The sequence below is a fragment of the Bacillus rossius genome, chromosome 1 (genome assembly GCF_032445375.1).
Source record: "Bacillus rossius redtenbacheri isolate Brsri chromosome 1, Brsri_v3, whole genome shotgun sequence".
NCBI lineage: Eukaryota > Metazoa > Arthropoda > Insecta > Phasmatodea > Bacillidae > Bacillus > Bacillus rossius.
The window spans coordinates 305,474,837-305,546,925 of record NC_086330.1 but is presented as its reverse complement, the minus strand read 5'-3'; the positions used below and the strand labels follow the sequence as shown (position 1 = coordinate 305,546,925).

Sequence of the window (72,089 nt, the reverse complement as noted above, 5' to 3'; positions counted from 1 at the left end):
GGTAACGTAAGTGAGGTGAAGACGGAAGTTCTGTATAACCTGAACAAGATGTACTGCATTAAGTGCGCGCGACCGAAACACGTGGGAGGTCTGTTAGGCGCGTCCTGGGCGGACACGTGTAGTTGTTTGGAGCCACGGGGGGACAGTCCGCCGGGGGAAAGAAAGGCGGCCGTACCGGACTATTTCAAGTGCACGAGCGGAACCTGCGACGGACGAACACGTGAAGGCGTGTGGTGTAAACAGTGCCGTGCGTTCAAGCACGTGGCGTGTCTCACGCGGACGGAGATGGACAGCACCGAGAACACCTGGTACATCTGTGCGGAGTGTCAGGGCGCACGGCGTGCAGGGGGAGGAATGGTCGAGGGGCAGCAACCCGCCCCGCGGACCCGAGGAAACGCAACCCCGGTAGGGCAGGTCGAACTCCCGGAATTCGCAGGCCGAACAAGTGACGACCCGAGGCAGTTTCTCAACACGTGCCGCGGGAGGTTGAGTCGCTATGGTGTTCCGGAGGAAGAGTGGGCCGAGAGAATAGGCGGAGTGCTACGTGCGGACGCTAGGACGTGGTGGACGATCATCCACGAATTCGACATGCCTTGGCCGGAGTTCGTCCGACGGTTCGAAGCCAGGTTTGCAGACGCGCGGACGGAGTTGAAGGTGCGCACGGAGCTGTTCTGCCAGGAACAAGGGCACGCAGTCGGCCGAGGCGTTCATACTCAAAAAAATACGCCTGTACAAGCGCCTGTTTCCGACGCAAGCGCCGGAGGAAATCCTAGGACCCACCATTGAACTCATGCGCCCGGAAATCCGCCTGCACCTACGTCACGCGGCCCAAAGCTCAGCGGAGGAATTCGTCCAGCTCGCGCGGACAATGGAACAGGACCTGAAGGCGCTCAAGCCCACCAGAGCCAGCGCCGCAACGCCGGCGCGCACGGAGCCAACGACCGACACCACCCAAGCTGTAGTCGCGTACGTCGCGCCGCGGGCAGAGGCGCGCCGCGACAACTCACGCCCAGACAACCGGTCACCACCGGCGTGGCGTCGACGGGCCATTGGGGAGGGCCCCCCGCCACAGTGCCAGACTTGCCCAGCGGGCACCTACCACTGGCACCAACACTGCCCAGTGCGCAACCGCTACCGTCCGGACCATGAGGCGCCGGGGCAGTCGGGAAACGGACGCGGGGGGACAGCGCAGTGACTCCGACGCTTTCCCCCCCCACGACAACAGCCGAGGCCTGCGAGCACGCACCTGCAGGCCCCCTACTGGGTCACGTCAGTGCCGACGAAGGCGACCTCCTGCGCATCCCGATCCACGTCAATGGGCGGGCCGTGAACGCGCTGGTTGACACGGCCGCCAGCCACAACTGCGTCGCCGCACGCCTCCTGGAAGACGCCCAGTACGAGTGCCAGCCGGACCAACTCCAGCTGGCCACGGCCGGAGACGTCTGCCAGACGCAGGGCGTCGCGACGCTACACGTCGACAGCCGTGGTGATCGCCGGGCTGCTCGACGACGTCATCCTGGGGCAGACCTGGCTCCAGCAGCAGGACGCGAGGATCGAGGTACGGGACGGCCGGGTGCACGTGGGCGTCCAAGGCCGCCGCACTGTCTACGGGCTCGGAAGGGCCGCACCGACGCCGGAGGTCAAGGTCAGTCTCGACGGATTTAAGCATGGGGTTCCTCCCGTATTCCGGGACCTGATTCAGGGTGTGCTCGACCAACAGAGTATGGTGTTCGCGAGTGCAGATCCCCTTAAACGGACCACAGTGGCCGAACATGCCATCCCCACCCAGCCTCACGTCCCAATGTTCATTCCACCAGGTAGCTATGGGTACGCAGGCAGGCAAACTATCCTAAGACAGGTCAATGAAATGCTTAGGGACGGTATCATTGAGCCAAGTGAGAGCCCGTATAACTTCCAGATCGTACTTGCAGAGAAAAAGGACGGCACTGCCCGATTTTGTGTTAATTTTAAACCCATTAACAAGGTCACAGTTAATGCACCCCCACCTCTGTTGAATATAGCGGACACGATAGCCGGCCTAGGAAACGCAAAAGTGTTCTCGTCACTGGACCTGAAATCGGGCTATTGGCAGGTGCCCATACGACCCGCCGACCGCCCAAAAACTGCCTTCACCATCCCAGACGGGCGCAGGTTCCAGTTCCGAGCGATGCCTTTCGGGTTACAAGATGCCCCCGCGACCTTTCAGAACATGATGACGCGTGTGCTCGACAATTACTCAGGAAAATTTGCGGCCGCCTACTTAGACGACATCATCGTGTGGTCACAGACGTGGGAGGAGCACGCCCACCACCTTGCGTTAGTGCTAGAACGGCTTGCGTCACACGGCTTGACCTGCAACAGGGAAAAATGCCACCTGGGGACGACGGAGTTAGATTTTTTGGGGCTCGTGGTGAATACCGACGGCAACAGGTCTACCTCACAACAGCTAGAGGTCATAATATAAACTCTCACTATTTTACAGACCGTTATTTAGTTTTTAGAGACGATAGAAACTCACAACTGACAATGAAGAATAGAGGCGGAGGTGTCTTATCTGCCATCAATAAGCATAAATTCTTATCAGTGCATCCTTTGTATGATTACGTTTTCCCCGGCATCGAAGCTGTCTGGTTAAAAATAAAACTAACGCCTACGAAATCATTAATACTTGGTACTATCTACTTACCTCCAGATATCACACCTAATATTTACCGGAATTATTTTGAAACCTTGGAAGATAAACTGCTAGTCTGTTGTGATGATATATTGATTCTTGGTGATTTTAATGTGCCTGGCATTGACTGGTCTAATTCTAATCCTGATAACATTATACACTCACATGTCAAATCTAAAGCCAGTTACCTACTGAATTTCACATCCAGTCTTGGTTTATCACAATTTAATTGTACCCAACCAGCTATAAATCTCTTAGATCTGTGTCTTTCTAATCTTCCTCATTGTTTGGTATCACATTCTGCTGATATCCTTATCAAAGAAGATATATTCCATCCCGCTTTAAATAATAACATCATGTTAGAAACATGTCATAATAATATTAATCCCTCTTCTGTGTTCAGAAATTACAAAAAAGGGAATTATCTTGGTCTTTACAACTCTATTAATGACTGTGACTGGTCATACTTTTATAGTTCTACTGATGTTAACGATCTTGTGGATCAACTAACAACTTGTATTTCTGAAAAAATTGATACTTCTATACCTCTTTCTATTAAAAAAAAAAATCTAAATATCCCCTTTGGTTTTCCAACGAATTAATAGGTGCTCTTAAATCTAAAAAACATTTCCACAAGTTGTACAAAAGAAATAATAATCTATTCTACTATGCAAAGTTCTCTCATTTTAGAAAATCTGTGAAATCTCTAATTAAACGCGACAAAATCCACTGGACTCAATCGACAAACAACAATATCAAGAAAAACCCTAAAAGTTTCTGGAGATATGTTAAATTAATGAAAGATGGTTATTATGAACAACTTTCTCTTAAAGTAAATGGGGATATATCAAATGATCCGAATGTGGTAACGAATGTGTTTGCTCAGTATTTCTCTAGTGTATATGTAACCCCAAATACTTCTCCCCCAATAACTACATCGGTCATGTCTGTTGAGACTATAGCTGTGCCTAAAATTTCTGAAAGTCTAATACTTTGGGCAATTAAGGACTTAAAATCATCTAAATCCACAGGTCCTGATGGCATTCCCAATTTTATTCTTAAAGGCTGTGCCCATCTTTTAGTACCTCTACTTTATCACATTTTTAACACCAGTCTGAAAACGAATATATTTCCCAATAATTGGAAAATAGCAAAAATGATTCCTATTCATAAAAATGGTTCAAAATTAGACGTCTCAAACTACAGGCCAATATCATTACTTAATGGGTTCTCCAAAATTTTTGAAAAAATTATAGCTAAATTTTTAAATTTTCAACTTAGTAATACTCTCACCAATAATCAACATGGTTTCAGGTCTGGTATGTCTACTACCACTAATCTTCTTACCTTTCTTAATCCTGTATATAATATAGTTACAAATAGGGGTCAGGCCGATGCCTGTTACTTCGACTTGGCTAAAGCCTTTGATACTGTAAACCATTCCTTACTTCTTATTAAATTATCCCATTTTGGTCTCTGTGGAAACTATATCAATTGGTTCTCAAGCTACCTATCCAACAGAAGTTTTTTTGTATCGATCAACAATCATAGATCTTCTCAGTATAATGCGTGTTCTGGTGTTCCCCAGGGAGGTACTCTTTCACCTCTTCTCTTTAATATATTTATTAATGACATTACACAAGTACTTTGCTACTCTACTGGAATTCTTTTTGCTGATGACCTAAAAATTTATAAAATTATTTATTCCTTAGAGGATTGTGAATTATTACAAGAAGATATTATTAAAGTTAATAATTGGTGTCTAAGAAACTTGGTCAAACTCAACAAAGATAAAACCAAGGTTATATCGTTCACTAGGAAATACCATCCGATTAAATACTCATACAAATTAGCAAATTCTATCATCTCTCAAGCCCACTACACAAAGGATCTCGGTATCATCCTTGATTCAAAACTATATTTCCATAAACATGTAGATTACATATATTCCTATGCACGAAGAACTCTAGCGCTTATAAAATTTATTACTTCTTATGCAACCAACTCAGACTCACTTATCTCTCTTTACATGGCACTTATAAGATCAAAATTAGAATATGGCTCTGTTATCTGGAATGGTATCAACTTAACAGATACTGAAAAAATCGAAAGTATTCAAAATAAAGTTATAGATTTAATTATTACAAGGAACCTCCCACGCCCCAATTGGACACCTCTGGTAGACCGTAGGGCCTATCTTGATGCTCTTTTTGTTCATAATTGTTACATTCATAAATTCAGATGCCCTTATCTTCTTGAAAATACTGCCTTAAGAATTCCTCAATTCAATTCCCGCTTACGCTCTACTCTGTGTACTCTTATTACTAATAATGATATTATTTATAGACTTATAACAAATTACAATAATATATATTTGAATTCCAACAGTGTTTAATTATATTTATTCTTATTTATGTCTGTCACAGCTATATTATTTTTCCTTCAATCTCTCTTAACATTTAATAATATGATTTTTCCTGTATTAATTATGTTTGTATTTGTTTTTTATTTTTGTTAATGACCTAGTTGTTATTGTTATTTTTGTATTTTTATTTCTATATATCTTTGTTTGTCTTGTTTATGTATTTGTGTTTCTGTGTTGTTATAAGCTTTTTTTTTTGTTTTCTGTATTTTGTATTTTAGTTTGTTTTTTTTTTCGTGCCCACCATAAAAGTGTTTTAGCTGTCGGTGGGCATGTCACAAATACAAATAAATAAATAAATAAATAAATAAATAAATAAATAAATAAATAAAAAAGACCTTACTGAAATGAAGCAAATCAGAAAAGATGAAAAAGAAATATTTTTCCTTGATGAAACTTGGGTTGACACAAATTTAACATTCAAGAAATGTTGGCAGAAAAAGGACGATATAAACGGTGTTATGAGTACAGGAAACGCAGCTCACAGACTAATACTTTTGAATATTGGTTCGAGAAATGGTTTCCTTCCAGAAGCATGTTTTGTTTTCAAAGCTAGTGCTACAGTGGGGGATTACCACGGAAAAATGAACTCTGTAAATTTCGAAAAATGGCTTTCAGAAAAGTACTGCCAAATCTACTACCTGCATCGATCGTAGTTATGGACAACGCACCATACCACTCCAAACAAGTAGACAAGCCTCCATCAAAATACGATGTTGAACGAGAAATAGTGGGATAGCTTAATAGAAATGCGGTCGAATGTAATGTGACTATGATTAAAACAGAGCTACTAGATCTACTTGACAGACATCGACCACAAACAAAAAGGTTTAGAGTTGATCACCTATTAGCAACTCATGGTCATCAGGCTATCAGATTACCACCCTACATGTGTGAATTAAATGCTATAGAGCTCGCTTGGGCAAAACTTAAACGTCTAGTGTGAGAAAATAACACCACCGGTGAATTGTCTCTCCAATCATTGCAAATTCAAACCATACAAGCTATGAATTATATTACCTGCAGTGACTGGGAGGGCTACTGCCAACACGTACAGAACACGGAAGAGAATTGTTGCAAGAAAGACCACTTGAAGGACGAATTTTTCATCATCATTGGGAAAGACAGTAAGATAGTGATACCGGTGGGGGTAGTGAAAACAGTGCAGAAAACCGTGATGGTTACTGTTCTACATCCTGTTAAAGTAACGACAGTGTTTTGGCAAGTCCATTGTGAGTTTCCTGACATGTGCAACACATTTTGTACGTTTGAAACAACATTATATTTGAAATATATCTCTATCAGCGTAGCTTGGTATTTCACTTATACATTTCTAAATCGTATTTAATTCGTTGGTATTGTTTATTTATAGTAGTTGTAATGCTACATTTTCAGCCTTATTATTATTATTTTACCATTCATATTATCACATTTTTAATTGCGCTGCCATATTTCCGATAACAATTAAATTGTGTTTTAAGAAGATTATTATATAGTATTGACAAAATGTTAGTGCGTTGTAAGATATGTGTTATTAGTATATTTGATTGTTAACAGAATATATACACATATATATATATATATATATATATATATATATATATATATATATATATATATACATATATATATATTGAAGCATAAGAGACAGCAATGCCTAAGGCACTTTGTATTGCATAGCTATACATGCATGGTACAGGTGTATATCAACATTTACTGTGAAACATTTGTAAATATATTCATGTAACGGAATATATGACCACGCCGTTACTACTATCGTCCTCGCTACAGATGATCGTACCCTCTGATCCGAGGACTAGAGTGACCGAGTGCCACCATTCCTGGCGCGGACAAATGTTTTCATGTAAGAGAATATACGGCCACGCCGTTACTGCTGTCGCCCGTCGCTACGGGTGGTTGTGCCCTCCCATTAGCCCAAGGACTAGGGAGCTCGAGTGCCACCATTCCTGGTGCGGACAGTACCACAGCGGCTTTTCGTGCCGAGCTCGGCTAGACACTGCCGGGTGGACAGTCTAGAGGGGTGGTATCTATTTTTAGCTGTCTTTTGTATGCCTGCCTGCTTACAGTACAGCTCTCGCCAAGATAAACGTGAACACATAGCGCCCAACAAAGTGTAACAGACTGGTTTTTCAGCTGATTTTACTCTAATTTTCGACTTTCTCTGCTTAAATTTTTCACGGTTTCTAAAAAACGGTCGTATTAACGGAATGGACGCATCAGAGAGGGGTCACATCGGCAGGATTCTACTGTAATTGTACTTTTTGGTGATATATTCGCAGTGTAATATAGAAATGTTGTGTTTTTCGCGAATGTACTTAATTTTCGCTATTTCATGCGACATTCGCGATCGCGAAAAATTCCAGGCCCTACATATAGCCCAAACAAAAATAGTATATTATAAAATTATCTACAAAAATGGTCCAAATAGGCTTTTTTCTAAGAATCACCATTCAAAAAGTTGAAAGAGTTAGATTCTAGGGGTGTGCAAATATTTGAAATTGCAAATACTCGTGCGAATAAAATATTTGGTTCGATTCACATTCGAAACCAAATTAGGTATTTGAAAATTTCAAATATTTGTAAGTTTTTGAATGTATTAAAATATTACTTTTGTTTGACAAAACATGTGATACCATAATATGTTGAACCTCGAGAAATCATTTTCCCGAGAGACTTAATGGAAGAAAAAAAAACTGTAAGCAGACCTTTACTTACATCAAATTTTAGGTTAGGTAAATGGGCATGCTGAGAACAGTTAAAGCCAATGTAGCGTGAAAATTATCATAAATGCTTACGATTTAAATACAAACTTTACGTGATGTGTAGCATAATTAATTTATTATATCCAGTTGTCCTTAGCACAATTTTTGGGCGAGCCACGTGCCATATAAAAGTGTAAAACTATTTAAAACAATGTCAGCGCATCAGCTTTCAATAATAACCTTTAAAAACTAATGCACACATACTCTTTGGTCACCATTCTATTAATTTTACTAATACAAATCTAGAGAATTGTTTTTAACGATAGAAAAGTAAACACAGCTGCCATCATGGCTACAGCAAAAAAGAAAACGTGTCCGTTTGTGGTTATGGCCAGCAGAGCGGACCATGGCCAGAGAATTCTGTGGCTAGAATTGCTCCAGCGCAATCACTTTTAAAACCACCGAAAATGTTACGTAAAGAATTAGATAAAATTAAAAAGACACGATAAACAAAATTCATTAAAAATTATTTTGCCTTGACACGTTTGATTCCAAAAGACTCTAAGAACAGAATATTGACCATGCTTACGAGCAGTTGTAATAAACAACTCTTTGATATATTGATTGGTAATCGCTTGACACTGCAGAAAATAAAATTGATACATCAAAGATCTGTTTACTTTCATAAACTTTTTTTACCATTTTTAATTTTCAGAAGAAGTGAAGTTCAGAACGTTGTTTTTCTGCTTCTGGGAACATTGTCACTTCCAAGAGGCAATGCCTGGATCCAGAACATGTAAAGGAATTGGTCTTTTTGCACTGCAATTTATGTAATGTTGATGGCAAGGTGTAGGCTTGGCTTTTGATGAAGACATTTTTCTATATCACCGATTGTGTTTTATTATATTATTAAACCATTAGAAGAGACATAAAAATTTACATGTTACTTGAGTAATAAAAATGTATATAAAGCTAAAGAACATTACTCTTTTAAACAACAATTTATTATATGCCAAATTTTGACTGTAATTATTCAGATTTATACTTAGAACTTAATTAGAAAATATTCGCAAATTTTTCGCTATTCAGAATATTTACAATGGAAAAGTCACATTCGCACAGCCCTATACATTTCCACGCCACCTGTGAGGTAGTGTACTTGACACTTTTTTTTAACGTGGTTTCCCCGGTAGGCCTACTCCATGATCTATTATAATGGAGTTTTATGGAAAAATACTGTATTTACTGCATGAATGATTACTGATTTTGATATTGATATAGGTGATTGATTTACATTTGTTGTTCGGATATCTATTAATATTCTAATCTGATTCATATTATTTAAATTCTACTTCAGCTGTCTCTTCATTGATATCACATGAATCTTCGTCTATTGGATTTAATTGAACATTCGAGCAAGACTGGCCTTGGCAATTAGTGCATGCTGGTGAACACAATAACCCTACTCTTCTACAGCCACATTTAGCACTACAACCTTTCTTACAATTGCAAAAAATAGTGTTTTTCTGGAGCAGATGGGGAGTATAGTTTGAATCGGTTCCAAACTATAATCTGTTAATTTCCAACCCTAGTCTTCGGAGTTCAGTTGATTGCCTAGCCATGTCTGAACTTGATAGTATACTCAATCTAAGTGTTGATGAGCAGAAGCCGATGTTGGTGGAAGACAATATAGTTGTACTTGTTGCTTGTACCGTGTATTTTTTACAAAAGTTAAATATCTATACTTGCTGATACAATTAATTTTTTTTGGAGCTCCATAAACAGCAAGGAGAAAGCAAATTCCTTTTGTGATTATCGTTTGAGGATAGTCAATTTCTTCAAATAATTTAGCACAATCAATTTAATCCTTTTTCTCAAATAATTTTAATACTGATGTAGTATCGCAACCGGTTATCGCATGTAAAAATAAAATATGGTATTGGCATTTTGGATAAGTAGATAAACTTTTTGAAAAATATATTTCTGTTCGCTGTTAAGCCTTTCCAGGTTTTAAAAAGTAAATAATTTTATCAATAAATTTGAGTCCGTGCAGCAAGTAGTATTAAAAAATCAACATCTTCACCAACCACAACAGTTGTATTTGTTGCATTGAATTGTTCAATTGCTGTTTTAATTATGAGGACATCAGCATCATTTTGAGCTTGTTTAACTGCAATATTTTCAGTATATGCCCATTTCCACGTGGACAATAGAGTAAGCAGATGTTGCTCAAGGCCATGCGGGTAGAAGGGACTGGCTAAGGGACAGTTTCTATTGAGTGTATATTTTCAGAATTGTATATTTTATACATATAAGAGACACAAATACGCATTTTTACTTATATTAAGTGCCTAACTACGTATTTATGTAGCATTTGTGTGCGTATTATGTAGAATCAAACTCCTTTAACTTTTAGAATGGCAATATCTTAGGAATGGTGATTCTTAGGAAAAAAAGTATTAGGATAATTTTTGTAGATAATTTTATAATCTACAGATTTTGTCTGCATTATATTTTTGATAATACTCCAAAAACCACTATTTTTTTTAATGTATCTTATAGAAAATTTCCTCCTCTTTCATATAGTACCAAGCTCATTTTTTTGTGAGGTCTTCCTTTTGAGATATAGTCTATTTTGTAATAAAGGATGCAGATGATACATGAAACATCAGTCATGTTAATAATTCTGTTAAAACTCTGTTATAACTTACAAACCATTCTAGATATAGCAATTTGGTGGCAAAATTGAAATTATCTAGAGAATTTTACATAAGGAAAAGTGTTCTTATTTTGAAATATTGGTATTACAGTGAAATACAAAACAAGGAAGCACAGATACTGACCAATTTATGTTATCTTTTTTGATGTCCAAAGCCTCTTCACTAATGTTCCAGTAGCCGAAACACTCAGCATTGTCAAGGCCAAATTGGAAGCTGATCCAACCCTAAAGGACAGAACTATAATACCAATCCCATCCATCATGGAAATGATTACCCTCTGTGTCACCACAACATATTTCCAGTTCAAGGATATTTTCTACAAACAGACCGATGGCATGGCAATGGGCTCTTCTCTTTCACCATTTATGGCCAATATATTTATGGAAAACTTTGAGCAAGAAGCACTTAGCAAAAGTAATAGCCCTCCTAAAATCTGGCTCCGTTATGTGGATGATACCTTCACTGTCTGGCAACATGGACCTGAAACTTTGGAGGAATTTGTGAACCACCTCAACTCTCTGAGGCCATCAATAAAATTCACATATGAAAAAGAAACCAAAGGTAGCATTCCTTTCCTGGATGTACTAGTCAGCAGAAAAAACAACAGCCTGGAAACAAAAGTATACAGGAAACCTACGCACACAGGCCAATACCTTAATTTTGCATCCAACCATCCCAAAACAACAAAAACTGGCATAATTCACACACTAACCAACCGAGCTGAGATTATTTGTTCTGATGAGAAATCCATTGCGGTTGAACACAATCATATAAAAAAAGAACTCATAGCCAATGGTTACCCTGTCAACACCATCAAACAGCATTTGAAATCCAACAAAACACTCAAATCCACAGAAACTGAGAAACCTGCAGGAACCCTAGTTATTCCGTATGTTCAAGGGCTTTCAGAAAAAATAAGACGCCTAGGAAATAAATATGGACTTCAAACAGCATTCCGTTCTAAATCTACTATTAAAAGTATTGTTACCAAGGTGAAACCAGCCACAGAAAAATTACGAACCCACAACTGTGTGTATCAAATCCCCTGTGAATGTGGCCACATGTACATAGGTGAAACTGGCAGAGCTCTATCCACCAGAATCAAAGAACACAAAAACAACTGCAAGAAGGGTGAAACCCTAAAATCCAGACTTGCTGAACATACATGGGAAAATAGCCACAAAATTCTCTGGGAAGACTCCACACCACTCATACAGGAATCCGATAAAATAAAAAGGAAAATCAAAGAATCAGCCTTCATTATTAGCAATAAAAATATTTTCAGCCAGCAGAGCATTGAATTAAAAAATATGTGGATCCCTTTGATAAAGAGAGAAACATCCCTGCAGCACAAAACAATAGCCAATACTCAACCCACCATAACCAATCCGCTTTAACTACATGGTGCACAGCCAATGGGGAGACAGCTCGTCTGTCATTGGCTGAGCAAGATGTAGCCCTTTCTCTGATAAATACCCTCATTTTCCAGCCCCTTCTCATTCTTTACCGCGTGCTGGTCGGAGAAGGGTCAGCCTCTCTCTTTGCCTAGCCTGGCGTTCCTAAAAAGGAAGCTCAGGTCAGTGGCCAGTGCGTAAGGTGCTAGGTCGTTAGCTAGTTAGGACGCGGCGAACAGATAGGAATACCACGCTAGTTAGGTCGGACGATACGCCTGTTGTGTGCCCTGCTTTTTTCAAGGCGGGGCACCTACTTGCGATGAGTAGTAGCGACGAGGAGATGGAGGTCGGCACCGCGACGAAGCGCACGCATGAGGGCAGCGACTCAGAGACTGAACACTCTGTTCAGTCTAAAAAACCGTCAGGGCTCCAGCCCACCACAACCGAGGACGACAACAGTGGCTTCACCACTGTTGAGCGTAGACAACGCAGGCGTAATAGCGATGCGTCACAAGCGGTACCGACACCGCAACAACGGACACCGACTGACGAGGCTCCGCGCTACAAACGCGTACCATTCGTAATCCGCAACAGTCAGGCAATCGGCAGCTTGGGCCCTGCCTTCGCGCGACTCGGCATCAAAAACCGAATGACGCTGACGAAGCGTCAAGAAGTGCGCATAACTTTTGATGGCAAATTGGACCAAGACAAAGCGACCGCTTGGTTTAAGGCAAACGATGTGCCTTTCCACACTTTCTCCCAGCCCAGCGAGCGAGGGGAAAAAGTAGTGATAAAGAATTTGAGTAAATTCACGCCGGTTGATGCGATTTCTGAGGAGCTCACCGCGCTCGGGTTTAAAGTAAATTTCATCAAACAGCTCAGTCGGCGGCTAACAGACCGCAACTCAGGGCAAGAGTTTTTCGAGCCAACACCGTCATTCGTGGTGTGCGTGGCACCTAGCGCGCACGACATCTACGCCGCCAAACAACTATACTACACAAGTGGTATAAAGATTGAGCGGTACACGACTCGCGCGGAAGACGTCCCGCTCTGTAAGAGGTGTAGTTCCTTCGGACACACCACCGGAAACTGTTCAGAAGTACCTAAATGCATCAGGTGCGCGGGTTCGCATCCCCGCAGCGAATGCCCAGTCCCAGAGGAGGCACCAAAGGTGTGCTCGAACTGTAAAGAGACAGGCCACACCGCGGCCTGGCGACAGTGCCCCGCGTTTTTGAAGATCGTAGTGTCGCGGAGACAGGCCGCCGCGGAACAGGCAGCACAGAAAGCTGCGCGCACAGCCTCGCGAGCACAGCCGGCCGCACCGACGCGGGAAAGTTTCCCCCCTCCCCCCGCGCCCACCAGGGAACACGTGCACCGGGCAACAACAACAACAACAGAGCGCAGTCCGCGAAACGCACGGCCCAGCGAGCAGGCCAGCCAACCGGGCATAAATCAAACACAGGCAGTAGCTTCCACGTCATACGCGGCAGCTACGTCAGGCGTAAGCGCACCGCGGCGCACGGCAACGGAAATCGTGCAGGCTCGCGTCGAGAAGAGCCAGCAGCATAGAACAGAAACCGCGCCAGAAGCACAGCCAAATAATAATATCACTAGCCTCGCGGAACTCGCAGAGATCTTGCGCATGTGCGATTATTGGAATTTAGTGAAGGCACTCGAACCGTATTACGCACGCATCCGCTCCACCGAGAGCATTAAATACCGCCAAACCATTCTATTGGAAGCACTCGCGACAGTGCTCCAGTAAATGGCAGTAAACATGGGGAAAACACTACAACTCCTAAACTTTAATGCATGTGGTCTCCGCCTTCGGTCGTACGAGTTGGAACAGTGCCTTGTAATATATGGGATTGATGTGGCATTCATTACCGAGACTCACCTATCACCGCATCATCGATTTAATATTTGTGGTTACACCACTTACCGCACTGACCGCGCCACTCGTGGGGGCGGCACAGCCATATTAATTAAACACGGGATTCATCACCATCCGATAGAAATAACTGGCTTAGAGCACCTAGAGGCCACCAGCATAAATATTCGTAATAAAAATGCGCATGTCTGCATGTCGGCAGTATATAAACCCCCAGATAAGCCACTACTTTCTAGGGATTTAAATAAATTAATTAATCCACAGCAACACTTTTTCATCGCAGGCGATTTAAACAGCAAAAACGAAGACTGGGGATGCAAAAATACTAACCCAGCAGGCAGAAAATTATTAGATCATTCGGTAGCAAATAATTACGAAATTTTTGCTCCAGGCTCGCCAACTTGCTATCCAACGAATGGTGGCATGCCTGACATATTAGATATAGCTCTTACAAACATACCAGGTGCGCAGGTTATTTCAGAAAAATTAGATGAGCTTGACTCAGACCATTTTCCGGTACTTATTCAATTAACTTTTAATGCTCAATTTTGCGCAGCGATATTTAGCCGCACTTTTGGTATTCCCGACTGGGACAAATTTCGCGAAGACCTGGAATTAACTTTTACAGAAACTCCAGCGATAGACACAGCAGATGAGCTCGAAACTCACGTAAAACTTTTCACCGACACAATTACAGACGTGCGCAAAAAACACACGAAAATCGTGAATAAAAGAGAATTTATGCGAATAAATTACCCAGATGTAGACATGCTAATCGTTTTAAAACGGCAGGCGCGCAACACTTATCAACGAACGAGAACACCGCAAGCTAGGACTGAATACAATCGCCTTAAAGCTCAAGTCTCGCGAAAACTTAAAGATTTAAAAATAGAAAAATACGGAAACTTAATAACAGAGTGCGCAACTCAACCTCGGCAAATGTGGCGGCTCACACGCAATTTACGAGGGAAAAATAAATTTATCTCCACACCGGCCATTGTTACAAACGCGGGCATTAAATATGACGCGATAGATAAAGCAAATGCTATAGCAGACATTTTTGAAAAACAATTTTCACCAAACGAGGACATAAACGAGCCTCAGTTTACTAGGACCACGACAGTAGCTGTTAATAACTATTTACAAATCGTTCCACAAGCCGAGCCGGAACTCGTAACAATTAAAGAGCTCTTAGAAGCTATTCACTCGCGACCAAAAAATAAAGCAGGCGGACCTGACGGAATAAATTTTGATACTTTAAAGAAATTATCATTTGAGGCTATACAATACTTTCTTAAAATAATAAATGCTATTTTTATTCTTAAATCCTACCCAGCGTCATGGAAACTAGCTAAAGTTATCACCATTCCTAAACCGGGAAAAAATGTGTCACTACCACAAAACAGGCGACCTATTAGCCTCCTAAATAGCATGAGTAAAATTTTCGAAAAAATTTTACTCAAACGACTTCAACACCATTCGGACGAACACGAAGTCATTCCAGATAACCAATTTGGTTTTAGAAGGGGCCACTCTACCTCTCACCCCCTAATTAAGCTCATTGAAGAGGCCACTGACGGTTTTAACTCACGAGCGAAATTTACTGTCGCAACGATGCTAGACGCGGAAAAAGCTTTCGACAAAGTTTGGATACCTGGCTTAATTCAAAAATTAATTACATTTAACTTTCCAGACACGTATATTCATCTGGTGGCCCACTATTTATGGCGCCGAAAATTTTTTGTATCAATAGAGGGGGCGAAATCATCCACTCGGGAGCTGACAGCAGGTGTGCCGCAGGGGTCCCCACTCTCACCCTTTTTCTATAATGTTTACACAGCCGACATCCCGCGGGAACATGCCCACGTGCAATTATATGCAGACGACACTGCAATAATATATCAATCCCCGAATTTGAAGTTTGCTTTAACCAAAGTTCAGAGGCAGCTTACCTCACTCGAACAATGGTACACTCGCTGGCGCATTAAAATAAATGGAGCCAAGTCCACAACTTTAATTTTAACTAAAAAATACACCGCCCCCGACCGCGAATTAAAAATTTTTAATCAAGCCATACCATTTGTTAAATCGGCTAGATATTTAGGTTTAACTCTAGATACCAGGCTCACCTGGAAAGTTCACACCACTAAGGTGACACAGTTTGCGCGAGGCACTTTGCGCAGCCTATACTCAATGTTTAAGGCCCCCCAATTTCCTAGAAAGAAAAAATTACAGCTGTATTTACAAATAGTTCGCCCTCAATTATTATATGCTTGCGAAATCTGGGGCTATGCAGCAAAATGCCATATCGATAAAGTACAGGTCACTCAAAATAAATTTCTTAGAGCCATTGCAGATTGCGGCTGGTACACCAGCACACTAGAAGTACACCAGCTACTCAAAGTAGAATATGTAGAGGAATATATAAAACGGCAAAACAGGTCTTTTTATGGCCAGCTCCCTGAACATGCCAATACTTATATGAATTCACTTCCGGACTACGACCCAGCTGCACAGCGACAGTTTAAAAAACCGCGACTTGCCTAAGCCAGATTATACTAGAATCCACACATCCCATGTACGCAGGGCAACTTAGCAAACATAGCAGACGTTTCTCTCTGGCCCCGATGTGCCTGTCTACGTCCTGCGGTGCAAATAATCAACATTGGACTAGCCAATGATTGACATGCCCAGGACTCGTAAATATTGCGTCAACACTACTTTTGGCCCAGCGGGGCTCTATTTTATTGCGTCAACACTACCTTTGACCCAGCGGGGCTCTAATTATAAACCAGCGACAACTCGACCGCAGGCCCAAATTCCTTTAATTACCAAATCTTTCCTTCCCCCATCTCCTCCACTAGTCCTTGCTAGTTGTTTTCCCCAGCCATTATTAATTAATTCATTAATGTAACTTTCATTTTCTTGCTAATTCGAAATGGTCCGAAGCATGCAGGTGTAGGTTGTCCACTGCCTGTGTGTTAGGGCTGACTCCGTATGCCTGAAGGGCGAGACCCGCCTGGCAGGCTTCACCTCCAGTGCCGGCCGCGTTTCGGAAAGCATGGGTTTTTGAATTGCGACAAAAAAAAAAAAAAAAAAACTGGACGAGGGCATCTCTCTGCTCGAACAATAATAGAATAGGATGACATTAATTTACTAATTTCACTCTCTATTTTTCATGTTTAGACGACAACAGCCTGGGGGCTAACTACAGCAATACTGGTTTAGCCTAACTTTGACCGAACTATACTGGAACGCAATAGTTCGGTCCTTAAGGCGGCCAGGTGTTTACTAATCTATGTAATTTCTCCTACACATCGGTAAACTTACACGATGATATGCCTGCTTGGTCAGCCGGGTATGTGCGGCCTTGGAGCTATACACTACACTCACACAACGAAATTAATTAGGCCATTTTTGCGCACACTCCACACGCCTCTAAATACAGACATCACGACACTCTCATGCATCAGTTAGCCAACTAACTGAGGGGAAAGGGTGACCTCCCCCCGCCTGACACCTACACTATTAAAAATAGAGCCAAGCAACATGCGACAGCTATTTTACTTCTTCTGGACCGTGAGCCACCTTTAATCTTAAAATCACACACATCGCGCCCCGCCGACGTTTCCAATGATTCGATCAAAGTGACGGGGTTGCACTATTTATATTGGCGACCACATAGCGAGTTATGGGAACGTAATAGTTCCCGGTATCGCTGTCACACGCTCCCGGCCGAGCATATGAGGAAACGGCGGCAGCCCCTTCTCAGTCGCACCTGTGTTTCCGTACCATGTGCGTCTCTGCCTGAGGACGGGAGCAGTTAGCAGTTCCCGAAACGTCGCTTGTTTCTGTTTAGGTAAAACTATTGTATTTGTTTGTCTTTTCGTTTTGTCATGTTTTTTGTCTCGCTTCAACTGTTGTGCTGAATTATTTTGGGTTTCAATATTTTTGTGTTGTCATCATTTGTGGGGATTTTTTCGTTCTCTTAGTACATTTTTCTTTGTTTTTCTTTGTTTGTTTGCTGACCATATTCCTGTTTCGGAATATTTTGTGGTGTTCATATCCTTGTTGACAACAGCAATTGTTTGCTTAATTTTGTGTGTTTTTTGTCTTTTTTTGAGTATTTTTATTTATTTATTTTATTTATTAGTTTTTCTTCAAACAGAAAAAGTTCTTAGCAATGGCGTATGTCCAAAAACTGACCAATTTATGCTGTCATAACAACCTTTTTTAGGCCAAAAATGGTCACAAAGGAACCTTCAATTGCTCAGGAAGTATTTGGAAAAAAAAATTAAGATTTTGGATTTTAAGTGGCCTTTTGTCACCTAACAATTGAACCAATTTTTATTAAAATCAAAAAACATGGGTTACATGCCCTGGATTAACTGACATGGAATGACCCTTTTGTGAATTTCAGCTTGAAGTACTTGGAGATGATATAATAAAAGTAGAAAGAGCTGATGTTCAGTGGAGTTAAGTAGGAAAAATATTGAGTGCTACTGGAAATGTGAAGTATCATAAACTGTCTAAAGTCATGCAGTGTGTTCTAACAATTCCTTACAGCAATGCTGAATGTAAGAGAATTTTTAGCCAGGTTAACAAGACCAGAACACAATTTAGGTCATCAATGTCTAATGCAACTTTGGGCAGTACATATCATGGTGGCAAAATCTCGACAGAGGTTGAACTGTTATGAACAAAAATGTGATCATGATTTTCTTAAAAGAGCCAAATCTGCGACAACTCAGAGTTTAAATAAACTTTAGTAGGGCCTAAATTTATTGAATATAGGCTACCTAAACAAACTGCTGTTTTGTTACTTTTTATAATTTAATTTATAGGTAAATGGTCTTAAGCGGTAAATTTCTATAAAATATTGATATGACATAAGACTTAATTAGGCATAGTAAATATCAAGAAACAAAAAGAAGTTGTTTGAAAATTTGGAAAAAAAAAAAAAATTAACAATCTAGAATTAACACATGTTAAAGGTGAGTAAATTTTAAATTTGTTTTTGTATGGTGTGCATGTACTATATGCCCTCTTCCTATGGCCCTTACTACCCTATATTTTGTAAATGGGAAAATCTTCCTCTTTTGAACTCTCAACAGTAAGCACGTGCAGACAATTAGTTCTTAAAAATAGCAACTAGCCCAATAAAAATAGTTTTTCTGCTGTAGGACCTTTTCCAATGGCTCGCATGCCATAGATGAATCTAACATTAGACTCAAACACGTCTCCTAAAACTATAAATTTGGTAGCAAGTCCATTTCTTGCAGATAGTTCTTCTTTCAGTGTCACGGGTTGTCCACAAAGTTTGCAACACAGATAATCACTAAAAATCTTCACTAAAATACTAACATCTACTAAAACATAACCTAATTCACCATTTTCATGTTCAATGGAAGAAAACTCTTTATCACTATTGTTCAACTTTGTTTTTGAAACACTGTCAGCGTGTCTACTTTATTACTAGAAGTAGATGCAGTTATATTTTCAACAATCTTCTCACTAACCGTATTGTTGTGGTCTTCAGCAGTTTTTGTATATCTGTTTCCTCTGAATTTGCATTTTGTGAAAACACTCTGCTTTATCGTCATTGTGATGAAAAAATCTATTCATAAAACTGTTCACATCAATAAAAATAGTTGGTGTATATACCTCAGTAAAGTTCTATACTGTATACACCAACACCAAAACCGGAAACAAGATGGCGCAGGGTAATGGACAATGAAAAATACTAACGCAACCAAAAACATCATCGCCAAATGATAAAAAATATTCAAAAAAAAAAAAAGCAAATCAATCAATAAACTCGGAGTATTATTACCAACGGCCTGGAGATATATAGATAGCTTATCACCCTGCTTTCAGCGCCAATTGCTGCAGTCGACGGCATACTGGGGAACTACAATCCGAGCGAGAGAGACAGAGAGCTGATTTGACAGAATGGTGGGCAAAACATAGCTGTAAAAACATTGAATCTTATGGGAGAAAGATGCAAGTTGCTAGTAAATTCACTAAAAATGTAGATTTTTCGCAATCATATTTTAACTCTGCACTGTCCTGCCAAACATATTCTTCTGCAATAGATTGCACACTCATCAAGTCCAAAATGAAGCCTATTATACCAGTCTTTCTCCTGCCGTTTAACACCAGACTGTAGCTACTGTCACAAATTTGTTTCAAGTAGGATACTGTAGAGTTGATTAAATTGCAGACAGTTTCCTTGTTGCTTTTCCTAATGGGGCTTTTAAAATAAGATGCTAATGGGTGACAAGATTTCAACAAGTCAAAACAGTTGTTGATTACCTCACAAAACTCAGCCGTAGCTACAACATCAGAAAAATCTGGTAATATTTTGGCCAAGAATTTGAATTCACTAGCAACTGACAAACTGAAAATCTGTGCTGCCAGTTTCACCTTCATCTTTTGTCGTTGCCACTCAACGTGTTTCTTGCCAAACTTATTGGCTGCATGCATACCTTCCAATGATTGCAAATCATGAAGCAATGTAAAATACTTCCAGTCAATTACTCGAGGGTCTTGTCCACTATCTTTTGTTCACCCAACAGATTTCTCACAAGCTTCAGCATGTGTGATGCATCTAAAAAACACCTCATCTTGAGTTTTAGGTAATATGGATCTTCAAAATAACACTTTTTTGGAACATTGGAAGCATCTAGTTCGATTCCTAACTCCTTCATCATGGCTATATTGGTAGGAGCACCATCACATGTCACTGCTACACAAATTACTCCTACAGAATGCAGTTTCCTGATGTACTGCATAATCAAGTTAGTCTTACACTATGACTCAAGCCATTGACTAAACAATACCCTCCTGGCAACTTCCAACTACTGTTCATGGAAACAATCATAAAGACCAATACTTCTTTAGCTTCTGGAACATTGTCATTTTCAAGAACTCCATGGCCAAGATCACAATAGCCCACAGATTGTTTTCCATCAAAATCTATTGGATGTTTGATAGCCATTTCATCCATTATCAAACACACTCTCTTAACCTCTTGCAATGCAGCTAAGTAATCAAAACACTGCTGTGTAAATCCAGGGCCACCATCCAATTTTGAGGCCCAACTTCGAATTGTGCTGGGATGGGGCAATGTTAAATACTTCCTCAAGAAATCATAAGCTTTGCTGGAGTAAAACTACAATGTCGTAGCAAATTTTTTCTCTTCTTCACTATACATCACAGGTTTTAACTTCATCATAAGTCACTTGATTACATCGCCAAACACATCGTTAATGCACGCTGAATCAGATTTGTTGAGGTGGTTTTCGAGGCAAATTAATGTTTCTTGCAAAGTTTTAATTTTTTTACCATGTCTTTTATTTTTGTACACCTTCCTAGGACTTGGTAAGCAATAATCATGATCTGAATGTGCATGACTACTACTACTGCATTCTGGTTTTCTGTGGTGTAATAAAGCAACTGCATTCAGGTTGTGGTTCTAATGAGCTTGTACTATTTGAAAAATCGTTGCTTTCAGTAGAAAAGCTTAGTTCTTTAGTGATTAAACCATTAATAAAAACAAGTGCCTCTTTATCCTTAGTCTCTCTAATTTTTGGCACCTTAAAAGACCTTAAAAGGTACACAGGTATCATCAAGTGAATGAGTCCTCTTCTTTGTTGCATGGCGCTCTTTCACGGTTTTCACAAGATGGGAAGGAAAGTCAAATTTTGTAGGGACTGCAGTTTCACTCAATAAATGATACCCTTCTGTGGATACACTGCAACACAAACATTTAAATATATTAGGTTCTAAGTTATAAGCAGGAACAAGATTATTAGGTGAATTACTATAATATTTAAATAACACCAAAAAGTGTGACACCATATAAAACCGAATTGCAAGTTAATACACCATTCAGCACCGAAATCTACAATCATGAAATTATTCAGCTTTTATAAAAAAAAATTAATTAAAATCACAAACATCTAATCTTTTAATACAATAAAAAGTGTTATTTAATTTATTTAGCAGGAAGTTTGTACCAAAATGTGTGCAGTTAATATTTTGTTAAATTTTCTATTTTTTTTGCAATTGTTTTTAGTAACTCATTTTCACATTACTGTGTTGGTACATTTTTCACTACGACAAATACTTGCCAATTTATTTTTATTGTTCTGAGTAGTAAAACAAGCTAATTAAAAATTGTTATATAGTAAAAGTGCACTTCATATTGGCTCTAATCTTTAAAGTGTCATATTTGTTCAATAATATGCTATATTTATGGATAAACAGAATTCATGAAGAATTTAAATCAATAACATAGAAAAAGCCTGTTTTAAAAATGAACTCAGCCTAAAAATAAACCCAACTAATATTTTTTATACTTATTAGTGTTTGTAGGTAATTTTCTAAGTACAGCATACTTTATTGATGTCAATAAAGATTATTCTGAATATCGTAATTAAAAAAGTTTACATTTAAAAATAACTAAAAGGAATATCATGGACATTTTTCTGCAGACATAAACTTTAGAGAATAGTTTTATCACTATAGTTGAATTACTTAAATAAGACAATTACTTGACAATAGAATAATTACTTGAAATTGGTTTTAACAGTAAACAAATCTACTGTTGTGACTTTATTTTTTAAAAGGTAACTCTAACAATAATGATAAACACATTGGCCTTCCAATTGCTAATATCTGCCAAAACTTTTTAGGAAAGAATCTTAAAAGACTTAAATACTGTAACTTTTTAAAAACAAAAATTTAGCACATTTCAAACCAGCTGTTTTTAAAATTAGTTCAAATTTTTCATATGTAAGCTAACATTCTACACGAGTCATTAAGCAGGAAAAAGATACGTACATTAACGGAAATAGGGATGAAAAATCCAATTCCACTGCAGTCAGTCAGGAAAGAAAGCACAAACAACAAGAAACATTCTAATTACGAGTTGTTGGACACACTAATCACAACCAAGCAAACATGCTCTATGTATATAAAAATTTTACAAAGTTACTTACACCAAATTAACTTTTCATTCACAACATGTTTTCAGTTAATCATTTACAGTACAAATACTTCTAATAGCACACCTCTCACAATGTGAATAAAGGTTAGAAATTATAAATGGACCACCTCAACACTGTCCATTAGTTAGACAGCATACATGCAAAAAATTGACACTATTTGCAAAACATACTTACAAGCAAGTTTTATCAAAATGTTGGGAACACAGTCTACTATGAGTAGACGGCATCCAGTTTTCTCTTCTAATTGCTTTAATCCATCTTGCTCTCAAATCTAGACATTTTGGAAACCTAAAACATTTTCATCTTCAATTAATTAAAAAATAAAAAAAACCAAAATAGTTCAGAAGCCAAAAAATTACTACTCTGGCAAGTCAAGGCTGGAACAGGATGTGATGTGTACAAAAATAAGACAATAGATGTATGTATAAACGTACAGTGCTTGCTGCTCAATAGAGCCACACAAATGTGGCTGTGTGGAATATTTTCAACAGATATGATGTGATATCAAATTATTGTATAGATGTAGCAATACAGCACACAAATCAAAAAATAAAGAAAAAAAATTTGTATTAATTCAATTATTTTGAAATGCCATATGTATGTACTTTGCCTATAGATGACTAAGCATGGTCTTCACACAAACAGGAAAGGCAGGAATAAGGTTACAAATTTGATTATGGATATGTTTCACTCAAGTACTTCCAAGCATAGTCAAGAACCATTTAACTTACGTTATGCAGAGAAACAGAAAAAATAACTAAATGTGAGTCCCGTATAAAACATTGTAAATCATAATGTCCATGAATTAACAGGGCCCAAAAGTACTACAGTAGATGACTCACATGTCTCAGCAACTTTCTTAAAGTAATTTAAAATACTGTGAAATCATACAGATGGTTGGTCACGTTAGCTACTTTAAAAATATGTATTGTGAAATGGTTTAAATGGTTGGTTAGGTTAAGATGACCATATTAATAATAATTTCATATGAATTAAAGAGGTATTATCATTGAAGAAAAAAGGGAATAGGAGAGACAAAGGTGAAGATAAGCAGGCTGGTTAAGCTGGGACAGGTACTAAGGGGAGTAAGTGGTGTGTTGAAAGCAAAGGCCTACACCACCATGGTACGTTCCATGCTTGAGTATGTGATGGCAGTGTGGGACCCACACACAGTAGTACATCCAAGGGAATTAAATAGAGCATAGAGGACAGCTAAGTGGGTGAAGGGGAAGTGGAGGAAGCTGAAATGTGTTGAAAGTGGAAAGCAAATAATTAGACTGTCCGAAATTATTAAATAAATGGGGTGAGACAGTCTACAGGAAAGAAGGCAGACAGAGAGGTTGGTTAGGACAGGGTTCCTACAGCCTGAGTCAAATTTATTTCCCTGACTTTTCCCTGACTTTCCCTAACCATTCATTGAAACTTCCCTGACCAATTACAAAAAAAAATTCAGTTTTACAAAAAAATATTGATGTTTTAACGTTGCCCTAATTATATTGGCCTCCCCTCCCCTTCAGCTAACCGTACCACACAAACATAAATATCAGAAAGCAGACACAAACTTTACTAAAACTTCCATTTTTGACATGAATATTAAAAAAATTCAAAACACTGTGGTTCAATAAATACGTAATTCAATTATATGTTAACATGTAACAAATAATTTCAAAAAATTTGAAATACTAGTTACAGCAAAGCTCTTTTCTTTTTCAAGTTCTTTTAATTCCCTTTCCGTTGCTTCCTTTTTATGTTCTATTTCCCTCATAATTTTTTTTTCTTTCTTCTACTAACTCTTTTACTTGTGTTTCTAAGAATCTTTTTTCTCCCTTTCTTGTTGATTCCTCACTTGTTTTCTGTTTTCTTAGTTCCAAATAATCATGATATCGTTTTCGAGCACTTTTCTAAAATCTAACATCCTTTTATCTATTTTCACATTCTCAATCCCTCCTGCCTGTTGCACTTCATCTTGAATATGGCGTTGTGCTATCACTGTCTTTTCTAGCATGTTTTCAACCAATAGTGACTTATTAATTGAAAAACCCCCTTCCACAGTTGCATTACCATGGGAGAGCACAAAACATATCTTAATTACTTCCCACAGGTTTTTGTACACTTCACTTCCTCTCATGAAGTTTCCATAGGAGCTATAGAGTCTTGCCTCCTCATTAGTTTCGCAGTGTTCTTGAAACCTTTCCCTAAGTACAGTTTTCTTCACATCACACAAGTTACAGTATTATTTTTTAGCCTTTTCTGCAACTTCATCATCTATTTTGTTTGAAGCAAGTAGCTCTTCTAAAAGAAAAGAAAACCTTTTCTGACCAAGCGAAGGTGAGTGTTGAATAATCGAGGGATCTAGAGAAGACAATCCTCTAACTGCTTTGTACTTCAAAGGACATCTTTCTTGAAGTTTGGCAGTCATGGCTGTCAACATACCACGACATTCATGCATAAACTCAAACTTTTCTCTTTCCGTTACAGAGGTTGATACTTTTGCAAGAAAGCGTTTTGCTGCAAATCCAACATCAACTTTATTGCTAAGGATTAAATTGTCTGATTTTTTTACATCAATAGAGAGCAGATTTGTGCTAGTACACTTCATCACTTAGGCTTTACACAGCGGTTCATGATTTCTCTAGAAGTTTCTCCACTGCTTCAAAAATAAATGGACTCATGGGTTTTGAAGTTTAAAACTTCTTAAGAAAGGGCTCACACTCATCTGCAATTGTCTTGCAGAATGCCAATTTACACTTTACAAATGGATCACGAGCGGCTTCAATCAAGGTTTTTGCAACTTTTGTTTTCGGAAGCTTGGCTACATTAACAAATTTTGCAACATGATCCCATAACGCTCTTTTAAGGCACTTGGCATTGTCTAGCCAACGTACATTACAGAACTTCAATGGAAATATTGTGCATTCCGTCAGCTCTGTAAATAATTCTCGCCAAGCTGGAGAATCATGGAAAAGAAAATATACCTAAGTGTAGCAACAAGGTACTTAAGTCCCATCCAACATATTCAAAGCCAGTTTTCAAAGCACCATGAACCACATGCAAACTACGTTACAAGTTTCAGTAATGTGAAAGTTTCATTGCTTGTGATGGATCTGATGTGTTCTTGGAGACATTTGAACAATTTCAAATTGAAGTTGGGGCCATCCATAGACACCTGTATTATTTTGGAAGGTGACAGAGGAGCAATTCCATCCAAAAAATGCCTAAGCAAATGTTCAGCTATGCTTCTATCAAGAAACACACTATTCAAGTATCTGGTAATAACCATTTGCTTTTCTTCATCCCAAAACCTGATTACTATGTCCGTTTGTCCTCGCTGAATTACTTTGTTCAATGCTTCATCAAAACATAATACAAAATTTTCGCACAACTTCAGGTGATCTAGCATATTCTGCTGGAAGTACAGTGCTAGCCCATGAAGAACATACGCAACTTTATCTCCTCCTAAAGTAAATGCATTGGCAACTGCACTATCGGGAAACATAATTTTAAATACAGTACTTATGTTACTGCAAGAATTAAAAGACATTTTCTTGCACACAACCTGTAGACTCCAAATAATCTCTGCTTTCATTGCATCTTCTTTTAAAACATAATTGTTGAGATTTCTTTGAGGCACTACATTCTGTAGACTAGTGACCATGTTTATCTGAAGCTGAGTGCATTGTGACGTGAAGACACTATTTGAGCAAGAAGAATCACTACTCTGTCCCTTGTCTAGGTTAACGTCTGAAATCGCTGTCGATCCAGAACAACTTGCAATATTACCTGGCGTCTTTATGAAAAAAGAAGACAAAGAAGTCTGACTTGTCGCACCTCCCACCATTTTCGAATAGGTTGGTCCTTTCCCATGAGAAACTAATGCTTGCTTTCCCATATTGCTCAAGTTCAAAGTCTTTTCACACACACTACAAAATGCTTGAGTATTATGCCCATCTACAGGATGCCCCCATGCTGAAAAATCTGGAAACAGAGCTGGGTTCAACCACAGCTGATTAAATACATTTTTTTTGTCAGACATAATGAACTGTAACAGTCTTTACATAATCAACCTGGAACAAAACAAAGTAGGTGGATGGTTACACACAAAAGCTTACTACTCCACATGCAACAAACAGGTAGCCTTCTTTTCACAGGCAAGAGAGCCACAGCCACAACCCGAACAGTTCTGAAGTTTACCAAAGTGAAAGGTTAATTAGGTTTGGTCAATTACATAAATAGAAGTTCTTTCTATTTTTATTTTCTAGGAGGTTAGGTTAGGTTCGCGTTATTTAAAATACTATATCACCGTAAAATATATAAATCCTTGAAATATGGTGTTTTTTCATGGGTGATCGTTCCATGTAGTGAAAATAACACGTTCACGTAGCAAATACAGTTTCTCACTCCTTGGCAAACGTTGGCAACATATACTGCGCACCGCTGTGTTGGTTTGGTACCAGTTATTTTGGGCTTTGTTTTTGTTTACCTAGACGTAAATTTTCGTGCTTTATTGACACGTTCTATAGATAATTTATTCACGTTAATGATTAATTTTCGCGATATTCGTGCAATGGCGAGTGGTCGTGAAAGAAACGCTGTAACAGTTAAGCAAAAATGGAATATTTTGAGGTAGTTTGACAACCATGTTGGATCGCGTGTGGCCTTAGCCAAGGCATTGAGAATTTCTTGTGTCTACATTAAACACAATTGTTAATAATCGAACGTCCATCGAAAATGCCGCAGAACAATGTGGACCAATGGCAAAATAAATTTTAAAATATCAAGTTGTTAATGTTAGGCCTATAACATATTTTTACTTAAGTTTTAGGATTGCCATTAAATACTAAAGTTAATTGCAAACAAAAATAATATAGTTATTGTTCTAAAACTTTATTACATCAAGCGTTGACTTGAAGAATAATTATATCTATCATCAAGTAGTTTTTAGTAAAATTTTACTTTCCCCACAATTACACTTTCCTCCGAATTACACCTTTTTCAGTTTTCCCCTTGAAAAGTGTAATTCAGGGGTTCCACTGTATTTTGAAACAAACTAATAAGTGTGTTGGCAAAACACTATTAATGGTAAATATAGTGTAGGCCTAATACTTAACATTTCTCAAAACTTAAGACATACAAGCCGAGTTAGTGAACTTCTTTACTACTTTCACATCTTCATTCACCACTGCATGCAGAAGACTGCAGTAAGCTTCAAAAGATACAGTGAGCAGAATAGAATTTATTGCAACTAGAGATGATGTATGATGTTTTTTGATTAGATATATTTCTTTCAGAGTTATTTTTTGAAATTTTACTTTCCACTACATTTCACTGAGTTTATAGCTATCTCACTGACTTTCCCTGACACCTTTATTTTTCCCTGACTTTCCCTGACTATCCCTGACATTCCAGATTGTAGGAACCCTGTAGGATGTAGGTACCAGATACTGGGTGAGGCAGAAGAGCGGAGGATAGGGAGAGGGCAATATAAAAGGAGGGAAAACTCAAGAAAACCCTTTAAATTGAGAACCAAAAGAGGGGAAAATAATGTGATTGTAAATATGATGGAGGACTGGAATATTTTAGATGAGGTGACAGAGAAGAATGTGGACCCAACTGGAGCAGGATTTTTTAATTATTATTATAAACAAAATAAATATTAATGGGTAATTCCTAACCAACATTTGAACCAAATAGTATAGTAGTATAGTAGTTTTATTATCCAAGTCAACTACAAAAACATACAATTAGTATATTGTACATGTAGTATTGGACTCGGTGACAAGAATATGAAACATTACAAATACACTGCTATATGTCTTTATAACAAACTTCCATCATATTTTAAATCAGAAAACCAACTTCGTGCATTTAAAAAAAACCTGAAAGATTTGCTGTTGCAATTCAGTTTTTATTATATTAATGATTTTATGGAAGCAAAAAAGTGCTAAAAATGTATTATTTGTGATGTAATTTACATTATTTGTTTTTTACATTTATGTTTATGTGTATAATATTGTACTTAAATGTGTATTCGTAATGTTTAATATTATAATTGTATGTTTTTGTAGTCGACTTGGATAATAAAACTACTATACTATACTAAACTAAACTTACTCCTCATCATTAAGACGGTAGGGGAGGGTGGGGCACAGTGAAACAGAAATTATGTTTTTCATTACATGAATTTTTTATTGAAGACTGTAAGTAACATGTAAATACAGATCATACCAGAGTAGTTTTCTCTTTCACATACTATAGGTACAAAATTTTTAAAATCAATTTGTATAGTCGAAAATTTAATTTAAATTATCTTCCACGTTTGTTTCACTGTGCCCCAGGGCACAGTGAAACACACCATGGGGCACACTGAAACATACCCTCTCTTTGCAGCGACATTTTACCAGCTGATGCTTTAAACTATTTCAGTATGTTGTCCACAAATACTATGTTTTTGAAATACGATAACAGATCAACATTAATAAAACAGAGCTTCACTTGTAATCAAAACAGACAAAATGATTACCTAATATAAATCGTGAATAAATGTACCATCTTCATAATTGTCCACAACAATGCTTTATTACTAACTTAGCCCATATTAAGTGAAGTAAAATCAATTCCGACAGTTGTATAACCTTGCTGTCGCTTCGTTTTACCACCACAAATTGGTGCAGGGAGAAGAAATTTATTTGCCTGTGATGCACTATTGCCACATCTTCAAATTGTGGTTTCATGAACTTGCTCTGAAGAAACTCACTTCGTATTCATTGTCACTGTCCTGGTCTTTGGTAATGATTCCTATGTAGAACTTCTTTCTTTTGAAGTGTTAAATTTTACTAAAACATAATCATCTGCTACTGCATCTCGCTCTAGTGATGATAGCATATTCTCTACAAATTCTTCTTCATTGTCTGAATCAACTAGCACCATAGCTTCAGTACCATCATCGCTAGATTCAGAATCCTCCTTTTTCTCCTTCTAAAATAATTTCCTCTTCACTATTTTAGGCTTGGCAATGTTTTTTTCTAGTTTGTGCCCGTGCCTTAAGTTCTGGTGTGCTAGTAGCAATAATACTTCTTCCTTTCTTGCGGCCCTTCTTCTCATTTTTCCTTTTACTAGCTTTAGGATAACCACGTACAAACTCAGGGCTGAAGTTAAATGTTGTCCTCGTGTCTTGGATAGGATGTGATTCAGACGATGCTTCTTCATGTGCATTAATAGAGCGTGGTTCAGACAGATCTTCAACTGCTTCGATAGGATTTGATTCATTGTTATGCCTACTAGTCGACTGCCCTTCTTCAACTGCTTGGATAAGATGTGATTCTTTATCATGTCTACTAGTCGACGCTCCTTGTCCTTCGGTTGTTGGCTGTGGGTCTTGTTCCAGGGGTGCTTCATAAGGTCGGTCAGTAACAAAATTGCAAGCAAAATCTGCTTCAGTAAATACGTCCCTGTTGTAAGGGAAAATGCCTGTTGTACGAAAAGCAGCAGTTATATTTGCTGGCATCATTGCCTTTTGATAAGCTACACTCACTGCACCAGCAACATTGTATATGGAGAAGGTTTGGCCAGGGTGTTGCATTTGCCAGTTGTCAACAGCAACATTATAATATATTTTAAATGCTTTCAAAATCCCCACATCTAGAGGTTGCAGCTTGTTTGTGGAGTGTGGGGGGAATGTGAGCACTGTGACACCATTATTCTTTGCTAACTCTAGAACTCCAATAGACAAGTGGCTCTTGTGGTTGTCATAGATTAGCAGTATTGGAGCTTGTTTCGAGCTTTTAGTGTGCTGTATGAAGTGCTGCATAACTCAAAGAAAGAGTTCGGCAGTCATCCATCCCGAACTATTTGCCAGCCTTAGCGTCCCTGAAGGAGCTTCTTGAATCATGTGTGCTTTGAAGTGAACCCTAGGAAATATCATTGTTGGTGGAACTGTATTCCCTTTTGCAGAAATTATGCAGCATGTTGTCACAGATGTTCCTTTCTCGGCACTGGTACATTTACGGACTTGTTTCAGTCCTTTTTCAGCAATTACTTTAGGAGGTTTCTGGACAGTACTACAACAAGTCTCATCTAAATTAAACACCCTTGTAACATCTACAAACTCTGGACAAGTGCTGTAGACATCATGAAGGTTGTTATAGAATATTGTCACGTCTCACTTTCAGAGGGGGGTTCAATTCTTCAAAAATGTAGCTCAGATAAATTATAAACTCAAAACATTAACTAGCCATAGAGCATTTCACTGAGGATTGAATCTTAGTAGGTGTATTCTTATACAAGAATAGAAAATCAGGATACTGAGAAAAAAAATATAAGAAACCTAAAAACAATAGAACAATCACATTTATTTATAACAATTAAATAGAGCTGACAAATGAGGGGGCACCTTCCAAGTCCGCTATAAACCTTAAATACCCAGACCTACCATAATAACAGTCAAATTAAGATTCCATTATGAGTACTAACACATTAACATTATCCTTATAATTGCCTCCAGGCCACCCAATGATACCAAACCTCATTAGTTCTTCCTCATTAGTTCTTCCCCAACTTCATTTTTAAAACTTATTCAGAACATCCACTACCTCGAAACTGATTTTAAAAAATTATTTAGTTTAAGTTTATAACGTCATCATAAACATGAAAAGAGAGGGATCGTGATGCAAACAAATTACCGAGTTATACTTGAAAATAAAAAGGAAACGGTAGAGCTCAACTCATTACACGTTAATAACACCGAGCTTTGAAAAACAAATTATTTAAGAGACCAAATAATACACCAAACGAGAAATTTAAAGTTAACTACGAAGAAACATGAAGGTGTGGAAGACTAAGAGTTTGGCATCACTCAGACGCCATTCGCTAGCACTCACCTAACCATTACCAAGTCGCCGCACGGCCGGGCAGCATGACAGCCTTCCACAGGATTACAGCCCCGCGAAAACATTTTACACCTCTTTTAAGCCATTTGCTTGGCCGCAAAACCCCTACGGGGAAAACATCCTGACGGGAAGTTTTCCTGTGTTTTACAAACACGTAAAGTTATTACAACAAGCCGGCCGCGCTGTCGGCCGCGCCGGGTTGTCCACTTAGTCAGAAAACCAGCCACCAGGTGGCAACACTCGCCCTGCGCAAAGCGCGTGCGCACAACCTCATTCCCAGCTGGCCTCAAAAGAAGAACGGTAAACAAGTTTGCGCCGCGTTTCTCTGGAACTGCAGCAAACAACGTGTCAGCTGGCCTGGCTGAAACGCGGTCACGCCTGCGTTCCCAGACAAAGACGTGCAAGACTCGCACTCTTCCAGCCCCGCGGAGACCCAAATCAAACAAAGGTGTTACCCCATCTTAGCTTGAGGGAAACCAAGTCCCGAACTAGCGAAAAGAATTTAAAATTGTATTTTCAACTAATAAACTAATTAAATAAATTAATGATAATTTTGAGCTACGCGACAATATATTTTCATTTGATTTGTTAAAAGAAGTGGCGTGTGATAGACTGCACCCTTCTGGAGTTCGAATGCTAAGTCTACTATTTCTTGCTATGAATCACCTAAACCATTCAATTCCAACTAATCCCATATCATCCCATTTCGGAGGATGGGGAATCTGGTTAATAACCACCATCTCATAAGACAACCGTCTGCACTGTTCTACTGAGAGCCCATAAAACATTTTTGAGCAGTTCAAAATGTACTAGCCCAAAGTTTTCTCCTGCTCTATTGAAAATACCCGCCTGCATTCATAATTCGGCCTGAACTTCATGGCTCCTTTTTCATTATCATGCATTTTTGATTTACGAACATACCTGAAGAGGATTGGATATTTCACTCCTTTAATTTCTGCAGCACATTTTCCGAGGACAATATGCAGAAGCTGTTCAACTTGTTTGAACAAGTTGAACAGCTTCTTGCATATTGTCCTCGGAAAATGTGCCTATCTTTGTGGTCCTCACACGCTGGCGCACCATTTTACTCCTATAAAAATAAATGTTGGGAGTTAATCGTCACTCCTACACAAACATGGAAGGTAGCCTACTGCTTTGGCATAATTATTTTTGTCTGTTCTAGCTACCATCGAGTAAAGTAGCGATGTTTCCGATCATTCATGTTAATGTACTATCTTCAGCTTTTGTAATGCCAATAAGGCAAAGGCTTAGTTCTTGTAAACAATTAGTTTAATAGAGGAATTTTTTTTATCTTATATAATATATTTCTAAGTGCTGATTATATGGGGCACACTGAAATGTTTCACTGTACCCCATCCAAGCAAGTTTCAGTGTGTCCCATAGGTAGTGAAAGTGAAAACTAGGTTATGACATAGAAAAAAAATCAGATGATATAAATTTAACTTACTTGTTTTGTAGACAGTACATAGAAGATTCCGCTAAAATTAACAGATATTAAAAATTCACTCAAAATTATTTTTAATAACAAATAATGTAAACATTGGCAAAATTACTTTTACTACAAAAATATATTACAGAGAACGAACAAAGTATCCTCCTTATGGCAGCCATGTTGAAACTAGTTTCACAAGTACAAGGCAACAACAGTACTTCCCACTAGGAGCGCCAGATGTGTTAGTGCCAACTGTCCAAAATTATCGTGTTTGTTTCAGTCTGCCCCATGTTACACTGTGCCGCACCCTCCCCTACATAAATTACTTTTAGTTTCACAAAGCCCTTCTATAAGAATTATTGTAAAACATAGGCAAGCAAATAGTAAAACTAAAAACTGTGGAATTATACATTTTCCCTCCTTCAGAAACAAGCTTTACCTTCGAAGTTTAAATTCATAAATATGACCATGATATAGCACTAATACATAGGTACCTAATTTGATCCCTGACAATGATAAATATGGGATACAGAAATTCTAGGGTATATAAACATTAACTTTAGCCTTACTTCATTGCACTCAACTAACCTGTGAAAAGTTATTTCAGAACCACGCGATGCTCTGTTCGTGCAATTGTATGCCACACAAGAACTGGGCATAATGTTGCATTTTTTAGCTAAACATAATCAAAAATGTCTGATAACAATCAATTCAACACATCATCTGTTCATTCATCACGTAATTTTACATAATGAACATAATTCATCCCGTAATATTACATAATTAACTTAGTACACTGCCACTTCTCTGCTGTCAACGTACGTCGTCTGCTAACAAAGCACTATTTGCCCAGCATTCTGTCAAATTCAATTGGAATCAAAGATGGCCTCCCACTAGCAGTCTATACAGGGTGTAGTTACTTCCTTTTATTAAGCGCCCCAGCGCCATTTTCGAAGATTCGGCAGGCAGCATCTGGTCTGTGCGGACCACGCGTCGCGATTCGCGAGAGTCAATCTCTGTTGTTCTTCCAAGACTCGACACTACGTCATGTAGTCGCCAACGTCAAGGCATAGAGGCCTCAATCTTCTTATTTTTAATTTTGCTGCCCGTAATAGTTTTTTTAATCTAAATTATTTCTTCTTCTCTCATCATGACTACCGCGAACTTCTGCGCCGGGAGCTGCCTTCTCTGCTCCTGGAGCCAGCCTACATGACTTCACCCCGCTGTTTTGGGTAAGTGATCGTCATATCTCCCCCCCCCCCCCCCCCCCCCTATTTTCATTCCTCTGGGCATAGTCTTGGCCAGACTTAGCCACCTGTTAACCAGTCAAAGCAATTTGGGACTTTGGTTACATGCGGGGTGCAAGATTAGGCGCAAGAATAATGTGCAAGATTAGCTTCAAGACCCCAAATTAGAATGGAACTTCACTGCCAAATTAGCAGTCCATGATTGGGCTCATACAGTCAGAAGTTTTCTCTCCTCTCCAGTCGAGATACAACTTTCTACATAAAATGATTTCTTCTGGACTTTAATCTACCGAAACCTCCAGTGCCAGGACACAGGATTTAATTAAATTTCATTTGAAAAGATTATTAAAAACAAAATGTAATTGTTTCTTTCTTTTGAGCCTGCGAGCTCACTTAAAACCAGGGTCAAGTTCAAGAGATATGATGGTTTTACTTTTATACAGTAAGTCCTCGGTTTACGTCGGGGTTACGTTCCTGAAAACCGCGACGTAAATAGAAACGACGCAAAATGAGCCATGTTTCATGCCACCGGTCGGCCGGAAGCGCTGGCATACAGACGTGACAACGGGCAATTTTATCAGCAAATGACAACCGACAGCGTGGGAAACAAGTCCAACTAGTACTTCTCAGCTTTATAGAATGGTTATTTCACCAGCTGCTTTATTACCTTTTATAGAGGTATTTCAGAAGCCCTCAATAGAAAGGAATTTTATGTTTATTATTTTTACTTCTTACCTCTATGACTTTGTCTTAGCCCTGTTATGAATTATATTTACAAGTATTGTTTCTCTATGGTCAGGTCAATTTTGTTTTACTCTTTAATATTTTTATGTTTTATCTTGTTTTATCTAAGTACTAATTTTATGAAATTTCTTTGCAAACATTTGTTAAACGGCGACGAATAGGAAATGAGCTTGCACATTTTAATATTGTTTTTTGGTCATGACTGAGTAAAGAGGATATGTGATTGGATGCTTGACTGCGCATGTATTTTATTTAAACAATTTAGTAATTTCCAGTGGGATTTCGGAGTGTGTTCAATACAGAAAACTTTAACTGTTTAAAAAAAAATTGGAACTTTAGTTTCTATTCTACTATCATGGGAGAATGATTAGAGAGAGAGAGCTCCGTGATTTAGTCATAAATGAATATAAGAATATCACGTAAAACATTGGAACGACGACTGAATAGCTAGAATATACGTGAAAATGATGATTTTGTAAGAAATGCCCGGAACTACGCAATGAAGAAGAGGTAGTTACCGATGTTCGGAGCTCTACTAAAGAATCGACGACGAAAATAGGTTTTTGACTAATAGCCTAAATAGAACTAGATCAACGACTAATTAAGAAGAAAAAGGAAACGACTATCAATATTCGAGATGGAAGGAGTTCAACGGCTGTAGGCGGCATCGTAGACGGTGTACCGGAGGACATCAGCCTTCTAGACGACTCCTGGTGACCGACGCCAGTCCTGCGGGAGTACCAGCAGCACGAGAGGAGGTGCATCGAGACGGAGACCCAACCAGCGACATTGGAGGAGAGACTGAGATCTAACCAGCAACATCGGAGTAGAGACAGAGGTTCGGAGAGGTTTTCCACAGCCTCTTGGTCTTGTAACGACGCGACGAGGTTTGTCTGCCTCATCCCCGAATTAACAAGAACAGCGAGAAGGTACCTGTCCTATTCTAATGGCAAGATATCTTAAACCATGATGTTTACGATCAAGACCTAATTTGAAACTCACAAAACCAACTTAATACGACTTAACTACTTAAAGACTTGTAGCTTGTACATACTGGACCTGGTTAACTTACATTGATCAGTAATATGTACGAGATCGAAGTTAAAGTCTGTTAAAGTCATTAATTGTCTTGAATGTTTAAAGAATAGCCCCAGGTCCAGAAGTCTTGAGATATATTGATCTACCGAAAGAAACTGAGCTAGTAGCAACAAAAAAGACTAATTTGCCAGGTAAAATGTGTTCAATAAGATTTAAAATATTGACTGATAACCAAACCACTATTCAGTGATTCAATTACGTAAAACGTAATTAATTCTGAAAGACATTTAAGTATAACTGATATTGAAATTTTGTTTAATGAAAAACCTATTTAAATATGAATAATTGTCCCAAAGGTGTTTGGATGTTGCTCGCTAATCATTGACTCTGTCACTTTTCATGTTACATTTGAATATGTTGCAAAAGAGTATTGTCACCCATACAACCATACTTTTGACCCTAGTAAAAAGTTAATTTTTCATTATGTCTTTTATTTTTCCGATTGATAACCATACTTGCATATCATGTATATGTTAAACCAGAGAGAAAGAATTATTTAGCTTTGGCTGTCTTGAAAAGAATAATTAATTTTTATTACACTGAGATCAGCAGTTATAGAGAAGTTAATGCTTTTAAACACACTACCAGTTAAGGAATATTGTTTTAGTCATTATATTTGTTGGTTTTAAGGTCAGAATATTTACACCAAAGAGAAGGAGACATACTGCTAAGAAAATATACGACATTTTATTTTCTGATATTCACACAGAGTCAAACTACACCAGTACATACAACCTGATAATAATTTATTTTCACTACCAACGTAACAAGACATATTTTATTTAATATTCTGTAGAGGTTAGTAGTTGTGCTACATACACAATCACAACACTAGTACTTTATAGAGTTTTATAGGCACCCAACTAGAACACATTTTACATCAGAGATTTTGGCATTTTAGGAAATATACTCCATAGAGTAATTCTGGTCACCCAACGGTGGCGCACCCTTTTAGAAATTTTGGTCACTCATCCTTGGTGCTGTCTGAAAAAAAAAAAAGGGGGAAAATTCTGAGAACACTTCACTTTATTGATTGAAATATAAAAACAGATATATAGTACATACTGTACGTAATATAAACGCATAATGCATTCAAAGTGTAAGGATACAAAGTGGTTTAGCGCTACACAGATTTTACTTTGAGTCATTCGCGGGAGAAAACAACTGTTTTCTTTTGGAGGCTGGTAAGAACAAAGTCAAAAGAAATGCATACATACAATAAAAGTACTATAAGTATGACAAACATTGAGAGCCCTTGATTTAAAATAATCACATGAAGTAATAAACACCTAAAAGAGGTTATACAATAGCGTGGCGCAATTCTTACAATTTACGTACGGGAATAAATCTAAAAGCTCTGAATACACTACACATAGCGACTGAAGTGCCAAGGAGTTGGACGAAAAGGGGTAGGAGAAAATGCTGTGTCTTACGGGAAGTAGATAACACTTCTACGTGCGAGATACGTGGGTGGCCGAGCGGGCGGGCTAGTATTGCATCACCACGCGGAGAGCAGGAAGCGTCCCTCATGATGTATGATAAGATAAGGCGGTGAACGTGTAGCTTACGCTACATAGCATAAATTAACTACCGAAGGAAACAAAGAATTATAAACAAATTATATACGGTGTTTTGGTTAAAATAAAGATTTACGGTCATTGTAAACGACGTTATTGTGAATCGGCGACAACTTAAATTGAAACATGAGTACTCAAACATTAGCAACGTTAATCCGAAACGACGTAAATCGGTACGACGTAAATAGAGGACTTACTGTATGTATTTTGTTGCCCCGGGGCTCCCTCCTTTTTGTAATCAATATATTTTAATACATGTGTACTTAAAAGTTAAAGATAAAAGAAATAACTAAGTAAATTATTTTTGTAAAAGAGCAGTTATATAAATCAAACCACCAGTCTTGTTATTTCATTATTATTCATCCTCGATCCACATAGCCTCCTAGAGTTCCTAGTAGGTTATAAATAAATTCCTTTGTACGACGTTGGGCACCTCTGTGATTATGGTTGTTTTGTTTTCTGGGCTGACGCTTCCAAGGCCTTAATTTTTACTTATTTTTTTATTGAGTGTTTACCTGCAGTCCAGCGTACGTTACAGTGATTAAGTGTCTTTTAATGTGGTTAAGTTTAAGAAAAATCGTATCGCCGTAACTTCGCCACCAACAAAGTCGACAAACAAACTAAAATACACCGCCATCAAAGACTTCACTTTGGTAAGGACCTCTCTGATAGAATTTCCACCAAATACTAACTAATGATGGCCCGTTATCGGTTATCGTAATGATCGGCAATTTTTCAGATATTGGCTATTGGTAAAATAAACCTTATCGTTAAAACATTTCTTTACAAACTGGCCTGCTTTTGACATGGCGTCACATCAGGCTGCTACAAGGACAAAAGCAGCAGAAAAGCTGTTCTTTCATAAATGGGAGAAAGATTTGGGAAGTAAGTTTATGGTGCTCAATATTGTTAACTGGCCATTCTAAATTGACAGCGATTTTATGGCAAGAGCCTCTCTCATACACCTGGCTTGCTTCTAGAGCAATAAATCTAACCCGCCATCAGTTCCAGTTGCTGTTACCCTAAGGTAGCGCGACTGGACGGAGATCCCAGCGGGTACGGCACACATTTCTTTTTCACGCCTTGACAAGCCTGGAAGTAGCGGAATTTCCTGTCCCTTCCCCGCCCCCTGCTGACAAACCTTCTGCCAACACTGTTGCGACTTTCCCCGCATGTTTTATAACCCAAATGGTAGAGTGAGAAAAATACAAGCAACCAAAATCGTTCCTTGCCCACCGGCAGCTTAGTCGCGTGTGATTGGCCGCGCAGTCTGTCGGCCAATGAAAACTGTTTCTCCGCCTCACCCAAGGTGGCCACAGCGCGACAGCCCACGAAGGAGCAGCCCAGACGGCGCCCGCAAGATCACCGTGCGCCCTGGCACTTTGTCGTCCTCAGGGGCAGCAGAGGGGCCGGGGTGCCTGCAGAAGAGATAGACGCAGCCTTGCGCTCTGCCGGCCACACACCGACAAAGTGCTGGCGCGTCTGCAGCAGGACCACAGGGCGTCTCACCGGACTCTAAAGAGTGGCCTTCACCTGCTGGAGGCCGGCATCACCATCAGAGGCGCCCACTACGCAGCAGAGACTGCACATTCCAAGCCGCCGCAGCTCCCCAGGGCCTGGGGCCACAACGAGCAGCAGCCAATTCCTCACGGCGCAGTGCTGCAGTTGGCAAATGCTAACTGCGGTGCGGAGCCGTCACAGGTACACAGCGAGCCAGCCGTGGGCAGAGTGGACTTGTCCCCTTCGCCGGCCTAGCCCTTTCTCCCGTTAAAGGGAGGTGGTCAGCGGCCCACGGTCTTAGGAACCTCGCCATACAGACAACACGTAGAAAATACAGTAAATTAGACCAGTCATTGCTCACAAGCACAAATAAATAAACACGGTAAATAACCAATAATAAAATTAAGACAACCTGAGCAGCTAAGGCCAACTGCTCAGCTTAACCTAATATTCACCCCCCCTTCCCCCTTTAAACCTAAACTTAAAGAGAGGACTGGACGTCACCACACAAAATTAAATTTAAATATTCAAGGCCAATTGCATACATCACAGCTTCGCAGCATTTTTAGGATTCAATATCAAAAAGGCAAAAACAAAACTTTTATAGGACAAACCAGGAGGTTATGGGTCGCAAATAGGTGAACTGGGACTCCTACACGGGCCTAGGGGTTCAATGCCAAGTCGCAGCACTCGGGCCCCTAGGCCCACACTAGTGATGATGAAATCCCTGTCAGTCGGACGTGAGTCTGCTTGGGGTTGCTTCATTAAGCAATTTTTTCTGAGCCTTCTCCGCCTAGCGCGTGCACGCGGAGCGCAAAAACACAGTCCTTGCAATTCTAAGCTGGCAGTTCATACTATTAAGGCCCAGCGCACACGGAGCAACTATTTTGTGACCTTGGCATCAAATGGGGGTGGGGAACTGCACACAAGGCGATCGGTTTGTGACCAGTCTCAAACCAGTTGTTTGCAACCGTGGATCCGTGGTCGCAGTTGCGTTGCAAACTTCAGTCGCACAAAACCACGAGTTGTTTATAATATAATTCAGAGGTGCTTATTATTTATTTCAAAGACAACATATGTGATCATTAAATTAATGTAAAATTCGTAGGAGAGGTGGAGAAACATGAAGTACTTACAACTATAAACTTCCAGGATAATCAAGAAAGGATGTGACAGAGAAAGGGTGGATAGAGGTGGCCACCCAATTAAATATGTCAGGTGAGCAAATGTTTATCAGGTTAGCAATATTTATGTTTACCTGCTATAAAGTCACAATGTCAAAATGTGTAGGCAGTGAAATATGGCACACATATAAATCATCAACAAACTACTCAACTAATAATTATTTATTGTTTTTAACGATAAAAAAAAAATCAAGATAAATTACAAAGTTAAAATTTACAAATTGTTGGAGAAGTTATTGGAGAAATAGGCTGGACCCATGTGAATTGTTCCGTATTTCTCTCTAGTACTGCTACTTTCCATTGCCAGGGTAGACTTGCACGAGGGGAAAGGAAGTAGTTGACCAGATAATTCCTCAAAGCAGTCGCTGATAATCCATCGTTTATGACCAAGTCTCTTATTTGTATGTTGGTCGGCAGGTCCGCTGTCTCATTCATTTCTGTTCTGTCTTGAGGCCTGTACTCAATTCCTTCCCGCTTCCGTATGAAGTTGTGTAGGGTGCAAGCAGCTTTTATTATATTATTTACTGTTTCTGGATCACGACATCGTATGGGCCCATTCAACACCGCGAACTTCTCTGCTGCCATTCCAAACACACATTCAATAATTTTTCTTCCTCGGCTCAATCTTGTTACGTTGTGCCCGGCTAAGCACACAGAGAAACGTAACAAAACAAAGACAAACAATGTTCTTTAGGAATTTTTCATTACGATAGTTGCGTTCTACGTTATTTAGAAAAAAAATAGTTTATTAAATTACCTTTGTTTATTTCTTTCAAAAAAAAAAGTTTTTTCTCATCGTTACATGGCCTCAGTACACAATTTTACAAATGAATTTAGTTCGAAAGCATTGTTACTTGTATAGTTCTTTGTTTTTTCTTATACAAATTTTTACGATGTATTTTAATTTTGATAGAATGTGGTCCAAATACATACCTCAGCACCATACATCTTGCCGTTGATGGTTGAGGAGTCTTGTCACTCAAAAAAAAAATTATTTTAGTTATGTCCCTTGGTTAACTACATAACTCAAGGTACCGTCGATCGCGGACCAGAATCACACGAAGTCGGGCCGATGCCGACGCCTAGGGCCTAAATTTCTAGTTACATTGTCCAAAGATAAAGAATTTAGGTTAAAAACATACGGCCTGGCCCCAGCCCCTAGGTGTTAAATTTTTCCATTGTGTGTCGTGACTTGCCGACGATCGAGCAACAAATGACCTGGTCTATTTGTAATTAAATTGTCCGAAAATAAAGAATTTAGGTTAAAAAAAGGCGACTTGGCCCCAGCCCCTAGGCGTAAAGTTGTCCCTTAGTGACTTTCCATAATATTGCGTGATTTGCCGACGACGTAACCGGGTTCGGTGACGATCGAGCGACAAGTTAGTTGGTCGACGAGACTACCTTCCCTTGTAAAGGTGAAGACAAGGGAGGCAACCCCGTGGGCCAACTGACCAATCAGAGTACAGAATTCAGAAACATGACCATATAAGGAAATTCGGAAGGGCGCATCACTCCATGCTAGGGCTCACCCTGATTGGCTGGCTAGTGGTAGCCTCCAGAGAACCTACCAGAAGGTCGCTACAGATGTGTGTCCATGTGACGCGTAAATCCCAAACACGCATTTACAAGGTGAAAAATAACTTTCTGGCGCCAGGGTGTCGCGTCTGTCCGCTCTTCCTTCTGTACCTTCCAGACTATTCTAGAAATATTCCACTAGCAATATCCAATAGAATTTAAAATTACCCAACAAATTTAACTATAATGTTCAAAATTTAGTAATCAAAGTTGAAATTCATACTGTATTACAAATTTAGTTTAAAATGATGTCCTGTAAAATAAAGTCTACACTGCTCTAAAGAAAACAATTACTGAAATTAATTATCAAATATCCAAATTAATTATTATGGACTGGAATTAACCCACAAATTAATAATTATGTATCTCAAGGACATAAGTATTTTAAAGCTTTCCATGAAATTTAACCAAAGTAATTAATAACAATTCTTAACAGCTCTGGACCATTATCCTTATCTACATATTAAATAATTATTATCCTTCATATCAAAATTATTCTTAATCAATATTCTTATGACCCAAAAAAAATATAAGTATATAACAAATCCTCATTGTGCAATGCTACAATCTGTAATTAAATATCCTCTTCACATTGTCGAGGGTTCTGCTTGAAAAGGGCTTTAATAAATTGCGAGACAGTGGGAATGCTTCATCTCCTACAAAGAAGTAGGGAAACGGAATGTTTGTTTCATCATATCGCAGTGGGGAAGGTGGAGGGATGTATCCACCGTGGGTCATCCAGTAGTTCATTGCACATGCTTTGAAAATGCCTCCATCACTGTTGCGTCCAGCAAAACCTGGTTCAATAATCGTGAAAAGGCCATCGGCATCGCAGCACGCCATAAGTACAGTGGAGTGGAAGTGCTTGTAGTTAAAGTTTTCAGAACCTGTATGTGGAAATTTTTCAATTCTGATGTGTTTCCCGTAGAATGCCCCAATGCAGTTGGGAAGGTTCCATAGCAACTCAAAACGATCAGCAATACGTTTAAATTGATCTTGTGTAGGTACAGACATATAAATATCCTTCAGTATGTCCCAGATGACTTCTGTAGTTTCTTTGATAGTTTCTCTGACAGTGCTCTCACCTCTAGCAAAATATAAGGAAATTGCCACAAATGTTTCACCCGTAGCCAAATACCTGTAACAAAGACAACAAATTGTTAATTAACTTGAATCAACAATTTTAAATTATAAACTATTAAACAAATAACATTTTCATTACATTTGAGATATTTTTACGGATTTCAAAAGATTTTTTGTAATGTTTATTTTATTTGATTTCAGTTGCCGAGTGCAAAGATAAATGGCGTAATCTCCGTACAGTCTTCATGAGGAAAATGAAACCTTCTCCTAGTGGCACTGGGGGGGAAAAAAAGCTTACTATCTGGAAAATGCTATGCAATTTTGTCTTCCATTTATAAAAACAGTGGCTCCTCCCTCATCAGGAAATTTGCAACCAGTACCACAGACCCTGCAGTTAACTGGTGATGCTGCAGGCTCTGAAACTAAAGTTGAGGATAGTGTCACCCATGTTGAAGAAAATGCCACCCAATTACAAGAGGCATCTATATATACACAGCAAACATCCCCAACATCTCCAACACTATTGACCGAACTTTCTATCGAAACAAGTGACCGACCACGTCCAACAACTTCATCATCCAAGAGAAATTTAGGCCAGACAGGAGTACAGAAGAAAAATTCAGCTTAAGTAGCAGATCTCTCTGTAGCAGAGTACTTTAAAGCAAAAAAAGCTAAGTTGCAGTCAAACACCGAGGCAGAGATTGGTTCCCATAGAATTGATAGGCAACAGGGACTCAAAATTTTTCTGCTCAGTTTGATACCAGAATTGGAAGAACTGAGTAATTCACAAATCAAACTGTTCAAACGACAAGTTTTCAGGGTTATTGATGTTATTGCAGCTTCCGGCCACCAGCCACAGATGCCATCAGATCTTACAATGCTTACTTTCCCATCACTGTCTGCCTCGACATCATCACACATGTCACAAATATGGAACATGTCCAATGCACTTCCTCAAATGCATACCGCAGATTTTTATAACGCTTTTTCACAAAGTGTTGACAATTCTGATATGTAAATTTGTACAACCTTAGCTTTTAAGATCATTACCTATTATTTGTTTACCTATGTTTTATTACTAATATAATTTTAAAATGCCAATAAAATAATTTTCAAACTTACCTCAGAGTGATTAGTATTCTTTCCCGTGCAGGCACACATTCCCATCTTCTCTAAGGAAGGGCCAGGCATCCTTGTCAATTCCAGAAAAGATTCTTTAGACATTCTGTAAAACGCCATAAATTTTCTATCTGGCTGAGAAAGTTCTTTTGCTGCTACGAAGAGCCTGGAGTTCACATTATTCCTTAAATATGGATGGACACAATGTTTCCTCTGTACCCTGCGTATCCTTCGGTATTGATAATAATTAACTATGTCTTCCTCATCTGAATCAGAATTTGACATAGCAAACACCAGAAAACCAACTGCACTGCTCGAATTAACACCAACTGATCCATAATCAGTCTTGTCCGTGTGCGAACAGAAGTTTCATTCTGGTTGCAAACTGGTTGCTAACTGAACTGGTTTGCAACCTTCGTCTCAAAACCGTTGCTCCGTGTGCGCTGGGCCTAAGTTTAATTAAGTATAATCATAGTTGTAAGTGACTCATACAACGCCCAACACCGATGCAGCCCTCGAAAAATACTGTCGTGCTTTGGCCCAGCGGGCTCTAATTATAGTCTGATTTTTTTCCCTTTTTGGTCTCCCGAGACCCTAATTGGCGAAGCGCCCAAAAATAATCCCCTACACATTCTTACTGATATTTATTTCTAATTTAAGTATGTGTGCTGGCTGGCAGCATGGCGAGAAACGGCGCAAGCCGCCCCCTAAAAATCAGTGCCATCCAAAATAAATGCGGACCAAAGAGTCCAAGCTCCTCAACTTTGCTTAAAAGAGCTTTTCTACTCTGTCCAACTCTTCTTCCAGAACCATCCTTCTGTTCCCGTAACCAACCTGCACCTCAAAGCAAAAGTAGTAGTAGTATATATATATATACACGCACACACACACACACAAATCGTTTTGTAGCATTTTAGTGGAAAAAAATGTAATACCTGACGCCACCACGTGTACAGATATCGCAACTTGACCTATCAATTACGTGTATACTACAAATGTGTTGAGTACAAACTAAATCTGTCTTAAATAATAGCAACATAGAAAAACACAAATAATTTTTATGACATTTATTTTTTTTGTTAATGACCAAAAAAAAATTTTTAATTTTGTTTAGTCATAATATTAACAGGAATAAGGTTTTTTTTATCTTAATGTGATTTGAGGAACAAACCAACCTCATGGTTGCCAACCCTTGAACACGCAACATTTCCAAATTCGCCACTATTTCTCGCTCGTCCATCTGCTCGATGTGGTTGTATTGGCAGCATGTGTTTATTTGTTCCTCCTCATTGCCCATGTAGTAGATTTGCAAAACATTTGGATGGCCATCAGGCATTTAGAACAAATAACCAATTTCATGATAGACATAGTCCTTAATCTTAAAATATTGATTAAAAATTACGACCATCCTCATTCTGAATGATTTATGTTGCTATAAATGATGTCATTTGGAAGCAAGAATTGAATTAATGAATTTTACGGGAAAACCATTTTCATTGAGATGTGGCAGATTCACCTTTGTATTTAAATGCATGACAGTGTTGGCATTAATTGTCTATATTGTCGATGACAATTACTGCATGTGACGAATAGCCTATTTCCGACACATATTCGAACCCAAGGCGGTGTAGATCAGTTGCTTAATAAACACACAACATATAAATATAAGGTTCTTATATTTGAATTTTTTGGATGTTATAATTTGTTGAGCTAACGCACATGTTGTTTATTTTCGATGCGCTGTTTAACATCGTAAATTTTATAGGATCATTGACACAAATACCGCTGTTCTGAAGACTTGTTCTTCAGCGTCCTTCGACCTGCGTAGTGTCTGACTACGTTCAAAGCCATCTTGTTGATCGCCGCAGCGATCCCGAAGCTTGCTGTTCGATGCTGTAACCAGTCTCCGATTTCAACGTTATGAACTTTCTTCATTGTGTGGATCTTTTGGCTCTCAGGGCAGGGACACTTTAGGGAGGGAGGTTGAAGCAGTTGTTCCGTTTTTCGGCACTGTACAGCATTCCTTCCTGTAATATCAGAATGTATCTTGTAAGGTATCTTGTAATGTATTGTAATGTATCTTGTAATGTAGATTGTAATGTCATACTATACCTCCATAAGAGTTTGTAAAGAGAGTACGCAGCACCGCGGAGGACAAGGGTCAAACCCCCTCACAAGGCAGGGGAAGTATCAGTGGAACTTGGTGGGAGTTGTTGACACGAACCCTGGAAAGCGTTGCACACGGCCCTCAAGTAGGGACAAGAGCACTCCTGTGCCGCCTATATAAGAGAGCTCATCTGCTAGTTGCGAGAGTTCTCCCGGCAGAGCCGGGAGCAGCAGCCACTAGGGGAATCGTGGTAAGACATCCCATGGCTAATAAGCACCTTTTGAAGCATTGTGGTAAGACAGCTCATTAAATGTGCTCTCCGGGAATCGTGTGGACATAGGGGAATCGCTGTAATGCATCCCAGGCAGTGTGCGACATCTGTACACTGTGTGAACTGTTTGTCTGAACGTGTATAAGTCCGCGTCAATACGTACAGTGTATTTAAGTGAAGTTGTATAAGAATTGTTCCATAAAACGACCTCACTACCAGCATAAATTGTCGTATTGTGTTATTGCACTTAATTATCACACCCCCACACTACCTTCAAGCAAGGACGAACTGTATGCATCTTCCCAGCCGCTCTGGATAGTACATATTTGGTGTCAGATGTGAGGTGTGGTAAATATGACAAGGTAACTGGTTACAAGCGTGAGTAGATCGTGCAGCATCAGAAGTCATCGCCCGGAATCTAACGCAGGTGTCAGAGCGTGTAGAGAACGGAACCAGGACTGTGGAGACCACGCGAGTTACAGCGCGAGACAAGATAGAAGAGGTCAGCCGAGGTCAGCCTGTACTTGACCGGGCGTCACCGCCAGCAACTACCAACAGGGCCAGCGCAAGAGAGAAGACAGCGCTACCGGAAGGAGCCAGCAGAAGCGACGCATCACAACAACACGACAACACACGGAACTACCACCGCATCGCCAACGAAGAATCAAGATGATAAGGTTAGTAGAGCAGTAGGCTCGCTAAGGGAGTGCTCATGATAATTTTGTGAACTACAGTTTGTATAAGGTCAATCATAGAGTGTTGTACCTACTCTCTGTCTCCCCATACAAAGGCACACCATGATGGATAGTAACGAATCGAGTGAGGCTGGGAACCAGTACATCCCTGTCACATTAGCACTTAAATTAATAACGCAACCTTTTGACGGAAATAAGAGTAGGTTGCGAGAATTTATTGATAACGTAGACACCGCGATTGAGTTGGTCCACCCTGCTAAACCCTGCTATTATTGAAGTTTGTTTAATCAAAAATTGTGGGGGATGCCAAATCTAAAATACTGACACGCGAACGTACAGGTACACGGAGTGGCGTTAAGGAAATTTTGAAAGAGATTTACGCGGTTAAGCGGACCATAGACTACTATGCATGTCAACTGTTTAGTGCAAGGCAAGGAGTCAATGAAGGGGTCGCCCACTGGGGAAGTAGGGTTGACACAATGGTCACAGACATGAAGGAATCCACATTGAGAGTATGTACCACCGCACACGCAGCCAGTGCCTTGGCTTTAGTCCAGCACTTGGCACGAGCATGTTTTATACAAGAGCTAACTAATGAACATATACAAACCATCATCAGGAGTAAGGAGACGCAGCTGGACACACTAGGACAAGGGAAAACAGACCTTCGTGCACTAATTGTGGGAAAAAGGGACACCGGTATAAAGACTGTTTCCTACGGGGAGGACCTAGAAATACGCAGACCAGTGAAGGGCGAGTTAACCTAGGGGAAACCAAACATCTCGACAGTCTGGGCAATAAGAGGGTTGGCATGAAAACATATGAGGAGCGTGGTCAGGGAAGCAACCGCACATATTTTACGTGTGGACTCCCTGAACACTATGCCAGATATTGTCGGAACAGATCCAATGCCAACGGCAGTGGTAGGTTCCAACGCCCCTTCGGGCAAGGTGGGAATCGAGACCAGGGACACACACTGAACCATCTCCGATATCCCAACAAAGATGCCAACACTGCTTACCAAAGCAAAAGTTACACTCCTTCTCACAAAAACATTATTAACAGATCGGGAAACGACACCGGGGGCAGGTAGAGCAGCAATACAGTGCCTCCCGACAATGCAGACTAACCAGCTGCAAAACCTTTCAAGATAAGACTATGATAAGGCCACCAAAAACAAAGACGAGTATCATTTTCTTATTCATAGAAGAAATTGGTAGGAGGGTAGAATGTTTGTTAGATACCTGATCAGACATAACCCTAGTACGAGAGAGCCTCGTGAGTAGTGAAATAATAGGTCAGAAAAACAAGGATAGGGCAACGAAACTGAGTGGGTTAGCCACCGGGCTAATAACCACAGAAGGGACAATGGTCATGAACATTAAAGTACAACAAAAGAACATAAGACAGGAGTGTCACTTGTTGAGACAGTGTCCTCATGAATGCATCCTAGGAAAAGACTTTTTGTCAGTCACGAGAACACTTATCAATTACAGTAAGGATGGAGCATGGATAATGGGGGAGTTTGTTCAGTTGGATATACAGAGGGAAGCCACTAACCTCTCTTTGCCTGCGAGGTGTGAAAAAATTGTACAGATAAACACGACGAATTATGGTGTCGGTTTTATCTCCAGACAAGCACTATCAAATGGAATCTTTATTGGGGAATGTCTAACGGAAAGTAAGATGGGGAAGAGTATTTGTACGATTATAAATACTACTGAATGCGACACCCAGGTCGAGGTGCCACCCCTTAAAATAGAAAATCTATCCCGAGAGCAAAAGGTACTTGAGGTGACGAAGGGAAGCACCGACAGAAATCAAGCTCTCACTAACATATTAAGGTTAGAATATCTGTATACTACAGAAAAGGAAGGGTTACTGAAATTATGTAGGGAATATAATGATATCTTCCACTTACCGGGGGACAAATTAACATTTACCAATGTCACAGAACATAGGATCCCCACAGTAGAAAATTGTGTGCCTGTGGCGGTCAGACTTTATCGTATACCAGAAATACACAAAGAAGAGGTAAACCGACAGGTGAAACAAATGCTCGAAGACAATATAATCGTCCCTAGTAGAAGCCCAAGGAATGCTCCCATAATGGTTGTTCCCAAAAAGGCAGACTCAAGGGGTAACCCATCGTGGCGTGTTTGCTTAGATTTGCGCAAGCTGAACTCCTTATCGAAAGGGGATTCACACCCCCTTCCTCCCATTGCGGGGATATTAGATAGTCTAGGACAGTCGAAATACTTCTCCACATTAGACTTGTATAACGGATATTTACAGGTAAAGATAGCCGAAGAAGACTGCCCCAAAACAGCCTTCAGCACACCTAACGGTCACTATGAAATGAAGAGAATGATGTTCTGATTAAAGGGAGCCCCAGCCACATTCGCATGATTAATGAACACAGTTTTAGCTAGACTGATATGTATTAAATGTCTAGTCTATTTAGATGACGTCATCTACGGCCAGTCGGTGGAGATTCACAACACACGACTAAGAGACGTCTTCGATCGCTTACGAGAACACAACCTCAAACTACAACCCACTAAATGTGAGTTCTTGAGGACAGAAGTAGCATATTTAGGACACATTATCAGCGATACAGGCATCCGACCCGACCCTGCAAAAGTGAAAAAGGTTAGGAACTATCCAAGACTCTCCTCAGCCAAAGAAGTTAAAATGTTTTGTGGACTAGCCTCATACTACAGACGATTCATTGCAGATTTCAGTAAAGTGGCAAAGCCGCTGTATATGTTAGTAAAAAAAGAAACACCCTTTGATTGGGGGGACGAACAAGAACAAGCGTTCAAACAACTTAAAGAATTACTCACTTCTGATCCTATCCTCCAATATCCCGACTTTAGAAAACCATTCGTTCTAACCACTGACGCGAGTCAGTTGGCCATAGGAGCCATCCTCTCACAAGGTGAGATTGGTAAATACAAACCAGTGGCATTCGCCAGTAGGACTCTCAACAAGGTGGAGGTTAACTACTCCACAACAGAACACGAAATGTTGGCCATAGTTTGGGCCATCAAATACTTCAGGCCATACTTACTAGGAAGGCAATTTAAAGTGGTCACCGACCACAAACCCCTTCAGTATGTATTCAATGTAACTGATCCAAGTACACGCCTTATGAAATGGAGGCTAAAACTCGCAGAGTACACTTTCGACATAATTTGCAGAGCAGGAAAGACAATAACCCATGCGGATGCACTTAGTAGAGCATACCACATTGAAGCTGGAAAACATGAATGCAGTGACTCGGTAGAAATCCCGTCTGTGTTAACAGACCAAATAATTAAAGAACAACATGACACTGCAGTAGGCGAACACCAAGGAATGAACCATACACACAACAAGATAAAACAATACGTCACCTGGCAAGGGATGAAAAAGGATATAGAATCATACATTCGCAAGTGTGATTCATGCCAACATAACAAAATTGCAAGACCACACACTCGGGTACCCTTAGAGATCACGGATAAACTCTCAACCGTGTGGGAAAAATGTAGCATTGATGTTGTTGGCCCCTTGACAGAAACAGAAAAGGGAAACAAATATATATTGACGTTACAAGACGCATTGTCAAAGTACACGGTGGCAGTACCAATGGCGAACCAACTAACAGAGACGGTCGCCGCAGCATTCGTAAATGAGATAATATTCAAGTTTGGTATACCTCAAATATTGCTAACGGATCAGGGTAGCAACTTCTGTAGTGAAATGTTCCTACAGGTATGCAAAATATTAAAAATTCAAAAAATTAAGACTAGTGCATACCATCCACAAAGCAATGGGGCCATAGAAAGATGGCATAGGTCAATGGCGGGATTTCTACGCCACTACATAGCTTGCAACAAAAGTGACTGCGACATTTGGGAAAACAATAGGGTTTATTCCACACAAATTACTGTTTGGGAGGTTGCCTAACATTCCGGGAATCCTACAGAAAGATCCCGAGGGTATCCAGTACTGTTATGACTATTTGAAAGACTTAAAGTATAAGCTACAGGAAACCTACAAAAATGCTAGACAACATGTGTTGGCATCCAAAGAAAACAATAAGGTCAAATATGGCAGAAGGGTACACAAGCATGTTTTTGAAAAGGGAGATAAAGTGCTATTGTATGATGAGACACTGAGACGTGGCAGATCAAAGAAACTGTGTAGCCAGTATATAGGACCTTATACAGTAGTCGATGTAAATGGGGTTAACTTGACTATCCTAGTAAGAGGGAAGAAAGCCGTTAAAGTTCACGCTAACCAATTGAAACCCTACTTTTGATGTTCCAGAGTGTTAATTCTCGTTATCGCGAGCGCCAGTGCAAGCGGGCCTGCAGGACATTTAGACATTCAAGTGTCACCCCTGGACTGTACTATGATTATCAGGGAGAGGGACAATTATATAACATTGAGTGGAGGTTGGTGACGTTTGTACACATACACCACATAGATGTAAATTTTGAGAATGTAAAAAGATATGCACTTATGGTAAACAATCTGTGTAAAAGGGAGGAATATACACATTACAATAAGACATTGTGTAACCTTAGTATGAGTAGGATTAGGACAACAATTGAATCCCTCACTAAGGCAAGGACAATTATTGCAGAAATGACGGAAAGTAAGGCTCGACGTAAAAGAAGCATATTCCCATTTAACATCATTGGTCAGTTAAGTCGCATACTGTTTGGAACATTAGATGAGGAGGATGCTGAGTTTTATAGCCAAAAGATCTCTAAACTAGAGGAAGAACAGTTAGACTTCCTAAAACTAGGCAAGGAACAGATGTTGGTTGTCAAGTCTACTACACACTCTGTAAATCAAACTATGAGAAATATGTACAGCAATCAAAAATCCCTCCAACAAGGGCTAGAAAAGCTAGTGGCAGAAACTAACAACAACACAAGACGGGTATCATCTGCCATCAATAGACGGGCATTAAAAATCAAGGTAAACAAACACATAAATGCCTTAACATTGGAACTAGAGTCTCTCAGGTTTCAGTATGATAACTTGATAGATGCTGTAGTTAATGCGGAAATGGCATCCTAAACCCCCACATTATCACCCCACAACAAATTGCTAAGAACTTTAAATCATTTAAGACAGATCACGCGCAAGGGCTCGAGTTACCAGCCCCGGAAGGAGTAAACCTCGATAGTGTTATACTCAAGGTGGTTAATTTGGAAGTATTTAGTAGAAACAATATACTATGTTACATCATTAAACTTCCATTAGTTGAACATTTTGTATTTAAGATTTATAAAGCTGTGCCCTTACCAATACAGAGCAAAAATTCTAAGGACTTGTATATATTCATAAACCCAAGTAAAGATTATATAATGTTAGAAAATGCTAAACAATATTATGTCAAACTAAATGAGAACGAGTTAGACAAATGTAGGGAACTCACACCCAAGTTTAGAATTTGTAAACAACGTTTTCCCTTAATCAATCTGTATACCCCTAAAGAGTGCGAGATTAGATTAATGTTCCCAATCAGTGCAATTCCTGAGGATTGCACAACACATGTCGTAAAAATAACAAATACAGTGTGGATACAACTGAAAGATAATGAGTGGCTCTATGTATCCACCAAGGAAGAGAAAATAACCATTGCATGCGAAAACACTGAACCTTACGATACTGTACTAAAAGGGACGGGAAAGTTGAAATTTTTTGAGAAATGTAAAGGATATGGTACTAATGTAGTTATTGTATCACAAGCTCGAATAAGCCATAACGTAACATCTAAAGACATAATTCTAACTTTACCCTTAGATATGGATTGTTGTGAATCCATAGAAGCTATGTCATTAGACGAGATTAAATAAACACACCCCTTAAAACCATAACACACCAGCTAGATGACCTAAAGATAGCTAGTCATAAGGTTAAAGAGATTGAAGAACATTTAAAAAAAATGAAGAATAGAAAATTAAACAGAACACCACATTGTCAAATGTAACCTGGAGTTTGTATGCAATTTTTATTGTATTCCTTATTGTAATAATTATATTTGTGTGTTGTAAATGTGGATGTTGTAAACATATCAAAGGATGTATAATCAAGGGTATCAATAATAGCGACTGTTGTAAGGCATGGTGTTTCAAACCTGTAATTGTAAACACATATAGTGCTAGTAATATAGCACAACCTAGAGACAGAAGAATATCAACTACTAGTGCACACAGTGAGCCAGCCCATGAACTGACCATGTTAGACGTCGCATCTACTAAAAAAACCTATCGATGAAATGACGTGATGAACAGTGCTGGAGGTCTCTACCTGTAAAACTGAAAGAAAATTATTGTTACTAATTTGTTTTTTTTTATAGGAGGGGGAGGTGTAATATCAGAATGTATCTTGTAAGCTATCTTGTAATGTATCTTGTAATGATTGTAATGTATCTTGTAATGTCATACTATACCTCCATAAGAGTTTGTAAAGAGAGTACGCAGCACTGCGGAGTACAAGGGTCAAACCCCCTCACAAGGCAGGGGAAGTATCAGTGGAACTTGGTGGGAGTTGTTGCACACAAACCCTGGAAAGCGTTGCACACGGCCCTCAAGTAGGAACAAGGGGCACTCCTGTGCCGCCTATATCAGAGAGCTCATATGCTAGGGGAATCGTGGTAAGACAGCTCATTAAAGGAGCTCTCTGGGAATAGCGTGGACATAGGGGAATCACTGTAACGCATCCCAGGCAGTGTGCGACGTCTGTACACTGTGTGAACCGTTTGTCTGAACGTGTATAAGTCCGCGTCAATACGTACAGTGTATGTAAGTAAAGTTGTATAAGAATTGTTCAATAAAACAACCTCACTACCAGCATAAATTGTTGTGACTTGATGTAAGTTTTTGGACATACGCCATTGCTAAGAACTTTTTCTGTTGAAGAAAAACTAATAAATAAAATAAATAAATAAAAATAAAAATAAAAATACTCAAAAAAAGATACAAAAAACACACAAAATTAAGCAAACAATTGCTGTTGTCAACAAGGATATGAACACCACAAAATATTCCGAAACAGGAATATGGTCAGCAAACAAAGAAAAAACAAAGAAAAATGTACTAAGAGAACGAAAAAATCCCCACAAATGATGACAACACAAAAATATTGAAACCCAAAATAATTCAGCACAACAGTTGAAGCGAGACAAAAAACATGACAAAACGAAAAAACAAACAAATACAATAGTTTTACCTAAACAGAAACAAGCGACGTTTCGGGAACTGTTATCTGCTCCCGTCCTCAGGCAGAGACGCACATGGCACGGAAACACAGGTGCGACTGAGAAGGGGCTGGAAAATGAGGGTATTTATCAGAGAAAGGGCTACATCTTGCTCAGCCAATGACAGACGAGCTGTCTCCCCATTGGCTGTGCACCATGTAGTTAAAGCGGATTGGTTATGGTGGGTTGAGTATTGGCTATTGTTTTGTGCTGCAGGGATGTTTCTCTCTTTATCAAAGGGATCCACATATTTTTTAATTCAATGCTCTGCTGGCTGAAAATATTTTTATTGCTAATAATGAAGGCTGATTCTTTGATTTTCCTTTTTATTTTATCGGATTCCTGTATGAGTGGTGTGGAGTCTTCCCAGAGAATTTTGTGGCTATTTTCCCATGTATGTTCAGCAAGTCTGGATTTTAGGGTTTCACCCTTCTTGCAGTTGTTTTTGTGTTCTTTGATTCGGGTGGATAGAGCTCTGCCAGTTTCACCTATTTTATTTATTAGTTTTTCTTCAACAGAAAAAGTTCTTAGCAATGGCGTATGTCCAAAAACTTACATCAAGTCATGCACTCCCATTGCACAAATCTTTTAAAGATAACATAAATTGTTGTATTGTGTTATTGCACTTAATTATCACACCCCCACACTACCTTCAAGCAAGGATGAATTGTATGCATGTTCCCAGCAGCTCGGGATAGTACATTCCCTTCCTTTCCCCTTCCTTCCCCCTCTTGCTCTCTTCCCCGCCGCCTCACCAGCGCTCTCTGTCAGAGTGTTTACCCGGCCTATATATAGTCCGGCCCCTAGCGTACTCCTTGCAGTCGTTTGGTCGCTGGACTCGAAGGCTGTCACTGTGTTCCGGTATGTACTCGGCTGTGAAACTTAACGTCTGTATTCAGGTATTGTTCTCCTTGTGCGTTGTGGCCTCGCCTTCATTTTTTATTGCTGCCATGTCATTTTTTATTGCTGCCATGTTAAATGTAATTGCCACCAATGTTTGGACCCTTCAGGTCATTTGATTTGGGTTTGTTTTGCTCACGCTGAGTACTGCCCGTAGCATGACGTAACATTTCTGCGGCTGTATATGGGCATGCCACGATGGCATTGGACACTTCTTGTCAAGCCACATTATAAGTTCTCTCTTGATTCTGCCTTTAGTTTTCTTGCCTAGCGGCCCATATTACTTGTTCTGCTACTTTACTGCGCTTTGCCACCATGTCCGCTTTACTCTTACTTACCTTGTTGTATTTGTGTGAATGATTGTATTTATTTCGCGTCCCGCGGGAGCGCATTAGGATTTTCCCCAATGAGAAATATAAGATGTTTTATAAACTGTAAACTTTTTATAAACTTTATAAACTTGCATGAATAAAATTCTATTTTTGGTATTTCTATTTTTGGTATTTTTTCTAAAGCTTTATATTTTTGCTTTGCACCAGCTTCCCACTGTCGTTGGGTTTTTGTATATGTTAGTTGTTGTCGACTAGACTTGTCTCCAATCGGCTTAAGTGTGTTTACAGCAGAGATTTGCAAAGCTAAATGGAAGAACCTGCGAGATACGTACCGGAGGTTGAGGCATGAGAAACCTCGTAGCTGTGACGCAGGGGGGATTAAGCAGTCAAAATGGCCATATCTACAATTGATGGAATTTTTGAATTCTTCAATGGATATACCACAGTAAAGCCCGTATCATCATTTGATTTTCAGTAAGTATTTTAATCAATAGTATTTTATCATTATGCTACATTTTTATAATTTGTTATGTTGTTAGGAGTGAAGATGAAAGGTCATACTGCAATTTTTTGAGAATTAATGAAGATATGTTTGAAGAAATTGTCCTGAAGGTTTCGCCAAAGATCAAGCGCACAGACAGTGTAATGAGACAAAGTATTCCTCCAAGAGACAGGTATGGTCTTTATGGAAGTGCAACATTCCAGATACAATATTAATCTATTATTTCTATGGTGTATGAAAGAAACAACTATCATTTAATGAAAATGTTATTTATGTACAGAGTGGCAGTTACATTAAGATTTCTGGCTTCTGGGAATTAATTTATGGATCTACAATTTGCTACGAGAATTCCTCAAAGCACATTGTCAGAGATAGTCCCTGAGACGTTGAATGCTATTTGCACTGTGCTAAAAGAGGAGATACAGGTAAGTAAATAAAGTTCTAGTTCTATTATATTTATTACTTCTATTTATTTTATATTCTTAAATGTTGCAAACTTTTATTTTTATGTATAACAGCTTGGCTCTTTGTAGGCAGCATTTGATAGGAATAATTTTGTAAATGGAACGGATATGTGCAACCATGGTGCTCAGAAATCTCAGAAAATATGGTGAAAACACATTTTTTTATCATACATAACTTATGGCTTTCATGAACATCTCAGAATTCACACTGTGCCTATTTATGAAAAAACACTTTAAAATAATACAACTATCCTTCAATACTTTGTGGTTTTTATACTATATCACATATCACATATCCAAGTTTATCCCGTGATCCTATAGGTACACATTGATCTAGTGATACAAGATGTTGCCGTTTTAATTTAGTACATCAATCCTGGACATAGCAAAAACTTATAGGTATATCATAATAAAAAAAATTTATGGCAGGTTTGGTTTGAGTAACGGTACTATCCGTTTCGGCGCGCAGCACCATTGTCTTGCCACCACGACGGCCATTTCTCGCCCCATTCTCTTCTCATCGCTACCTACCCGAGGTAGGATGCCTGCCAGCACTCCGGTGACTTCATCTTTGCTACAACACATTCTGTACGCTTAACTTCCTTCTGAATCGTTTTCATTTATCCCCAGAAATAGTTCAATTATAACACCTAATTTAAATCTTTATTTTAAAATAAGTATGTAATGTACAAATTTTTTTTAATGTAACATTTGTATAACAGTGCAACATGCCAACTATTCAGTATCAGCAGTTTTTGTGTGGGATGGGAGTGGGGAGGGGAGAACAAATGATAATATATCTTTGAATAATGTGTCTGGTGGGATTAAGTTTACTTACCATTAGGATTTTCCCTTCTCCCCCAAAATGGTCCAGACTTGTTTAATCTACACTTGTGCAATTTTTGGATGTATATCTTGTTAGCTCTCTGTTTACGTCATTTGGTGGGAGTAATTTTGTGAATGCGATGGAAATTTAGGAAAGGAAATGTGTAATAAACAACTAAAGTGCTGCCATCTTTGGTGGATGGCACAAACCAAAGTTGATAAGTACAAAGGAAAATGTTATAGTATTAACTTTTTTATGAATTTGAACAAAATGGGCAGTATTCTAAAAAAAATTCCTTATCAAAAATCTGGTCCAAGGCTAGGGTTTAGTGCTTTTACCATGTCTTTTTTGCTTCTATTGGAGCCATTTATTTTATAATTTCAAGTTTGTCTGCTAATCAAATGTGTTAGGTGCAGAAACAACAAGTGATTTGCGTAAAGAAATGTAGTTGAAGACAAAATTTTCATGCTCGCCATTATTTAAAGGAATTGTGCATTGAATTTTGTGTCCATTGCTTGAGTTCTGAATTATAAGTGCATTAGCCACATGAGAACACATGAATTTGTTTGTCACTGACTTCAGATGTTGTACATCATTGGCGAGAACTGAAAGGTTCTCTCTTTTTTTTGCAGGTTCCATCTACACCACTGGAATGGGAAGCTCAGGCCATCAAGATCTAGTGGTTCATACTATCACAATTACAAAGGAAACAACAGTCTCATTCTTCTGGCCCTTGTAGATGCCAACTACAAATTTCTGTGGGTCAACAAAGGTGTCAATGGCCGTGTTAACGATGCAGGAGTGTTCAGGGACAGCAACCTAAAGAAAGCTCTGGAAAAGAATGAAGTTGGTCTTCCATTGCCTAAACCATTACCCAGTGGAGGAATACCTGTTCCTCATGTAATTGTGGCAGATGATGCTTTTGCACTGTCACCTAACTTGATGAAGCCTTTTCCGCAAAGAGGCCTCTCATATCAACAGAGGGTGTACAATTATAGGCTTAGCAGAGCTCGTAGGTGTGTTGAGAATGCCTTTGGTATTTTAGCAAACAGATTGCAGATCCTCATGACCACAATAAGACTCAGTCCACAAAAAGTTGATCTTATTGTGAATGCTTGCGTGCTGTTGCACAATTTCATCTGTGCATGAAGAAATGGATGCAAACCTGCAGGGAGCATCAATGAGGCGGTTAGACTGCCAGCAGGGAGGAAACCGTGCACCTCAACTGGCTTATTCAATAAGAGATGAGTTTCTGTCGTACTTTAATGGAGTTGGCCAGGTGCCTTGGCAAGCAGAAGCAGTTCATAGAGGAAATATGTGAATACATAAATGCATTTAGAAAAGTTCTTACTGTATGTTTATGTAACTGTTCTGTTTAGTTTCAGGGTACGTTTCCTTTTTCTTTATTTATTTTAATGTAGGTCCTAATAAAGTTCTGTTTTATATCTTAAATATAGAAAATTTTAATTTATGATGTACATATTAAATAAACAAAGTTGGATGATATTTGTATCCACAGTGACTTGGAAATACTAACTTTACACAGTTTATATGTAAGCACAATGTTTGATTCATTAGTTAGGAATTATCTTGGTAATTGAATCTTTATGGCCAAAATCTCGTTATTAGTTTTATTTATTGTCCTTTACACTATCATTAGTATTATTCATTTTTTCTTTCTGGGGAGCCATGGACTGCACCTGTAGTCAAGGAAATTATTTAATTTTGTACGTTAAGGTGGAATTTTGTAGTATTTCGCAGGCTTGTTAATTACAAAACTTTTCTCCCACTATTGTTAATGCTACATAATTAAATTGTTCTTCACTATTCTAACTTATCATTATAATTTTAACCCTAGAACTCTGTCTGGGGTCATAGAAGACCCCATGCATTTTTCATGTGGCTGAAGGATGTCTAAAATTTAATCTACAAGTCTAATGAAGTTGGCTAAAGAAATGGCAAAGCCTCAAATGGAGCACTGTGTCAGTTTACCACAAGCAAGAAACACTGCTATTGTTAGTAGCATCAAAATGTGTGGATTTGGTGATATTTTAGAAATAAGCCATCCAGAACCAACCCCAAACAATCAGAAAGCGAGGAAGATGCTTCATTTGCCCCAGGTCAAAGGACACCAAATGCAGTACAATCTGCAAATGATGTAATATATTTGTGTGCAAGGAACATTCTGAAACATTTACTACATGAAAAAACTGTGAAGACGAGTCTAGAACAAATTCTGATGGAGGTGATTGAATGATATTTGCAGTTAAGTGAAAGAAACTTTTCAAAACGCTGCAAATGTCGTGTAATATTGTATAGTGAACACTAAGAAACATTAAACCATGCAATACCTGTAGAAATAACTGGATCAAATTCTGATAAATATTTCCGATACATATTGGCAGTTCAGTAAAATATACTTAATGGATTATAGGATGGGGTCAAATATGACCCCAGACAGAGTTGTAGGGTTAAACCAGTTGAAGTATTGGGTTGTTAACCTCTCATTTGTTGAGTGGCTGTACATAATATTACTGTCTAAAGCTTTATTATTTATTACTTGGTTATCTGTAAGGGCTTGTTTATCTGGAATTATTGTTATAGTTGTAAGTATTTTTGAATGTACTATATTATTGGTAAATGTTGTATAGAAAAATCCCATAAACATGAAACATGGCATTAAATCAGTTGTATTATAACTATCAAATGTATCAGTTGCAATGTACTACAGAGCAAGTTTTGTTTTATTATCTTGTGCGTGCATTGTAAATGTGTGCCACTTCCAAGGAGTAGGGAGGAGGCGCCCTTCCAGCGCTCCTGTAGGCTAGGAATGGCAGCATTCAAGCAGAGCCACGCCCAAAATGAGACCAAAATTATTGCATTGGTGCTATGTGTTTTGATACGCAATGACATGGTTTTGAATTAATTGGAATTCATATGCGAGTATATGAAGTTAATTGACGATTAAATCACTTACACTTCAATAAAAATTCTTTAAATGTTTCTGTGGTTTATTTATATCATTTTAATGATGATATTGCATTTTTTGGAACACAATGCAATGTGGTAGTGCTCGCCGTTTTGCAGTATCGAGTGTTCTTGAATTTTTATTGTTTTTCCACTTTAACTCTATTAAAAAAGTGTTTTGTTAAATTATGCAATAATTTGAAACTTGAAAACTTAAATTAACTGTTATCATAATAAAATTTTAATATTACAAATAATTAGGTCTATACGATTGAATGTCCGGTATGCGAGCTGGGATGGAATATAGGAAGAAGTTGCTAAAAATTAAAAATATTGGTTATACCATAGTACCTTTTTTACAAATGTCTCCAAAATACGTTTTACTAGGTATGATATCAGACTTTGTCTTAGCACTGTGCTGTATGCTCAAACTAAACCCACATCTTGCATGTGAAAGAAGTTAGTGAATATTCAAAGCATTTCTCGGGAACATTAGCTATTAATTTATTAGATACATGTCTTCGGGGGTTCGCAAAATTTAAATTTTAAACCAGTATTACACTTAATAATTGTATTTGCATGGCAATTGATTTCATTTCCAGTGTTCTTTCAAAATTACCAATGCTTACTGTTATAATGCAAATGTGTTCAAAGTCTGAAAGCTTTAAGCAACATCTTAACTATACTTTAACTACAACTTAAAACCCAAATGGGAACTCTATGGGAAAGTGGAGGTAAAACTGGAAGAGAATGGCACCACAAATAAAGATAAAAATGTGAAAACCTACCGTCCACACTATTTCAAAGTATTTTTAATGTAGCTAACCTATCCTAACAAACCTTCACCCCATTTAACACTATTTTAAAATGTAGTTAACATAAGCTATGGACTCATTAAATATGTACTAAGCAAACTACTAGAAATATCAAAATGCCATTTTGCAGAGTGATCAGAAATATTGCAAGAAAGTAAAAATATTTTATCCACATTTTTTTTTCCCCACAGAGCCCCTCTACTCCATAATAACAAAAGTAGAAACTTACGACAGGATTTGATGCATGCCAATAAATTGGTTTATAAGAAACCAATCATGCAAACTTTCTACTCAAGGAGTGAAAAGCATGCAATTCTACAAGCTATAAGTAGTTTATCAATTACTTATAACTTGTGGCAACACCCATCAGTCAAGTGTTAGCCAGTTTAAATATAGACCACACTAGGCTCAAGTATAATTTTTAAAAAATTAATCTGCAGGCTGCAAGTACTCTTGAAACGTAAGAAAAACAGTAAGACCTGCGTTCTTTAAATTGTCTTGCTTCGTGCTTCTTTCAATCATATCAGGTCAAAAATTAATAGAACACACACTGCTTGCCGATGCTTTTCCTTCAGAATTGCTCGTACCCATTGCATATTTAAAGATTTATTCAAAGGAAAGCCATATAAATATTTGAGGTAAAATACGTAATTAACAGAATCATGAAACTCAATATGTGCTGTCACTTGCTGTTTCTGATTGTCACAAACCTTGGCAATTATGTGGGTTTTAAATATGATTGCACAATTTTTTTACTTTTAAAATGTCACCGCTGAATAAAACCACATAACTTGGCTCATTTACGCATTTGAAAAAAAATTGGACAGCATTTACAATATATTATTTACTATACAAATAAGCGACATTGACAATGTTTTGGGTCTCATTGGGGGTGTGGCACATGCTTCACGTATCCGCTGTTAGGACACCACCTTCCTACTCCTTGGCCATTTCATTAAAGCATTTACTTTCCATAAACTTGTTAATGACATGTTTATATTTACTGTAAAACTGATTAAAACTTTATTTTCACCATAAAATTCTAATAAAATATTAAAAACAAACTTATGCTTAGTTAATATGAAAGTTTTTCAATCTTCACTCTGTATTATTGTTCATTAATAGGTGTCCTTTGGCATACTTTCATACATTTTATATATTTAAAACTGACACCAAAAACTGAAAGTTCTGGTTTAAAAAAAAATCCTATTTTGGCACAGCCTTCAGGCATAGGTAAATTTTGAAGTACCTATTTCTTCTAGAGAACTTCTATTAAGGTTTGGGCCAAAAAAAAAAAAAATTATGTACATAATAATTGGAGTATTGGATAAATACTGTGATATTTATTTTATAAAAAAAGGTTCCAACTAAAGTTTTAGATAAAAACTGACAATATTTGCAATCAATTTGTATGAATTTTATAGCAACCGTATAAAGGGAGTTATGAATTCTTTTGTCCTCGTATTTTTCCAGTCCCTTGCAATTATGGGCAGTTGTATCAAAGACTATTTGGACAGAAGTTAAAGTTATGAAATGTTCAAGCAGATGCAATATTACATGACTAGTGGCAAATTTTTTCCCCTAAGAAATCTTCCCTATTTGGTATGATTTTGTCCATTAAAGAACTCTTCCAATATTTTCCATAATTATGTTACATGTATCAGTTTGGAAGTAATTTGTGGAAAATTGCAGCCATAGTATACATTAAAATGTTAAAAACTTTTGAGCTGACTAGTATGGAGTCACTGGACCTTGAAGCAAAAAACAATATAATTTTCCCAGAAATCACACCATGATAATGGCTACAGTAAGTCATCTTACTTTGTAATCTACTTAAAAAAAATTTATTATATGCAGCTTTTCCAAAATATCCCCCTACCTTCTACCAAATTCAGTTACTACTTCTGAATCATCTCTGGTCATCAGAATAACTCCCCTTCTAAAAGTGTAGTCATCCTGGTAGTGACATTAGAGTAGGAATTATTTTTTTCTTCAATTTTTGTACCAAGTTTACTTAATGTAGAAATTCTAGTTTTTATTTTGTTCTTGCACAAATTAAATTGTCTAAGTTGGCTTTCATCCCTATATGGTTAACCCTCTTAAGTCCATTTTGTCCAAATGGCTGGAGTAATTTATTCAATAGTAATCCAAGCATGAGCTTAAAAAGCACTTTTATCTAATGGAATATTTTACCCCTTTCAATTGCCTTTATCTTCTATCATTGATCAAATTAAAAAAGAGTGCAAGAATCCTACTGTAGATATTGGACAAACAAATGCACAAGACATGCACTACATGTTGCAGGTAACTACATGTCGCAGACAGCAAGTGATCGTAGAAGAGATTTGCATAAGGAAAAGGTGTATATGTACACAGTTTAAGTGGAGCTGATGATGCTAAGTAACCCTCTATAATACATGTATATGCAACCGTTTATTTAATTACGTATATTTGAGTCAAGAGGTTGACGTGTCCCGGTACCGGGGCTGGTGCTGTAGAGGCCAGTGGTGGGAGGTCACACCCCCTGGAGCTGGATGCCCTCAGTCGCAGCTGCCGAACAGCTCCTGAAGTCGGGCAGCGAGTCGGGCAGAAAGAGGCTGGGGCCGCGGGTCCTTGGGCTGGTGGTCCTTGCGGTCGGGCCTGGGTGGATGCCGAGCCGGAGGGGGCGGGATGTCAACGAGGAAAAGGGGGTGGCGGGGAGTCTGGCTGGGGTTCGGGGAATGAGGAAACAGTGGCTCGGGTGGCGAGAGGTTTGTGGGAGAGTAGGGAACGGGGTCGAAGTCGAAGGAGTGGAGGGGGCTGTATTCTGGGCTGGATGCCACGGCGTCCACAGGTCCAGAGAAGTATCCCCGTTGCTGCGCTCCCTGATGCTCTTGGCCACGCACCTTGCTCCCCTTAGGGTGTTTCTTGCCAGCCCTTTTGCTGGGCATGAGGATGGGAGGGCAGTTCAGAAAGGGGGGGCAAGAGGAGTGAAGTGGGGGGGGGGGGGGAAGTTGGAATCTTAGAGCGAGCACCCGAAGGCTGCTCCAGAGGGAGGAGGGAGGAGATTCTAGAGCGAGCACCCAAGGGCCGCTCCAGAGGGAGGAAGGGAGGTGAGAGCAAGGGAGAGATCAATAACTTTTCCTCTGTTTCCAATTTTACCAAGTTGCATTTGCCAATTACTTGGAGAGGAGCTCTAGCTAGGCACAATTTGTACCTAGCTTAAATAGATCTCCTCCCTACAATGGTCACTGACAAGAGCGACATATTTTTCCCCAATACAGAAAACAGGCCATCCTGTGCCCTCCCCAGTAATTCACACACTAGGATATTATTTACTTATAACATACATAGCACTGACACACATTTTATATTATACAGTCATTAATAAATCCATATGCACTGCTATAAACGTTCAAAAAAATGTGTGCTGCCATCTATGATATGTTTGCGGCACCACTCGTAGCTGATATCCCACGGCTGGTGTAGAGAAGCCTGTTGGGATACGGCTTTCTTTGCGAAGCGGCCATGTTGGTTGCAGAGAGAGGAAGCCGAGGGCAAATATAGGACACAACAAGGTCTCTTTGTATGATCATGTACAAACTAGTTGGAAAATTTAAAATCAGGTTACTATTAACACAACAGCCATTGAACAGTGCTGAAGTTACACAAAAAAAATTAATATTTTGTAAAATTCAGATTCTTATTAGATGAAACTTTTTATATTACCTAATTATTAATAACTTGGCCATAGCATGGCACAGAGAGAGAGAGAGAGTGTGTGTGTGTGTGTGTGTGTGTGTATATATATATTTACATTTTGACATTCTTTCATTAGTGTTGACCAAGGTAACTATTCATTAGTACAGTTCTGCAAGTTGAGACAGGGTATATCAGTTTATTCAGGGACTCAACACTCATACTTTGATTTAAAATAAATCCCAAGAATTTAATGTGAACATGTTTTTAAAATTATGATAGACACAAATGTCATAATTATCGGTATACACTTAATAATAACCAAATTTAAAAAAATCTACCGATTTTACATAAATATGTACACTGAAGATCAACTAGAACTTCAAATGTAAAATTTTGACGTACTGAGAAATTCTACATAAATTTTTTACAATGAATTTCTGTTGTGTTGAAGAATGTCACACGTATAATAGTTAAAATCAGATTTTGCTTACAATAATGTTATTTAAATTGTTCTATAATGTTAATACAAAATGTGTATAAACACTGTGTTTGTAAGTGAATAACACTAAGCCCTTATTTTACAAATTGGTTAGCAAATGTAATGACAAAAAGTGAAAACATCAAAGTATTAGTTCAACTGAACTTATTAATATGAACAATACACATGTATGTCATAATACATTACAAGTGTGAACTTGGGACAGTATTTGTTTTTGAAACTAAATGTACAAAAATAAAAAGTTTAAAAAAAGAACAATATATTTGTGATATTTAAATCACCTTTGAAGCTAGAAAAAACAACAGGACCAACTTACAAACTATCAACATCATGCATTTGTGCATCTATTAACATCTCCATAATTTTTTTTGTAGTTTGGATACGAATAACTTTGTCCTTAAGTCCATCTAAAACTCCACATACATAGGTAGCAAACCCTTGAGTTGCCAAGACTGGTGTTTCCAGAGCTTTAACAATGCTCTGGAGTGCTTGGTCGGATGTTGCCATCTGTGAACCACCAACTTTCTTCCCATTTGTCTTGAGCTTCTTGACTGCAGGTGGAGTGCCTACACCACCTACACTTGTGTCACTCACATCCTGGGTGCTCATTGAGCAAGAGTGTAGTCCCTGTGGTCCACAATTTCCTCATAGCATGTATCTGCAAAGACTGGTTCATCATCTGGCTGACGATACCCCTTCAGAATGACTGATGATGGATGTAGAAGGCTGGTTGTCTATACTGTATGATGGCTGTAAAAAAATTAAAGGAAGTATACTGTGATTTAACTCCATGATTATGTTTTATCTGTTCACTACATTTATGTTTTTAAGTCTTTTGAGAAACATCTTAACATAGTTTTACCAGAATCATATATTACCAATGACCATATAACATATCAAAAATAACTTCAACTAATAACAACAGTTAACATCTATCAATAGTGTGTGAAGTAAATCAATTAAAATCATTAAGTTATAACATGAAATTATACGGAGCAATCTAAAAAGATGTGGTGCAGAACTAAATGAAGTCTACAACATTTTCCACTAAAAAATTCCAAGTTCGACCCCACCGGGAATTTAACCTGCATTCACTTAACATCCACTATTGGTCATACTGCTTCTTAGTAACTATAAAAATTTCCTACGACACCATTTATACTACCCAGGTAAAGAGATATGACTGTTACACACATGAAATAATACCTTTTTTTCTTCTCCATAACCACAGAGAAACTATTACTAATATTAGTAGCAGATGACAAGTTGTAAAAGATGGTAATAATTTATGTTATTAGATGTGAAGGTAACTATTCTATAAATGAAAAAGTCCAAAAACAATTGTTGCACTTTACTATCCCTCAAAAATTCACAAAGCACCATGGCAGCCATTTCATGACCAAGGCTATGTTGCAGATTATTCACGGAAATAAATTCCACAGTATGGTTTCTCGCTAACATGACATTTAGTGGTGGCCAACAAATTCTAAATAAAAGTTCCATAAAAGTTAGTATAGCCTATTTGCCTTTTTCGCTTCAAAAGATTTTCAGTTAAAGCCAGATTCATTTTAATCTGTGAGGCACTTGTGGCGGCCTCAGTCGTCTTGGTTATTACTATTACCTTTATTTTGCGTAAAGTTTATTTTAAGATGAGTTAATTTTTTTAATAAAATTATTTATGTGTTTATATTATTTAATGGTGTATGTTATTATTTATTTATTGTAACTTTTTAATCGTATACCTTTTTTATTTTACGTTAAGTACCCTTATTCTGGAGTGGGACTTGCAAGAAATAACCAGAAAGATCTAGCGGAGTGAGGGGTGGTAGTAGAGGAGGGGGGTGACGTCAGCTGACTTGACAAGGGGAGGCGACGGCCAGCTGTTTGGAGCGAGGAGTGTGTGTTTGACCGCCGGCCGCGGAACTACTCGGTGGATAGTAGAATTTGCTTCCCAGCGATGAGTAACTGGTGTTCCGTTACGTGAATAAGATTTAATATGACGGTAACGCCACGACACCTTGGGCGAAGCAACATAAGTGGTGGTATACGAGAACGCGATATTTGGGGGGCCTAGTGCACGGGCCACCGATACAGCGCGATGCAAGAGGCGCTAAAAAGTGAGTGGGGTTTACACCCTACCCCGGCAGTCACCAACTACAGAGGTATGCTTCAGTAACAAGTAAGTGCGAGAACTAGATTTTGTTATTTTTGCCCGGCTGGTATGACTTATGGAAGACGTGTTTGAAAGACAGAGTGCGGCGACGGGAATTGCTGGTTGAATTTATCTAGACTGAAGGACGTCACTATTTCGTTTCCCCCCCCCCCCCCCCCCTCCTTCGTAATAGACTTTGTGGGACTTTGGAATATAATTAAGTTTACTGTAAGAGTGTCTGTATACAAATGTCGCCACATGTGTTGAATTCAATTATAGCAATTTAAATGATATCTCGAATTAACCTTTTAGATCCCTTTACCCTTTTACAGTACTTAATTTTGAGCATCTTGTTTTTGGTAATTCATTATTATAACTATCACAATAGGTTATGCAGGACTGTCGGTAAATTTAGCATGCTAATGATTTATTTTGCGCACTGGCCAAATGTTACACCAGTCCATGCGCGTCTGTTGAATTTAATTTTACTACACTTTCAATATCAGCATGGCAGTGGTGACGCGTATACGGGACTGGCGTGGCGAGTGCGGACGTGTGCAACTACCCCGGTATAAGGGGGGTAGGCCACATCTGATAGAGAAGAATACAAATACTGTAATTAAGTGGTTTACCAATTCCATTAAAGAAGTTGAGTTTTTTGTGTATTTGTATCCTTTTATGTTATTTTAGTGTTGTTTTACACTGTTTTTGGTTAAGACATATTTTTTGCAAAGCCTCGGTGGACACATGCCTAAATTTTTATTAGGTTGGCCATATAAATGAAACTAATGTTTTACCATGTCCAGTTGGCCTAGTTTAACCTACACATTAAGCAATATTTAAATTACTGAATATATTTCTAATCTGTCTTGTTTTAAAAATTATTTCTTAAATCACTAAATTATGTAAGGCATTTATTAGACTTTTTTAATTTAAAATTTTACACATATTTCTAAATTATTTAATATAAGCTGTATTGAAATGTTATGTGTGATTTCCTAGAGTAGGTGCACTTTTGCAAAAAGTGCAGAATTTTTTTTAATGTCCATAACCCAAAGCAACCAAACATTCACACCATGTTGTACAGTATTTAAAATGTAGATAACCTAATATAACCAACTGATGAAAAAGTTTACTGTCAAACCATTTAAACAGCAAACAGTAAAATATGTAGCTGTACAAAACACAAAAAATAAACATTCTGAAATTCTGTTTTGTAACATCTCCAACATTTTTTACAAAAATGTTAAAAGGGTGCTTTGATATGTAAAAGTATTTCACCAGTAGTTTACCATTTTAATTAGTATGATTAGGCAAGTACATTGAATATATTGTGAAATAAGAGGGATGAGCAAATAGTTAATATGTTAATTACATTATAAATACCTACTATAAAATAGTTAGGTAGTCTTGCCAGGTTAAGTTAGTTCCCTACATTTTCAATTGGTAATTCCTAACCAACCAATAAAATGATTTTACAGTACATATGTTTAACATGGCTTACCAACTATCCACACTATTTGAAAAGTTCCGAAGTGCGTATCCAAGTTAACCCTGTGATCCTGTGGTACATGATGCTTATTTTTTTCAGCAGTGGAAAGGTGTGTTTCGCGCGATAGCGCTGAACCTGACGTAATTTATTTTATACGTAAATTTTTTTTTAAGTCAAATTTCACGCTGTCACGCAAAACGTGTTGGCGCTTCGCGCCTCTCCACTGCTAAAAAAATTAGCATCATGTACCGCAGGATCAGGTGTACAGGAGCACGCCATCAGCATCATACCATCACGATCACAGGGTTAACTTAGATACGCAATACAGAACTTTTACCCACTATTTAAAGCATTTTTAATGCAGCTAACCTAACAGTTGACTTTATTTTAAGTACTATTAATCAAACCGACCATTCTCACAACAGTACAAAATTTGTAAGATGTAAACCTAACATAAAAAGCGATGAGTAAACTACTTAATGTATCAGAATGCCCCACCTTACAGTATGTCTCGAAAACAAGTAACGAAGTGGAAAACAAACATTTTACAATTTTCACTTATTGTTCACAGAAGTCATTAAACTGCATTTTTACTCAGTAAATGACTTGAAATTTTGTATTACTGTTTTACAGAATCATTACATATAATGAGAGGCAATCTAAACATACAGTTCTCATAACTTACCATTCATTTTACTAATCAGGCCCACTAGTCAACAAATACCTTAAATATTACAAATTTATGTAAGCTTACAAATTAATCAATTAGAATAGGTACCACTACAATCTCTACGTTAACAGTGCCTAAACTTTGATCTACAGAGCAGTACATTGTATCTACATATTACAAAGGAGGTAGAAAACAGTTAACACAATAAATAAAAATACATACTGAAAAGATTGGAGTTTCTCTGCTTTTTCTGGCCACCACGTGTTCAGACAAAAATTGCAACCGCTTGAAATACCACAGACTCGGGATGTACCCCTATCACAAAACAAGGACAATGATCAAAACTATGCTTATTAGTCCCAGTCTTCGCAAATAAACAAAAGAAATCAAGAAATAATACTTCAAATACTTGCCTCATTTGAAGCACAGCCACTTTTCTTAGAGGCATTGATTTTTTGTTTTCTGTCACAAATTGCGTTCTCAAGGAAACAAGCTTTGTTTTTACATCACCAACTGTAGTCCCAGGACGAACTTCACTTAGAGATTCAGCAATGTCATTCAAAGCACTAAGCCGAATGGTTTTGTTATGGTAATTAATACTTTTGGTATTATATAAACATGGATGCTTCTCATAATTTTCGCATAGTGCTGCAATTGCTTCTACCAACCACTTGTTCAACACGTTTCGAGCCAGGACGGGTTTCGAGTCAATAATCAAACAAAAACTATAATGTTCAATCCCGCCAAAATAAATTACCGTTTTTAACACTAGGGGCACACTACACCTTCATTCTGGTTGGCTAAAATATAATTCTTGTACCAAACCTTCCACAGAAATTCGAACACGGCCAATTACAAAAACTTCCATGAAAACGGCCAGAGCCCTGCTAATTCTTCCAGAGAACCATCAATACTAGTTAGTATGGAAGACCTTCCACAGAATCTTCCATCGTGTGATAGGGCCTTAAGAATATAATGTTTTGTTTACAGCCAACATTCATTTCCTTAACTCATGGTATTGTTAATTGATTATGTAGACTCTTAGATGAGATGTGCAGGAGATAGAGGAAGTTGTTACCGTTTCCGGTAACTTTCTTTGCGATTTAATTGGCTGTTGCTTGTTTTGTTTTAAGAAGCGTTTCTTTGTTTTTGTAATTAATCATTTATTTATTGTTTTTGTTATTGTTATTTAATTATTCATAGTTTTGCTTATTAGGTTTTTCCTTTTTTTAAATATTAAATTGCATTAGGACACAAAGAAAATGAAACCGTTTGCTCAACGGCCGGCTAGTGATGTGTGGGTTTGGTTGTTACGAGTGTACCCGAGGACGGCCGAAGAAGCTCGATGGTGACGTAGCCGAGTGACGGGCTCAGCTATGGCGCGCGAGTGTGTGGAACAGGACTTGCGAGCAGGGGACGACAGCAGCAGGATGTTTCGCTGAGACCGTCCGGCCCGCGGTGTGGCAGCGGCGCGGAGGCGCGTTGACCACCAGCTGGGGCCCCAGTCAACATGCTCAAAGTAAGGAGTTGACGCTTATACTTGTTATGGCCAGAATAGGCGAAGCTCGGAGCTGTGAAATATGTTTTGCTGAAGTAGACGGTGACTAGCAACGTAATTTGACTTTACTCAGGACCGGTCAATACATTTTTGGTGGATGAACATTATTATTTCAGTTGGGCCCGTATAGTACTGATTTTGATGGAGTGCATGAAGACAGTTCACGTACTTTTGTTTGAATATTACGAGGACTGCAGTATCACCCACGAGCAAACGAGTTTAGGGAAAGTGCGCGCACAGGACTGATAGAAACTTTATATCTTAAACTTTATAGTATCTTTCAACTATAGATTTTATATATATATATATATATATTTTTTTTTTGTATGTATATATATATATATACATATATATATATATATATATATATATATATAGAGGCAAAGGTGGATATTTGGGCCCCCACTTTGTTTTTTGAATATATATTTTTTTATTTTTTAATATTTTTACCTGAAATTAATAAAAAAACATCCTTGCTTTGTTTACTATTGATTTTAAAGTGTTAGGACTTGTTTTTACACACACATAAACAACTAAAAATTTTTTACCAAAAGTCTGCATTTTTTCAAAAAAAAATTTTGTGCTGGTAAT

General features: G+C 38.6%; 2 protein-coding genes across 2 annotated transcripts in view; one reads left to right on the top strand and one right to left on the bottom strand.

The window, feature by feature from the left end:
- The window catches only part of LOC134527882 (putative nuclease HARBI1), a 3,928-nt gene extending 3,614 nt beyond the window's left edge, over positions 1–314 (bottom strand). Inside the window, exon 1 of the mRNA XM_063360885.1 lies at positions 276–314. Coding sequence (XP_063216955.1) covers positions 276–314 — 39 coding nt within the window. The remainder of the gene's footprint in view (positions 1–275) is intronic.
- A 56,146-nt stretch (positions 315–56,460) lies between these two features.
- Positions 56,461–58,813, top strand: LOC134527878 (uncharacterized). The gene is made up of 2 exons (XM_063360871.1): positions 56,461–56,546; positions 58,297–58,813. The coding sequence occupies exons 1-2, from the start codon at positions 56,461–56,463 to the stop codon at positions 58,811–58,813; spliced, it is 603 nt and encodes a 200-aa protein (XP_063216941.1).
- The last annotated feature ends 13,276 nt before the right edge of the window (positions 58,814–72,089 follow it).

Coding starts and splice junctions, on each gene's coding strand:
- LOC134527878 (XM_063360871.1), top strand. CDS start 56,461: ATGTTTGAAGAAATTGTCCTGAAGGTTTCGCCAAAGATCAAGCGCACA. Junction 56,547..58,296: donor AGTATTCCTCCAAGAGACAG/GTATGGTCTTTA, acceptor TTTTTTTTGCAG/GTTCCATCTACACCACTGGA.